The 66,459-nt window shown below is 37.6% G+C and overlaps 3 protein-coding genes across 6 annotated transcripts; 1 reads left to right on the top strand and 2 right to left on the bottom strand.

Annotated features, from left to right (window-relative positions):
* Positions 1-13,658: 13,658 nt before the first annotated feature.
* On the top strand, positions 13,659-20,166 carry LOC111800055 (cysteine protease ATG4). Of its 3 annotated transcripts, none has more exons than XR_015421540.1 (9): positions 13,659-13,970; positions 15,097-15,566; positions 15,671-15,756; positions 15,941-15,991; positions 16,092-16,471; positions 18,446-18,584; positions 18,719-18,783; positions 19,283-19,338; positions 19,477-19,547. XR_015421540.1 is itself a non-coding variant. In XM_087125065.1 (9 exons), exons 2-9 carry the CDS (start codon positions 15,359-15,361, stop codon positions 19,855-19,857), a joined length of 1,200 nt encoding a protein of 399 aa, XP_086981191.1. In that variant the 5' UTR covers positions 13,664-13,970; positions 15,304-15,358; the 3' UTR covers positions 19,858-20,166. The 3 variants fall into 3 exon arrangements, 2 of the variants coding, with proteins under 2 accessions (XP_086981191.1, XP_023539414.2); XM_087125065.1 differs by lacking the exon at positions 18,719-18,783 and adding an exon at positions 19,649-20,166 and having other exon boundaries at positions 13,664-13,970; positions 15,304-15,566; XM_023683646.2 differs by lacking the exon at positions 18,719-18,783 and adding an exon at positions 19,649-20,166 and having other exon boundaries at positions 13,665-13,970.
* A 15,543-nt stretch (positions 20,167-35,709) lies between these two features.
* Positions 35,710-44,228, bottom strand: LOC111777727 (guanosine nucleotide diphosphate dissociation inhibitor 2). The gene is made up of 13 exons (XM_023657444.2): positions 43,936-44,228; positions 43,106-43,168; positions 42,916-42,999; positions 42,647-42,754; positions 42,354-42,526; positions 39,465-39,576; positions 39,280-39,360; positions 39,087-39,149; positions 38,809-38,910; positions 37,608-37,732; positions 36,346-36,556; positions 36,173-36,247; positions 35,710-35,897 (listed from the first exon to the last, which is right to left on the bottom strand). Exons 1-13 carry the CDS (start codon positions 44,020-44,022, stop codon positions 35,847-35,849), a joined length of 1,335 nt encoding a protein of 444 aa, XP_023513212.2. The 5' UTR covers positions 44,023-44,228; the 3' UTR covers positions 35,710-35,846.
* Positions 44,229-63,972: 19,744 nt separating this feature from the next.
* On the bottom strand, positions 63,973-66,190 carry LOC111801625 (uncharacterized). Of its 2 annotated transcripts, XM_023685681.2 has the most exons (3): positions 66,030-66,190; positions 64,581-65,527; positions 63,973-64,185 (listed from the first exon to the last, which is right to left on the bottom strand). In XM_023685681.2, the coding sequence occupies exons 2-3, from the start codon at positions 65,523-65,525 to the stop codon at positions 64,180-64,182; spliced, it is 951 nt and encodes a 316-aa protein (XP_023541449.2). In that variant the 5' UTR covers positions 65,526-65,527; positions 66,030-66,190; the 3' UTR covers positions 63,973-64,179. The 2 variants fall into 2 exon arrangements, with proteins under 2 accessions (XP_023541449.2, XP_086974947.1); XM_087118821.1 differs by lacking the exon at positions 63,973-64,185 and having other exon boundaries at positions 64,473-65,527.
* Positions 66,191-66,459: the final 269 nt, after the last annotated feature.

Here is a 66,459-nt window from a genome sequence, read left to right as displayed (position 1 = left end):
CTGCCATGAGTAATAGGGGTCCACAGTTGCACCTTAGAGTAGGTCGAGCCTTAACATGCATGAACCCTATGAGTTATATCGAGGTTGCACCTCAAGGACTCTGAGATATGATGATAATGATGAAAGACTAACAGAAATAACTAATTGGAGACCTAGAAAACTTTAGAATATTTCGAGGGCGGGAGTTACAGATGCGACCAAGAACCAAAAGAAAGTAAATGAGAAAACCTAGGGTGTTGTTAGGTTTTGACATAGGAATAACCAAACTTAAACAATTGTAGTTTAAAGGGATAATATTATTGAATACGGACTCTTATAGCCTTACAAATAACCCTAGAAATAGAAACTAATCACACATTTTGCAAAAGTAGCTGAACCAAATATCTATTTAACTATTTTGACATAATCAAATTCTTCTAGCAATCTCTTCCTCCCACAAACGGTGCTTTTTGAGGCCCAAGATCTCTTCTAGGTGGGATGCCCTGCACTATGTGTAATGTCCCTAAATTTCCACATATCTAGAGTCTCATGCTCATCTTTAATGCAGAATAAAAATCTAAGAATGTTCATCTTTATTAGCGGAAAAATTTAAAACTTCAGATTACGTTCAAACATTGGAAAACACTACCGGACTTACGTGTTTCAAACATCATGCTGGAGTTCAAAAAGATAAAAAAAAAAAACGATTACAAATTAAATAATATAAATGAATGAAATGCAAACGCCCTATCCTAACCAAGATTAGGAATTTTAAATATGCAACTATCCTATGCACGCGCCACAGTCTCTGATCACGATGCCACCGTCAACCGTACATGGGGGCAACGATGCCAACGTCAACCGTACACTGCCGAACTTACGTGTTTCAAACATCATGCTGGAGTTCAAAAAGATAAAAAAAAAAAAACGATTACAAATTAAATAATATAAATGAATGAAATGCAAACGCCCTATCCTAACCAAGACTAGGAATTTTAAATATGCAACTATCCTATATGCACGCGCCACAGGGCAACGATGCCACCGTCAACCGTACATGGGAGCTGCCTTTACTTGAAAAACAATATGGCACATGGCTAGAAATACTCAGTAAGTGATAAGAATCACGGTGTTCCAAAAGATTCAAAAAAACTATGTCAACAACAGAATTTGAACCTGCGCACAGAGAGCTCAAGTTTGTCGCATTAGCCACTCAAGCACGTCAACATTTATTATAAAAACTATGTTTAATTTGATAAATTATGTAAAAGTCAAATGGTCAATTTGAATTATTCTTTGTGGAGATTAGAGGGGATCAGGAATAAATCTCGTCCACAAACATCTCGAATAAATCCCATCCACAAACGTCTTTTGTCGGGAGACTATAAATACCCACAATATGTTATGTAAAAATTAGATCCGTGGATGAATGTAATTCAGATCTCAAATTGAGACGTTTCCCTTAGAAATTCGAGCATCATATTTGCCATTTCTAAGTTTCAAGCAATTCTTGTAGTAGAATTGCACCCGAGCCATTCAATCAAGCCTTGATCAAGTTAGATTGTGGAGTGACTCAATTTAGAATAAGATTTCCAAATCTTGCTTCTAGATCTTCGATCGTAAGAGGTAATCTAATTCTAGCCTTATCTCTTGGTTGATCCAAATTTCGTATAAGGAGGTGTTAATTACTTTGATTCAAGGGTTCTTGCTTCAACATAAGCTTGGATCGTTGGGCTGAGGATTAGGGTTGTCTTATCAGTTTGGTATCAGAGCCTAGGCTTACATCTTTGTGGCTGACTCTAGAATTGATTTTATCTTTCATTTCTGCTCTTGCTTATCTTTTCTTTAAATTTGTCCATTTATTTTCTTGCTGTCATTTCCGCCATTATTCATCAACTTTTCACTTTTTTCTCATTTTCTTCCTAAAGATAGCGTTGAGATCTTGAAAAAAAAAAAAAAAATCTTATCATATTTGTTCTAATTATAAACCATATTTATCACTTTTTTTTAGATCATTTGCATGTTTACTTGAAGATCAAATAAACTTCGATTCACATCTTTTTCTTCATCCATCTAAATCTAGAACCGTTGTGTTTGATTTTTTTTTTCTTTTTTTCCTCATAATCTACGCTTGAAGATAACTTCTAAATTTCCCGAATTCTGTGAAAAGGAGAGTTAGATCGTTCTTAAAATCTTCACGTCCTTTCTTTTTGGATTTTTTTTTTTTCTTTTCAGTGTGCAATTATATCCAAAAATATCTTTGTGTCCCTTATTTTTTTGTTCACGTCTTGTTTTATTTTGTTGTTATTTCATAATTAACTTATCTTGATTGCCTTGAATAACTTGCTACTATCAGAATTGCTTTACCGATATATTAGCCTACCTTGATCATAATTTAGTCACTTTCCCAAACAGCCTACCTTTGTGTGTATAAACACGAGTGTCCCTGAGTGTAAAATCAGTGAGTTAAGTGTGTGAGGTCCTAAACATATTCCACTACTGTTTGTATAATCATGAACCAAGATGGAGGAAATGGAGGGGAGATCAATGAAGCTAGGTGGAGAGAAGCACAGGTCGGAACAATTACTCGTTTGAATCAAGTTATTAGTACATTGACAGACCGGATGGAGCGAATTGAAATAGCCTTAGGTAATCTTCAAGGGAGGGAAGTACTCTTGAATGAAGGAGTTGAAAATGAAGAAGATGACAATGTCACCCTTTTAGCGGGACATAGTCCTAGGGGAGGGAGAGATGTCGGTCGAGGGAGAGGAAGAGTCAGAAGAAGGGGTAGAGAAATGTTAGCACCAAAAAGAATTGAGAGGGAGTACCAGTACGAGAGAGAAAAAGAAAAAGGAGTCGGGGGAGTAAAGCTAAAAATTCCAACTTTCTATGGGAGATCTGATCTAGAGGAGTATTTGCAATATGAAGGCAAAATTGAGCATGTCTTCGATTGCAACAATTTCAGTGAAGAAAGAAAGTTGAAGCTTGCTGTGGCTGAATTTTGTGATTACGCCATTATATGGTGGAAATCTTTGAAATCAGAGTGGAGGAGAAATTATGAAGAACCAATTGAAACGTGGGAGGAATTGAAGACATTAATGAGAAAAAGGTACATTCCTAAGCATTATTCTCGAGTATTCAAGCAAAAACTCTATACTTTACAACAGGGATCCAAAAGTGTTGAAGAATATTACAAAGAAATGGAGACCCTTATGAATAGAGCATGTATTGATGAAGATGAGGAAGATACAATGGCTAGATTTCTTGGTGGGTTAAACCGACAACTTGCTCACCAAGTGGATAGGCAAGCGTACTTTGACATGCAAGAATTGTTACACCTTGCTGTCAAAATCGAATGGCAACTAGCTTGGGAGAAGGAGAACTCCAAGAGGTATAGTATTTCAAAGTCTACTACTTTCAACACTTGGAAAAAGAATGCAAATATTGAAAAGATAGATTTCAAAGTTGGAGGCAAGTATGATCTTGAAAAAAAGAACAAAGCTGAGACCTCCAAGGGTAAAGAGAAAGCGGAGGAATATAAGGAGGTTCGAGAAAGAAATAGAGACATCAAATGTTGGAAATGTCAAGGAATTGGTCATCTTAGTCATGATTGTCCTAACAAGAGAGTCATGATCATCAAGAATGGACAAGTTGTCACAGATAGTGAGGAAAGTGACCATGATGAGCTAGTTGAAGAGGAAATCCAGGAGAATGAGGAGGCACTAGAAGATGGGAGTCATTTGGTACTTGTAACCAGAAGACTTCTTAAAACTCAAGTTACAGAGAATGATGTTGATGATCAAAGAGACAACCTATTTGTGTTTAGTCAAGGGGACTCCTTGTAGTCTTGTAATTGATAGTGGAAGCTGCACCAATGTCGTAAGTACAATGCTGATCAAAAGGTTGCTAATTCCAACCCAACACCATCCTAAACCTTATAAGCTTCAATGGCTCAATGACAGTGGAACAATGAAGGTAACTTCTCAAGCTTTAATATCTTTTACTTTAGGAAAATATAAAAATGAAGTTCTTTGTGATGTTTTACCAATCCATGCTGGAGACATATTGCTTGGCCGACCATGGCAATTTGACAGGAGGGTTATGTATGATGGCTATTTGAATCGGTATTCTTTTGTAAAAGATGGTAGAAAAACCACTCTTGTGCCTTTGAGTTCTGCAAATGTATTTGCTGATCAATTAAAGTTGGAAGAAAAAAAGAAAGAGTTTGAGGAAAAAGAGTTGAGTGAAAAAATAGATAAAAGTCAACGAGAAAACCATAGTGAAAAAAAGAATGAAATTGGAAAACAAGGAAAGAATGTGAGTTGTTTGGCTAGAGTTGGAGAGGTTAGAAGGGCAATGTTCTCACAAAAAACCATCTTTGTACTTGTGTACAAGGAATGATGTTTGGTCTCTAACGATAATATTTTGTCTTTGCCTAGTATGTTTCAATATCTTTTACAGGAATTTGATGACGTATTCCAAAATGAAGTCCCTAAAGGACTACCTCCAATTAGAGGTATTGAACATAAAGTAGACTTCATTCCAGGGGCGGTAATTCCTAATAGGCCAGCTTATAGAGCCAACCCAACTGAGACTCAAGAAATTCGAAGGCAAGTAGAGGAGCTTGTGGAGAAGGGCTATATACGAGAAGAGTTTGAGCCCATGTTCTGTACCAGTCTTATTGGTGCCGAAGAAAGATGGAACGTGGCGCATGTGCGTGGATTGTAGAGCCATCAACAAAATCACGGTAAAGTATCGACATCCTATTCCTAGGCTAGACTATATGTTTGATGAATTGTATGGTTCATGTTTATTTACAAAGATTGACTTGAAATCTGGATATCATCAAATTAAAATGCATGTAGGAGATGAATGGAAAACAACTTTCAATATTAAGTTTGGATGGTATGAATGGCTTGTTATGCCTTTTAGGTTAACTAATGCTCCAAGTACACCTATGCGCTTAATATATAATGTTTTGAGAAAATATATGAGAAAACATGTTGTTGTTTATATTAATGATATTATAATTTATTTGAAGATTTTGGTTGAGCATGTGGAGCATGTTAAATTAGTTTTAATTACAAATAGAAAAGAGAAATTTAATTTTAATAAGGGTAGTTTTTGCATGGAAAAAGTTCACTCTATTGGCTTCATAGTTGATAAAAGTAGAATAGCATTAGAGAGAGACAAAGTTAAATTCATTATGGATTTGCCAACACCAAAGAGTGCACGTAAAGTTTGGAGTTTTCATGAGTTAACTTGCAAGAGGATGCATTCAATTTGCTTAGGAACAAATTAAACAATGCATCATTATTTGTTTTGCCTAGCTTTTATAAAACTTTTGAAATTGGATGTGATGCATGTGGTTTGGTCATAAGTGTTGCTTTAATTCAAGATGAAAAGCCGTTAGTGTATTTTAGTGAAAAACTAAATGGGGCAACATTGAAATACCCTACTTATGATAAAGAATTGGTTGTAGTTCATATATTGCATGTGCCGCAACGCTACTTATGGCCTAGAGAATTTGTGATCCACTTTGATCATGAAAACTTGAAGTATGTGAAGGGTCAAAGCAAACTGAACCGTAGACATGCAAAGTGGGTGGAATTTATTGAAACATTTTCGTATGTCATCAAGTATAAGCAAGGTAAAGATAATACAGTAGCTCATGTGTTATCTAAAAGGTATGATCTCTTTACTTCTCTTACTGCAAAAATTCTTGGAGTTGAGCATATTATTGAATTATATAGAGATGACCAAGACTTTAGAACTATTTATGCATCTTGTCTTGCAAAAAAAAGTGGTGGATGATTATTATGTGTTTCATAAATTTTTAATTACTAAGAGTATGCTTTGTATTCCTAAATGCTCTATAAAAGACTTGTTTTTGAGATAAGCATATGGTGGTGCCTTAGTGGGACATCTTAGGATTAATAAAGTTTATAAGATGTTGCATAAACACTTTTGTTGGCCGAAGATGAAGCATGTGGCAGATAGATTTATGGATGATGCAAAGCATGCTGCTGACTTATTCTTTATAGATTTAATACACTTCATTTGCTTCCTATTCCTACTAATTTCCTTCTAATATTTATGTGAGTGAAGCATGTAGATTTGATCAAAAGATTTCAAAAGAAGGTGAAGGAAAGAAGGTGATTCAAACATTTCAAAAGGAGGTGAAGGAAAGAAGGTGATGATTTTTTTCTGATTCGAGGACGAATCCTTCTGAAGAGGGGGAAGATGATAAGAATCACGGTGTTCCAATTTATAGATTTAATACACTTCATTTGCTTCTAATTTCCTTCTAATATTTATGTGAGTGAAGCATGTAGATTTGATCAAAAGATTTCAAAAGGAGGTGAAGGAAAGAAGGTGATGATTTTTTTCTGATTCGAGGACGAATCCTTCTGAAGAGGGGAAAGATGATAAGAATCACGGTGTTCCAAAAGATTCAAAAAACTATGTCAACAACAGAATTCGGGGAAGATGATAAGAATCACAGTGTTCCAAAAGATTCAAAAAACTATGTCAACAACAGAATTCAAAACCTGCGCACAGAGAGCTCAATTGATTACAAGTTTGCCACATTAGCCACTCAAGCACGTCAACACTTATTAGAAAAACTATGTTTAATTTGATAAATTATGTAAAAGTCAAATGGTCAATTTGAATTATTCTTTGTGGAGATTAAAGGAGATCGGGAATAAATCCCGTCCACAAACGTCTTTTGTCGGGAGACTATAAATACTCACAATATGTTATGTAAAAATCAGATTTGTGGATGAATGTAATTCAGATCTCAAATTGAGATCGTTGGGCTGAGGATTAGAGTTGCCTTATCAGTAAGTGACCCCACTATAGGGGCCATGCTAATGCAAACACATGCAATCATGAATTAGGGACCTCTCTCTAATCATCTTAGGGGTAGCTTCCAGTCTCGGACAAATTGGATGTGTAGTACTTCCCTACACACGACTCACACGTGCGAGTGTGAATCCCCAGGGCACTTGCACACCCCCTGGACCCTCTGGTCAAGCTAATCTGTAGCGACATCCGGAGGTCAGTGGAACCCCATAGTGTCATGCGCCTCATGAACACCCTCATCTGTGTGCATTCGCACCTGTGCGCATTTGCGCTCATCATAAGGTGCACGTCCGCACTCATCATCTCGAGAGGAAATAGCCCTATGCTTATGAACATATAATATGCATGAGGTCCCTCTAAATCCATCGTAATGTCTCTTCTGACACAACCCTCTAGTTTCATCTCTTGTTACTCTAGGTAATACATAATCGTGGATATTTATATTCATATCATTTTCACGCTCTTAGGGTTGTGTTCTATGTCGATCTAACGACATGATGCAATATGACACTCATCATCATCTAGCATGCTCAATATGGAAAACATCATCATATTATAGTAAACATCATGCAATCATCATACTCATCATAATGCCACAAAGTGCGTCAAACATATCAAGTGTCATTCATCAAATATGCAGTGGGGATGGTCTCACCCACTTATTTGCAGACATTACTTCACGTGAGGTTCTTTGTCCTATAAAAGTGAAAGTAGACGGAACTATACTATGACGGAGTTAATAACGATAGGTCCTCAATTTCACATACTCCAAGAACAAAGTATGAAATTGTTTATAATAACCATTAGTAAACAATCATCCATTTGACACTTTTCTAAGCCATTTGTAGAAAAAGTCGGAGCTTCACAACCATACGCTATATATATATATCATTAAATAAAAGAAGTTGTATTCAGTTTTGTTGGATCATGAGATAGCCCGCTGAGTGTCACGGTCATGCCTGTCCAGGGCCTGTTGCCCATGGCCGCATGCCCATGACAAGCCATGTCACGGTCATGCCTGTCCAGGGCCTGTTGCCCATGGCCGCATGCCCATGACAAGCCAAACCCTTGTCATGTCTTTTCATTCTAGTGTTTTTCCCTTTGTAATTCTAGAGCGTATGACACCTCAAGAAAATCATGTCTAGGCCTGACAGAACTAAAATGGCCCAGAATGTACTATAGGGGGATATGACTAGTCGTCAACTTCTCCCTACCCAAGGTTATATATGCTAAGCCGTTGTTATCTTTCTCTTGCTTGCTTATATAACGTCTCTTTCTAAAATCTCTCTTTCAAAAATCTCTCTCTCTCCTCGTTTTCTAAAACCTTCTTTTAAAAACCGAGGCTAGAGGCTCGACCGTACGTCGCTTGGCCGTAGGCGACGCAAGAACAAATTGGCTTAACTCACTTGTCGCTGGAAAGTGAGTGCCGCACAATCGCTAGTCCGCTGCCTTCGAAAGTGCGATTGTGTCAAGTGGTATCAGAGCTTTGTTAGCTCCGTAACGTCATATAGACCGAAATCATGTCGACGACAAAGTCGACACCCAAAGCACAAGCCGATCGGCTTACGCTAATAGAGGAGGAAATGCTGTTCCTCAAAGAAGTCCCTGACACCCTCCGTTTCCTGGAAACACGGGTGACCGAACTGAGTGAGAAAGTCGTCCAAGTCGACGCAATGGGCAACCGCCTAGACGGGTTGCCAATCGCAGAACTGTTGTTTCGAGTGACCTCGCTCGAAGAAAGAGTTGCTCCTACGAGCAGCCCAAAACCGTCTGATAGTCCGGATAGCTCTGTCGCACACAAAGAGGTACGTGGCGAAGAGTTCGACGTACTACAAAACACAATGATGAGTTTGTTCAATGGATTGGCTGATGAATTCAGATCAACAGTCGACGACCTCCAAGAAAGGATGTCCGCCATGAGCACTCGAATTGAAGTTACCATGAAAGCCGTGGAAGGTGTCACGGCTGGACAAACTAATGCAGGATCCAACAAACTAAGGTTCCCAGACCCTAGAGCCTTCAAAGGGAATCGGGACGCCAAAGAGTTGGAGAACTTCATCTTTGACGTCGAACAGTACTTCAAAGCCACAACGGCTTGTACCGACGACAAGAAGGTGACTGTAGCTGCGATGTATCTCGTAGACGACGCCAAACTGTGGTGGCGTACGAAGGTGCAAGACATCGAGGATGGATTGTGCACCATTGACTCATGGGAGGACCTCAAGAGAGAGTTGAGGGAACAATTCCTCCCCGAAAACGCAGGACACATAGCAATGGAGAAAATAGTAGCCCTAAAACACACTGGAAACATACGGGACTACGTCAGACAATTCTCAACCCTGATGCTGGATATCAGGGGTACAGCAGAGAAGGACAAGGTGTTCTTCTTTATAAATGGTCTACAACCGTGGGCCAAAACAAAGATACATGAGAACAGGGTCCAAACCCTAGCTGCCGCAATGGCCTGCGCCGAGAGACTCGTGGACTGTGGGAACGAAGCAGGATCCCAAAGAAGAGCGACACCAGCCCCAAACAATGGGGGCAAACCATACCGACCACCAGGCCATCGAAATGGAAGCCCCAACAGATCGAATGGATGGACGGATAGACCTCCTCAGAACAATCAAGCGGGGACATCTCGAGGGCCTTACCACCAAAAGAACCACCCGACGACGCCTTTGCAATGCATGCTATGTAAAGGCCCCCACAAGGTATCCTACTGTCCTCATCGGGCCTCTCTCACTGCACTCCAAGTGTCCATTCAAGAGAGCAATGAGGCAAGGGTCGAGACTTTGCTAGACAAGAAAGAAGATCACGACAACCCCCGAATGGGCGCACTCAAATTCTTGTCAGCCCTCCAACGGAAAGTCGAACCGAAGGAGATAATAGAGAAAGGGCTTATGTTCGTAGATGCCACCATAAACTCTCGACTGAGCAAGAGCACTCTGATAGACTCTGGAGCAACCCACAACTTCATTGCTGATCAAGAAGCCAGAAGATTGGGACTCACCATAGGAAAAGACCCGGGGAAAATGAAAGCTGTCAACTCCGAGGCCTTGCCTATTGTGGGAGTTTCCAAAGGAGTCCCCTTCAAAATAGGGGATTGGACTGGAGAGCTAGACCTTGTCGTGGTTCGCATGGACGACTTCGATGTGGTACTTGGGATGGAGTTCCTCCTAGAACACAAAGTCATCCCAATGCCATTGGCAAAATGCTTGGTGATCACCGACCGTAACCCCACAGTAATACCTGCAAGCATCAAGCAACCAGGTAATCTTCGGATGATCTCGGCCATACAGCTGAAAAGGGGACTCGCACGAGAGGAACCTACCTTCATGGCCATACCACTGATAGAAGAGGCAACCACCGAAGAGACTGTCCCAGAGGAAATCAAGGATGTATTAGACAGCTATACCGACATAATGCCAGAGAGTCTACCACAAACACTACCACCTCGTCGAGGCATTGACCACGAAATCGAACTCCTCCCCGGGGTTAAGCCGCCCGCAAAGAATGCATACCGGATGGCTCCACCCGAGCTAGCCGAATTGAGGAAACAACTAGACGAGTTGCTGAAGGCGGGATTCATTCGCCCGGCAAAGGCTCCTTATGGAGCCCCCGTACTATTCCAGAAGAAGAAGGATGGGACGTTGCGTCTGTGCATAGACTACAGAGCCTTAAACAAGGTGACAGTACGCAACAAATATCCTCTGCCGATAATATCTGATTTGTTCGACCAACTTCACGGGGCCAAGTACTTCACGAAATTGGACTTACGATCGGGATATTATCAAGTACGTATTGCCGAAGGGGACGAACCCAAGACGACGTGCGTAACAAGATATGGGGCCTTCGAATTCCTAGTAATGCCCTTTGGCTTGACAAACGCCCCAGCTACGTTCTGCACGTTGATGAACCAGGTTTTCTACGAATACCTGGATCAGTTCGTCATAGTATACCTCGACGACATTGTTGTTTACAGCACAACCCTCGAGGAACACAAAGTGCACTTGAAGTTAGTGTTTGACAAGCTCCGGCAGAACCAGCTGTATGTGAAGAAGGAGAAATGTGCATTCGCACAAACATGCATCCACTTCCTTGGACATGTCGTCAGATGTGGACAAATCAGTATGGATAGCGACAAGATAAAAGCTATCCAAGAATGGAAGGTTCCTACTTCCGTATCTGAGTTGAGGTCCTTCTTAGGACTAGCCAACTACTATAGGCGGTTCGTCGAAGGGTTTTCACGACGAGCCGCCCCATTGACAGAGCTGTTGAAGAAAGACCACCCTTGGTCGTGGTCGAAGGATTGTCAAATGGCCTTTGAAAATCTGAAAACAACCATGACGAGGGGTCCTGTCCTCGGGTTGGTTGACGTCACAAAGCCATTTGAAGTGGAAACCGATGCTTCCGACTTTGCTCTCGGTGGGGTCCTTATTCAAGAAGGTCACCCCATCGCTTACGAAAGTCGAAAGCTCAACGATGCCGAACGAAGATACACTGTCTCCGAGAAAGAAATGCTGGCTGTAGTCCATTGCCTTCGAGTCTGGAGACAGTACCTCTTAGGATCGCAGTTCGTAGTGAAGACGGATAACAGCGCCACTTGCCACTTCTTTGATCAACCAAAATTAACAGCAAAACAAGCCCGGTGGCAGGAGTCGTTGGCTGAATTCGACTTCAAGTTTGAACACAAAGCGGGAAAGAGTAATCAAGCAGCCGACGCGCTGAGTCGGAAGGGCGAACATGCGGCCCTGTGCATGTTAGCCCATATTCATTCAAGTAAGATCGACGGATCGATGCGCGACATCATCAAGGAACATTTACACAAAGACCCATCGGCCAAAGCCGTTGTCGAACTAGCTAAGGCTGGAAAGACACGGCAGTTTTGGGTTGAGGGGGACCTCCTAATAACCAAAGGAAACAGATTGTACGTCCCAAGAACGGGGGAACTGAGGAAGAAGCTCATTCAAGAATGTCACGACACCTTATGGGCCGGACACCCGGGATGGCAAAGAACATACGCCCTAATAAAGAAGGGGTACTTCTGGCCAAACATGCGAGACGACATCATGCAATACACCAAGACGTGCCTCATCTGCCAACAGGATAAGGTCGAGAAAGCCAAAGTCTCTGGACTCTTGGAACCTCTACCTGTGCCAACAAGACCCTGGGAAAGTGTATCTCTGGACTTCATAACACACCTCCCAAAAGTCGGGGAATATGACGCCATCTTGGTTATTGTGGACCGGTTCTCAAAATATGCGACGTTCATCCCCACTCCCAAACTATGTTCGGCGGAACTCACAGCCCAACTGTTTTTCAAACACGTTGTAAAGTTATGGGGCATTCCGTCGAGCATCATCAGTGACAGGGATGGCAGATTCATTGGGACATTCTGGACTGAGTTATTCGCTTTCTTGGGAACAACCTTGAACATCTCCTCGAGTTATCACCCTCAAACCGATGGACAGACAGAACGGTTCAACTGCTTGCTCGAAGAATACTTACGTCACTTCGTCGACGCTCGCCAAAAGAACTGGATACAATTGTTAGATGTCGCCCAATTTTGCTTCAATTGTCAAACAAGCTCGTCTACAGGGAAGAGTCCCTTTGAAATTGTAAGTGGACGACAACCGGCCTTACCCCATATTATTGATCATCCTTATGCAGGAAAAAACCCTCAAGCTCACAACTTTACAAGAGAATGGAAGCAGACGACAGATATAGCCCGAGCATATTTAGAGAAGGCTTCCAAGCATATGAAGAAATGGGCGGACAAGAAGCGTCGCCCCCTTCATTTCCGTGCAGGAGATCAAGTCCTTATCAAGCTGAGACCAGAACAGATCAGGTTTCGTAGCCGAAAGGACCAGAGATTAGTTCGTAAATACGAAGGCCCGGTTGAAGTCCTTAAAAAGATTGGGGCTACCTCCTACCGAGTTGCACTCCCCGCATGGATGAAAATTCACCCCGTCATTCATGTGAGCAACTTGAAGCCCTATCACCCTGATCCAGACGACGACCATCGAAATACAACCACAAGACCGAGCATCGATCTGAAACAAAAAGAAACAAAGGAAGTGGAAGAGATCCTAGCCGACAGGGTTAGGAAGATAGGAAGACCTGTACGGACGATTCGTGAATTCCTTGTCAAATGGAAGAATCTCCCTACAGAGGAAACAAGCTGGGAACGCGCCGAAGATCTGAACTCCGCCGCCACCCACATCGCAAGGTATGAAAGTAGTCGGTTGACGGGGACGTCAACCAATTAGGTGGGGGAGGATGTCACGGTCATGCCTGTCCAGGGCCTGTTGCCCATGGCCGCATGCCCATGACAAGCCATGTCACGGTCATGCCTGTCCAGGGCCTGTTGCCCATGGCCGCATGCCCATGACAAGCCAAACCCTTGTCATGTCTTTTCATTCTAGTGTTTTTCCCTTTGTAATTCTAGAGCGTATGACACCTCAAGAAAATCATGTCTAGGCCTGACAGAACTAAAATGGCCCAGAATGTACTATAGGGGGATATGACTAGTCGTCAACTTCTCCCTACCCAAGGTTATATATGCTAAGCCGTTGTTATCTTTCTCTTGCTTGCTTATATAACGTCTCTTTCTAAAATCTCTCTTTCAAAAATCTCTCTCTCTCCTCGTTTTCTAAAACCTTCTTTTAAAAACCGAGGCTAGAGGCTCGACCGTACGTCGCTTGGCCGTAGGCGACGCAAGAACAAATTGGCTTAACTCACTTGTCGCTGGAAAGTGAGTGCCGCACAATCGCTAGTCCGCTGCCTTCGAAAGTGCGATTGTGTCACTGAGCAGCCCAAGTGATAGAGCCCAAACTCAGCTCAGCGACAACTCATTCCAACTCGAAGCTCACCTGAAAGGAAAGAAAGAGCTCCAAGAACCAATCCTTGTTCCCTCTTTGACGTCGATCGAACCCAGTTTTTATCTTCTTGGAACCTCATCGCCTACGCAATTACAATCAATTCTTGATCGCTCGCGGTTGAAGCCTCACAATTTTGTGAAATTGGGAGCCCATTATTTCAAATAGAATTCCAACTTTGATTGCTTCTTCCTCGGAGTCTCTCTCGCCGAATAGAGGATGCTGGATTTTAACGCCTTTGAGTAGGTTTGTTTTTTTTTATGTATCTGATTGTTCTTGTTTCTGTGGCGAATTGGTCTTCTGTTCTTTGTTCTCTCGATTTCTCTCATGTTTTGGCTACTTGGGGTTTTCTTCATCTCTCTGATCACCGCCTCTTATTTTCTGCCAGTTCGAATGGGTTTGTTCGCTTTCAGTGGTCCGTTCATGACTTCGCAGTTTTAATCTTGGAGTCAGCCCATCTTACCCTCGTAGCGCTACCAAATTCTTACCATCTACTGTCTTGGCTGCCTTTGACAGGGATATCATGTTATCACTTGTCATAATTAACTTTGTCATGAGCACGCGACTTTGAAAACCAGAAATCATTGTGGTAAACTTGGAAAACGCTTTAACCAATCATGGTCTTGCTTAACGCATTCCATTCTGATTCTTCTTTTTTGTTTTGTCTATTTATATCTATTGAATGCAGCTATCTTTATAAGATATCTCTTAATCGGCCTTCATCAAAATGGAAGTTGAGAGTTCAATAATAGTTTGTTTATGTTGATCGTCAAATATCTGTCAATGAGGGTTTGTTTTTGGTGAATCATTATGCTGTTTTTTTTTCTTAGTTATTCGCCAGGTTTGATGCCTCAATTTGGACGAATATGTTTAAGATAATTTGTGATTATCCTGTCGGTCTTATTCTTTTGTTGGAGCTATTTTTATCTTGTTAGGTCTTTAAAAAGTTCCAAAGCTACAAAGCCAACATGGCTTGACACTCATGATTGATCGTTCATTTGAAGGGGAATGAAATGAAATACAAAGTACTTTCATTTTTGTTTTCTTAGTCACTTGTTAGTACACACTTTATGAATGAATTTTGTAGTTTTTTCTCTTGCAACTTTTACCAGGTATGTAGATATAGGCATTAAATATATCATCCCTCGTCCTGCGTTTTCTTTTACGTGTTCTTTTGTAGTGTATTTTCATTCCATGTGCTTTCTCGAGGATCCTTATTTTCTTCTTTATTAGAAACTCGCCTTTTTTTTCCTATAAAAGGCTCGCCCTTTTATTTCTTCTTATCTCTATATTAACTTTGACTGGTGAATTTTTTTTGAAACTAACTTCATTCCTATTGGATGTATTCCCTTTGTCTCTCTTTGTTTACTAGGTAATGAAGGATTTTCATGGGAAGGGGGAAAGATCTAAATTCAACATGCTCTTCTGAAAGTGTAACTGATATTGTAGATAGAAGTCAGCAATCTATTTGTCCCACGTTAGGGTCTAGAAATCATATATCCTCCAAAGCCTCCTTATGGTCAGGCTTCTTTACATCTACTTTTTCAGTCTTTGAACATAACAAGGAGTCCTCTGTCAGTGAAAAGAAGGCAGTTCATTCTCGACACAATGTCTGGACAACTGTAAGAAGAGTTATGACCAGTGGCTCAATGAGGAGAATACAAGAGCGCATACTGGGTTCTCGCAGGAGTGGTGTTTATAGCTCTGGTGGTGATATATGGCTCCTCGGTGTGTGCCATAAAATTTCCCAAGATCAGGCTTCTGATGATGCAGTTACTAGTGACAGTGTAGCAGGATTTGAGCTAGACTTTTCATCTAGAATTCTGATGACCTATCGTAAAGGTTTCAAGAAATATGCTTTCTTTTAGTTATACTTATGTCATAAGCTTGCATAATTTTTCCTGGACAACTTGCGGTTAACTTATATTTTGCCTCTCCATTTATAGGTTTTAATGGTATTCAAGACTCAAAATACACCAGTGATGTAAATTGGGGTTGCATGCTTAGAAGCAGCCAAATGCTTGTTGCTCAGGTGTTCATACTTCATTTATTTTTGTGAGGTTTATGCTTTTCTTTTCATTGTTGTTCTCAATCTCAGTTCTGGTGTCTTGTTTTTATTTATTTACTTGTAGTGACCTTGTTTATTTTGGTTTTGAGGTTTTCCATAAAGGTATTCTATTGTTGTCTTCTTCTATTAATCTCCATATTATCTACAGGCATTACTTTTTCATAGATTAGGAAGATCTTGGAGAAAGACTTCACAGAAGGTATTGGCTGTATGGTGTGATGAGACTGGAAGATTTATTTGACATACTGGTTTATTTCCCAACAAATCTAGCAATAAACCTGATTGGCTTTAATTTGCAGCCACTGGACAAAGAATATGTTGAAATTTTGCACCTTTTTGGTGACTCGGAAACATCAGCATTTTCGATCCATAATCTTCTTCAGGCAGGAAGGCCCTATGACCTTGCTGCTGGGTCATGGGTGGGACCATATGCCATATGTAGGTCATGGGAGACTCTAGTCCGCTTAAAGAGGGAGACTCCTACTCCCCAAGACCAGCAACTTCCAATGGCTATTTACATTGTTTCTGGAGACGAAGATGGAGAGAGAGGTGGTGCTCCAGTTTTATGCATTGACGATGCGTCAAGACATTGTTTTCAGTTTTCTAAAGGCCAACTTGATTGGACTCCCATTCTGTTATTAGTTCCTTTGGTTCTTGGACTTGAAAAAATCAATCCAAGGTATGTTATAGTTGTTTACAGGCCTCGTTTTTGTTTTGTTTGTTCTTTTTTTAATACTTTGGGTACTCATTTTAATAACAATGAAATAGAATTCTTGTTCTAGATGTTGTGCTTTTAGAGGCTATAGTTTTTCCCTAGTTATTAGTTCTGCATCTCCATGCTAGTAGTTTCGTTGAAAATTGAAAGTTTTGGTAATAAGTTGTCAAATTTGAACCTATAGGTTTGGGAATTGTGGATGTATTGAGTTCTTTTAAGTCTAGCATTGCTTCATGATGGGAGGATTTGCAAGGAAGGGTGGGGAAGATTTTATGTCTATTATTAAATTGGATTTTGTGATAAGAAAGTTGGAAAAATGAAATGTGAAGATGTTTGTTGCTTATGGACACGAGGCTAAAATCCAAGATTTAGTGGGAAATGTAATTGTGATACCACGTTTATAGGAAATGTGGCTTTAACCAGACGAAAATCAACTGGTAAGCTTGTTAAATTGCTGAAGACGAGATATTCATTGCAGCATATCAATTTTGGTTATGTTTTTTGGCTTGCCTTCATTTTAAGATTGGATCTGAACAAAATTATGGCTACTGCCATTAATCTTTTGGGTAGGAAATTAAAGAAGGGGCAATTTTATACCCTGCTCTAAGCACATTGCCCCCAAGTATCTAGGTTCGTTCCCCCCCTTGGTAAAAACTGGAAATGGTGAAATACTTGACCTTTTGGGAGACCCTCGTGTTCAAAATGCAGCTGGAAATCCAAAAAATGGGGGAAAATTCTAATCGCTAAGAGACGTCAATTCACCTTGGTGTTGTCAGTTTTTAATTGCCTTCCACTATTACTTGTATGTTTTTAAAGCACATATCACTTGTAACAAAGGATCGGATGAAATTCAGGCTGTTTGGTATGATGGAATCATATAGGAAAAGGGATGGGAATGGGTAAAGAATTGCCATTCCCTTAATTGGAAATAGGTTTATAAAGGGGGACATGAGGCCCATACCCAAGGATTTTTTATGCATATAGAGAAGGGTGTTTTGCATCCCTCCAATTACATGTGAGTTCCCCATTTCCTCTTATGTCTTTTTTATTCTTTTCTCTTCCTTTTTATTTGTTGCTTTCTTTTAAACATATGCTGATTCTGATGGGAAATTTGGTCAAGCAAATTTATTGTGCCATTGAATGGGTCAAGTTAGGGCTGAGAACTTCTGCAGGATCGATTGTTTCACCTGATGTTGAGGTGAATAGGGATTCATTATGAACTTGATACAATTGCTTTGATCTGTGATGGGCTCAATTGTCAATCTCTTCTATCTGTTGGTTGAGATTGTCGCTCTTCCTATCAGTATTGTTGGAGCCTAATCTCTCTTATTCTTGTGAAAAGACGTGTAGTTTGAGGACGACTGTCTGAAGCAATTTGAAAAGCAATTTAGCACTGGATTAAGAAGCAGAATGAGAGATTTCCATTGGACATAACCCTTAGCGGTTTGACTCTCCTATTTCCATTATTCTCAAACAATTTTGTTTCAAAATATAAACAACGGGAATGCAATTTAGTGGATGATGTTATTTTCTAACTCGCAGCATAGCATCTCTCCCTGCATCAGGCAACTGCTCATTGCCTTTAAATCCGTGTTCATATCAACAAAAATTCTATTTATGTCCAATTTATAAGCCATGATAACAAAAACGTTGATGGTTATGCACTTCATGGTCCCTTGCCCTACCAGCCATGACCTGAGATTGCCAATTTCCGAACACCGTTTACCAAGTCTTAATAAAGGTCTTGAAATCTTTATTCATGTTATAAACTTTTATTGATTGTCATGAAGATGTATTTTGTGTGTTTGCTCGCTTGTTTGCTATAATATAGCAGGCTCGCTTGACTAATATGGGGACCTATATGTTATATTTGTAGTTTGACTAGTAGAAATTGGAGCTTAGAAATTTAAGCTCAACATATTTATGCAACTTCTGAAGGTACATCCCATCATTACGAGCAACATTTACCTTTCCCCAAAGTCTCGGGATCTTGGGGGGGAAAGCTGGTGCTTCAACATACATCGTGGGTGTTCAAGATGAAAATGCCTTTTACCTTGATCCACATGAGGTTCAGCAGGTACATTAATTTCTTTTGGACACCCTCTTTGAAGAATGTCTAAATTATCCTTGCGTTCTTATGTGTCTGATATGTGATATCAGTGTGGTGACACTAATAGAGAAATAATAAACTTGCAATATTCTGGTTTTTAGTGCTCCAGCTGGATGCTTTGTGAATCCGGAACAAGTCTACATACGTGTTAGAAACTTGAATTAAGGTCTGAAATGTTTTATAGTACCACTTAGAACTTGCAGGCGTTATGATCAATTGTAGTCATGTGGATTCAGCAAAGTAATGAATGTTACAATGTAGTACTTTTCTTAACTCTATTATCTGAACAAATGTCTCTCTCTAGGATAGATGTACTTTTTTGTAAATAAATCTTAGTTGGATAAAATGTTCAATCTCTCAATTATATATTTATTTGGTTTAGGATATACTCTATAGCCTTCGTCACGAACTATGGAATCGTGGAAAAATATGTTTTCATTATGATTATGGCTATGAATTTTGATTCTTTATTTGAGAATTGCAGTATGCATAAGAAAATTTTCACATATTAACTTTTGTTTAATCCCACCCATTGTGTTGTGATCTTCATTCTTCAAACAAGAGCACGTCTTTGTTCCTTATGCTTAATCTTTGTTGCACAATTTGCTTGTTCATATCAATTTGCTGTCGTAGGTAATGACTGTCTAGCAATGCTTACATTATAGGTAGTTAATATTGACAAGGATGACCTGGAGGCTGATACTTCCTCTTATCACTGCAAGTGAGTGTTTCCATCTCATAAATTTCTCATGGTTTACTGTTTTTTTTTTTCTCTCTTGCCTTTCATTCTTCCTTTCATTCTTTCTTCTTTTTTTTTTTTTGGTCTCTCATTTATATATATCTATGTTGGTTTCTGTAGTGTCATCCGTCACATCCCGTTAGAATCAATAGATCCTTCTCTAGCAATCGGGTTTTATTGTCGAGACAAAGGTTTGCACACCACTCTAGCTGCATCATTGAGGATGGGAACTTGATTGAAGCACATCATTTTGTAGAACTTAATCTTGGTTTCCTTTCTTTTATGGTGCCAGATGATTTTGATGACTTCTGTCATCGGGCATCAAAGTTAGCAGGCGACTCATACGGAGCTCCATTATTTACAGTTGCTGAAACACATTCCTCAAATTCAGTGAGACACGGCAATGCATTGAATGATGGTAGTAGATTAGTAGTGGACAATGCCGATGTGCACGTGCCAGACGAAGGAGGGGCGCAGGAGGATGACTGGCAATTACTCTGATGAAAAAACAAAGAACACTTTGGGGAATCTGGGAGGAGTTGTTAGTCGATTCGTCCTGAATTTCAGCTTTAGACTTCGAAGTTCCGTTGAGCTTTCTGGCTAATATGACTGAATAGATGGGAAGGGTATGCCTAATATGTCAATTGTTTTAGTTTATTTAGTGTTACTTGTGCAAAATGCATTAAGCTAATTTAGGTTTTTATTTGTTGAATTTGTTTATTCTTGGTTCATTTCCGGATGAGGTTAGCCTACATTCGTGTGTATGTGTATAATAAGCAGGTTCAATTCCAATTCATAATGAATTATTAATGCTCTGATTACTTAGAAAACTAGGAAAATTATGTATAATGTCTTCTTTTTTTAGTTCATGAAACAGAAAGGCCTGGAAAGTTTGACCTTTTAGGGGTTGGTGGAAGGTTTTGCATTGCCTAAGAATAAGACGTTCGGATATAAGATATTTGAGAAGAATCAGGCAACTGCACTTGCATGTGAATGCTATCAGAATTTCATGCAAGGTATTGACTTTAAACAATTTTATTGCATTAGTTAATCGTTTGTTGTTACCTACTTGTAATGGCTCTACTTTTTGTTTAAAATAAGGTCGTGTGAAAAATTATTCTAAAACAATTCACTTTTGACATTGTCATGCACTCCCGCCTTCATGAAATAGATGTTTTGGACCTAATTTAACCTTTGAATGTCAGGTAACTTAACATTGATATGACTTTTGTGGTACTTACCATCTCATGAAAAATAGTCTTTGTAGTGTCTTTTCATGTGGTAACTTGGGCCTTTATCATAACCACACCCTATCACATTGCTCGCCAGAGCATTGTTATTCATTTGAGTTGTAGAGGCTATTTGGGAGTTACTTTCTTGAATATCTTGGCATTCCATTTAAGCTATTTCTCATAATGACGAGCTTCCTCTATTAGAGATATCTCATTGCTCATTCGAGCACATCAACTCTCAAGTTTGAATACAGGATCCTAAGAAACTCTTTGTAAGCTCTAGTGTGGTGGCTAACTTTTCTTTAAGCTCTCAAATGCTTCCTCTGTTAATAGGTGTAATTTCGTGTGCCTTGGATTTAAACTAAGATTCAAAATTTGGATTGGCACTTGACAGCCTCGGTAATCCCATGCATTCCTTATGACATACTACGTCACTTGTTGGCGTTGACCTGTTTGCTAGCCTCTAACACTTTCACCACTTGGTTTTTAAATCATGATATTTAGAAGCTCTATGTAATGGCTCTATTTTCCTACTAAAATAGAGCTGCTACAATATTCCTGACTTGTCATTGTTATGCTTAAACATTCATTTTAAATAGTTCATAAACGATGTCATGCACTTACACCTTAAAAATAAAATTTTTAAATCAAACCAACAACATTTAAGAAACGAAAAACAAACGAACTAACGAAAACTAGGAAATAAATAATATTCTATACTAACCCTGACTAATAAGTAGAATAAAAATGTAGCTACCCTAGTACCAATTCTATGGTCTTTAAGAATACTATATAGTTTGAGTATTGAGTATTTTAAGAAAAATTCAGTAAGTGACACCACTATTAGGGTCTAGGAGTACATGCACATGTAATATGGGGGGACTTATCCTTTTATCATGGTATATCATGACCTTAGATAGCTTTTCCATCTAGGTAAGGTTGGATGTATAGTATTTCTCCATATATGACCATTGCGTGTGAGAATGGGTCCACGAGGTGGGCTCGCACACCCCTTGAGCCTAACTTGTTAGAACAACACTCGCTAATGGGCTCTTTGTCGAACACCACGAGAGAAATGACCGTTAATACATCATGATAAATATAATGTCATTTAATACATCATGATAAATATAATATCATTTAATACATCATGGTAAATAAAACGTCATTTAATGCATCATGGTAAATATAATGTCATAAATCATATATCACATTATATGCGTCTTTACACATCATAATGGAGAAATATCTCAATACACGTGTCACAAAAAAAATGCACGATGTCTCCATAGCTTATGGTCAACATAATATGTAATGCAAAACAAACCTCCAAATGTCTCTAACATAGCAAGTGTGTGAATTATGCTTACATAATTCTGGTGCATTTCAGATTACATAGTTTAGCTTCTATGACCTTTTTTTATGGAGGTTTATTGTAACGACCCGAAATTTTCTACTTAATTTAAGGTCACTACTGTATACGTACCATAAACATTGAATGCGGAAGACTTCATTTAAATTCCATAAAACATAACCTTTAACGTAAAACACAGCCATGGACTTACTTGTTTCGAAAACATCTTTAAAATGACACAAAAAAGACTCGAAATAAAATAATTAAGCGTTTAAGTTTAAAACATTCTATTCTATCCTAAGTCTAAGAAAATAAATGCCACTATCCTATGCATGTGCCATGATCTCGAGTTGCGATGCCGTCGTCAGCCGTACAGGGATGTCTTGCCTTAACCTGAAAAATGTAGTAGCACATGGCTTGAATATTTATAGAAATACTCAGTAAGTGACCCCACTATTGGGGTTAAATGCAACAATCACATGCAATGAAATGATGGGACCTATCTTTCGTTTCGTTTCGTTTCGTTTCATTTCGTTTCGTTTTCTCTACGGTGTAATCTTAACAGGTAATCGTGGACATATACCATATACTCTACACGCAGCCCATACGTGCGAGTATGGGCTCACCAGCTAGTTCACACACCGCTGGGCCACTGTCCCTAGCCGGTGGGCATGCTCTAGGGGCCTACCGGGACCTGTTAAAACTAAAACCGTCACGGCAGCGTTATGCAGGGCATAACGATCGTTGTCCTGCCATTTGGATGTACACGTTCGTACCCTCGTGATGGGATAGGGATATCCCCCCAAATGCATGATCACACAATATGCATGAGGTCCCACTAGTCCTACAGTCATCATTTAATGAACATAACCCCGTGTCACGTTTTCATGCTTACATGTCATTCTCATTCTCATTTCGTTACATATCATACATATTCCTAGCGGGGTTATGTATCATGCAATTTACCGTATTTCATGTCATACAATTCATTCAGTTACATTCCAATACTCATACAACAAGCCATAATCGTTCAAGGACCACACATCGTTACATGCATTACACATCACATCATACTAAAAGCCGTTCACATAACTACGTACTTAAGCACAATAATCTAGCATACAATACATCATATCATAAACAAGTCATAACGTAAACACTTCATAGTCATATCGTTCTCTAACTTACCATAGCCTTAACGTTCTTATACCTATCACGGACATATCATTACGTAACGTACCTTAGTCATATCATCACCAGAACGTATTCTAACGCCATCGTTCTATCAATCTATCACAAACCTATCCCTTTCTACCCATAACCTAACCGTATTCTTTCATCAATCTCTTCTATCCATAGCACTCCGGTGTGTAACCTAACCTTAACGTTTCATGAATGTATCTTACTCCTATCGTTACATTTCGTTTTGTGCATCATTCTCGTATCTTATCTCAAACATCTCCTAGAGCACATCGTACCATAATTATTATCATACAATCCACATATTATAACATAACATAACATATAGAAAGCATATCGATCCACAGACAATTCACACATATCAATATATATGACACGTGCAGAACCACAGTGCACGTGTCAACATCAAATATAACCATGCCGATAGTAAGGTCACTTACCTGACCAACTTAAGTCGTTGTCACGAATATATCTTTAATTAAAGTTCGATTCCGTCCTTTGAAATCCGAGTTAACCTATATGAGCCCATGACATTAGTTTCAGGTTTGAACTCTACAACATTATTTCTCTAATTTACATTCGTCCATTGTTAAAAGTCTGAAATGTTATATATCTATAATTATATTTTTATTAAAAATCTTATTTTTCATGGTTACGGTATAAGAAAGTAAATACTCTATGTAAACTCTATGTATTTACTGTTTACCTCTTTCCCTCTATATTTAGTTTGTGGTTTTTAATTCCCTAATTTTCTTTTTATTTTTTTATCTGTTTCCTTTTAATTCTGTTATCATGCCTTCCGAATTTCCAGTGATCTCTGTTTCCAAATCTTTCCTTATCTCAGTGTTTCCTATTCAAAAGTTTTCTGGGCCATTCTATCATCTATTCATTTGGCTACTGATAAAAATTTGATCTAATATTACTAATTTAACGTGATGGACTAGAATCGTATAAATGATTGACATTTAGTTTCTAACTCAAAAAGCTAGATCATTGTAATAATTCAATGAAGATCTAGTTGTGATTTCTAAAAAAAAATAGGATAAAAGAAAATAAAGATTTAATATATAGATCAGATCTATTTTCACTCAAATCTCCGGTGAATCTCAACTAGGTAAAGGTCATTCTCATTTTTTTCTCAAGTAAATCTTAAGATTATTGATTTTCTGTTTCTTTTTTGCAGTAATGCTGGCATAAAGATAAGTTGAGGAGAGATAATTGTGGGAAGAGATGAGAGGTTAGTGGAGAGAAGTGGGGAAAGATTTTTTTTTTTAATTAATTAATTTTATTATTATTATTATTTTAACTATTTTATAATTATGTTTATTCGTACATTTATGCATCATGGCATCTAAATTTGATCACTTTTATACATCATGACATGATCATATCATAACATGGTTTATCATGGCATAACATAGCTTGACATGGTGTAACATGACATGACATAATATAGCATATCAGTACATAGCGTAGTGTATCATTATCCAACATAGTTTATCATAATTTAGAATTACACAATACAAGACTTATCATATCATATCATATCATATCATATCATATCATAGCATAGCATAACATAGCATAACATAACATTCAAGCATATGACACATGCTGGAGCCATGGGACACGTGCCATCATATATAAGACAATTCTTTCAACCAAATTGATAGTGGAACCACTGACCTGATTAGCTTAAGTTGGTGTCACGAATTTATCCTTAATGAAAGTTTGATTATGTTCTTTGAAATCTAAATCAATCTATAGAGCCCTAAATCAATCTATAGAGCCCATGACATAAATTTCAAGTTCAAACTTTCTGCAAACTATTTCTCTAAATTTTAGAATGACTCATGTGTTAGGCTTCATGTAAACATTATCGCATTTGCATGAATAGAATCTTTAAATGTCTATAAGTATGAATAGAATCTTTATACATATACGTTCATAAGTACGTGTATAATAATATATATAATAATATATATTACTATTAAAGATCTCATTGTTAGTGTTTTAGGGAAGACTTTAATGGGTCACATAGAAAGCACAACATCAAATAATTAGATATCTAAGAAAAAGGTAAGCAATTAAGTTAGTTATTTTAAGTTACAATATTTATACTTTATTGCAGACATTTCAAAATTCACTTAATTTTCCAAGCCATAATAGCAAAAAATAAATAAAGAAATAAAGAAATAAAAATAATTATAAAAAAGTTGTTAAAATAATAATAATAATAAATAAATAAACAACAAAAACAACATTTCCCCCACTTCTCTCCACTAACCTCTCATCCCTTCCCACAATTATCTCTTCTCAACCCATTCTTACGCCAGAAAGTAACAACTGCAAAAACAAACAGAAAAAACAATAAGATAGATTTGATCAATAAGGTATATATTAAATCTTTATTTTCTTTTATCCTATTTTTTTTTAGAAATCAGGGTCGTTAGATCTTCATTCAATTATTACAATGATTTAGCTTTGAGTTAAAAACTAAATGTCAATCATATATATGAATTCTACCAAATCAGAGGAGTAATATTAGATTAAATTTTTATCACTAGCCCAATGAATAGATTAAAAATAGAATGGCCAAGAAAACTTATGAATAGGAAACACTAAGATAAGGAAATATTTGAAAATAGAGATCCACTCAAAATTTGTAACACATGATAACATAATTAAAAGGCAATAGATAAAAAAAATAAAAAAAGATTAAGGAATTAAAAACCACAAACTAAATATACAAGCAAAGGTAAATACAGACCGTAAATAACAGAGTAGTAAATCCCAGAATAACTTGAAATAGTTGTAATAAGATTTTTAATAAAAATATAATTATAAATATATATAACATTTCAACGTGATTATAATACATGTGTTGTATAGATATGGCAACTCTAGAGGAGTGAATAGAGTTTTAATGATAAAATAAAGGTGATTAATTTTTTTAATTATGAAACTTTTTATCAATAGGTAGAAGATGATAATTACTAAAACAAAATAGTTCAAGTCAAAACAATAATCAACTGGAACCTGCAATAAATCCCAATAATAATTTTGAAATTAAGTACGAAAGTGTTAGAAAATATGACAAGGTTTATAGTGGTTCGGTCAAACTCGACCTACTCCACTTCACAAGCGCCTCTTGAGAATTTAAATGAAGAACTTTCTTGACTCTTTTCACGGATCAAAGTCCAACCACTACACCGCTCTTTTTACAAGTTCAAGAGCAAACTCAATCCTTTCCACGGCTCAAGATCAAACCAGTACTATTGGAATTGTGTAGTAACACACTACAACTCTCTAAAATAGTAGATTTGACAATTTGAGCATTCACAACTATTTCCTCACATTACAATAAAAATCCCTTCCAAGAATAAGATGAAGAGAATTGGAAGCTTGGAGAGAGCAACAAAAAATGGAGGTTTGGAGAGAGCATCAAGAAAGGAGGCTTTGAACAATTGAGGATTGAAGAATTATAGAAGTTGTGTGTTAAAAATATGGGGACCTCACATTACAATAAAAATCTCTCCCAAGAATAAGATGAAGAGAATTGGAAGCTCGGAGAGAACAACAAAAAATGGAGGCTTGGAGAGAGCAACCGGAGGCTTTGAACAATTAAAAATTGAAGAATTATAGAAGTTGTGTGTTAAAAATATGGGGAAATTGATGAGTTTAAACGGAGAAGAAAGGTGCAAAAAGTAGAAGTTAATATTGATCATTAAATTGTATTAAAAGAGAAATGGAAGACCGGGATTAAAAACAAATAATAAAAAAAATTTCTAAATTTATTTTTATTATATTTTTAAAACATAATAATATAATAACAATATAATATAACCATGACTAATTCAAAATTTATTATAAATATTATAATAATAATAAAAAGTAATATGAATAATGGTTACCTTTAATTTTTAAATTTTATTATAAATATAATAATATAATAATAATAATAAAAATGATGCGAGTAACCAAAATTTTAAAATATAATAATATAATATAATAATAATAAAAATCGATGTGAGTAATAGTTAGATTCAAATTTATATTATGTGTAAATAATTTTATTTAGAAATATAATAATAAGAAAAACTTCCCAATATGTTACTCTTCCAAAATTATAAGTGTCATACTTTGATTTAGCTGTCACATCATCACATTGGGGATGTTGTCTCGACTGTAATTTTTTCGTTTTAGCTCTAATTTGAGTGATTGACAATGAGTGAAATCGCTATTCCCACTTATACTATGTACAGTTCAAAATACTGAAAATAGTTAATGATTAAAAATAGGTTTGTTATCATCAAAACATCAATAAATTAATTAATTAAAATTAATTAATATAAGATTAAGGCCAAAAAGCAACAACATCAAGTCTCCATTGATTGCAAAATCTGAATGAAGAAGAAACTAGTAAATGAGCCGTGTGAGATCATTTTAGATGATTAGAGAACAATAATAAGAGGTGCAAGTGCAACTAATATACGGTTGCGAGGAGTATGCTTGTCCAACTGATTCTTGTGAAACTAGCATGTTATGAAATCACTTAAAATATCTAGGTAGAAAGTACAGATGAAAGACAAACCACTCCAGGTTTTCAACCTTCAATAGATGAGAAGGAATTCAGATTGTTTTGCAGTCCTAAGTTTGACCCCTATCAAGAGTAACCATTACAAGATTAGAGAACAATAATAAGAGGTGTAAGTGCAACTAATATTGCGAGGAGCATGTTTGTCCTACTAATTCTTGTGGAATTAGCATGTTATGAAAGCACTTAAAATATCTCAGTTTCTACAATAGGTAGAAGATGAAAGACAAACCACTCCAAGTTTTCAACCTTCAATAGATGAAAAGGATTTCAGATTGTTTTGTAGTACTGCATGTCCTAAATTTGACCCTCTATCAAGAGTAACCATTGGTAAAGAGATATTTCAACTCTATGGGAAGAAAAAAAAAATGAAGTTAAAAGATTTGTTAGTCAATCATTCCAAGGGTGTTTGTCTTACTACTTATACATGGACTTCGTTGTAAAATATTCCCTACATGGTAATCATTGCACACTTTATTGATTCAGAATGGAATTTGCATAAAATAGTTTTCAACTTTTGCCAAGTTGCTAACCACAAGGTCGAGACAATTAACAAGATTATTGAGAGCTGTTTATTAGAATGAGAATCAATAAGATTGTCTGTGTATCACAATTGATAGTACAAGTTCTAATGATATAACTATTTTGTATATTATGGGAAGACTTAGGAGTTGGAATTCACTTATCTTAGATGATGGAGAAATATTACACCAGGTGTTGCGCCCACATAATTAACTTGATTGTGAATGAATGTTTTAAAGAAATATATGACTCCATTTCTAGTGTTAGCAATATGGTGAGGTATGTTAGTTCTATCCCAAGAAGTTACAAAATCTCAAGATTGTGTTGAACAATAAAAAATTGAATGTAAACCATTTGTTTGTTTGGAGGTGGCAATTGAATGGAATTCCACTCATTTGATGCTTGATCATGCATTGAAATTTGAAAAAGTATTCATAGTATTAAAAGAAGAAGAATTTGATTATGTTGAGCATTTCAAAGAAGTGGAATATGGAAACAAAAAATAGGGCCACTGAAAATCCTGTTTGTAAAGTTTTTGAAGGTCTTATATGATGTCACTCCAAAAATAGGTGGTTCTTTAGATGTGACTTCAAATTTTTATTTTCATGAATTTTAGGTATAAGTTTTAATCGAGTGGAGTAAGAATGTGAACTCTCTTTTAAGTAATATGAGTTGTAACGAATTACCTATCATTTTTCTTTTTGAATATTTATGACGGTAATATAGTTAAACTGGTGGTGGATGACATAAAAAATTATTTAATTCATTTATATAAATACTACAAGTTTTATGATAATACTCAAGGTCATGATCATTTGAATCAAGACTCACTTTTAGTTCCATGGGCATGGACACCATCGATAAAGTGAATTTGAGTGGTTCAATATTAGTATTATCACAATATAAACAAAAAAGAGAATAGCAAAATTCATTGAGTTAAAAGAATGATGTAGATCCATATATATCTAACCCGAGTGAAACTTGATAATTTTGATGTTTTGGTAGGGTGGAAAACAAATGAGTTTAAATACAGAGTTTTAGAGTTTTATAAAAAATTGCTCAAGATGTTTTGGTGGTTTTAGTGTGAACTTTATAGCTTGATTGAGAGGATTCTTGATTCTCTTAAGAGTTTTTTGAAACCTGGTGGAAGGTTTGATATGTACTCAAAATTAGATGGAAAACCAGTATCATTAGAGTATCATTAGATCTTCTTCCAATACTTGAAAATTTGGAGATTTGTTTTAAACTTGAGACACATCATTTTAAATCTATTTATTGTTTATTTGTTTCAATAAAATTGTTTATTTGTTTCAATGTACTCTATATAATATATCTCAATATTGTTATATTACATTTTATATTTTTTTAAATTTTCATATGATTTAAGACCCTCTTAACTCCACTAATATCATTCCACTAATATCATGTAAGAAATATTGTAATAGTAGGTTTTTTTTTTTTTAATTTTTTATTTTTTATTAAGCATACTTGTTAAGGATATTTAGTAATAAATTATAATTTACCATATATATTATATTTGATATTTTATTATAAGGCAAATATCTAATATTTTTCATATCCTTGTAATTTATTTGGTTATAAATAAGATAACTTTCACATCATTTAGGTGTGGTGGATTAATCAAACATTCTCATGGTATCAGAGTCATTTTGGTTTAGCAACCCGTATCCTTTCTTTTCAATGGCTTTTCAAATCTTCTACTGTTCTTCCCCACCACCATTGCTGGCTTTGACGCCGCAGGGGCAGTCGTCATGGCTGCCACATGCAGATCCGATTGATTACTCTTCGACTTCACCCTTTTGACCTCCAAATCATCCTTCGCCATACTCTGTACATACAACCTCACATTTTCCAAACATAGCCTCTTTCATTTTCTTCCCAATTTTTCCTTCATCCTTCATCCTTTACTGTTCTTCCCCACCACCATTGCTGGCTTTGATGCCGCAGGGGCAGTCGTCATGGCTGCCACATGCAGATCCGATTGATTACTCTTCGACTCCACCCTTTTGACCTCCAAATCATCATTCGCCATACTCTGTACATACAACCTCACATTTTCCAAATATAGCCTCTTTCATTTTCTTCCCAATTTTCCCTTCATCCTTCATCCTTCATCCTTCATCCTTCATCCTTCATCCTTCATCCTTCACAGAAACCTTAATCTCAGGATGCTCATTAGTGTTCTCTTCAGAAATATACGGAATCTCGACAAGCCCACCAACCTTTTGTAGAGATTTACCTTCGGAATCTGGGTGCCGCACTGGCCTCTTCGCCAACAAAGTTGCCGCCGCCCTTCCTGCCAAAATTGGCTCATTCGCCCAATGTGGCGACTCTTCCGACTGGCCTTCTCGCCAAAGTTGGCTCCTTCGCCCAATGTGGCGACTCTTTCGGCTTCAACATTGTCTTTGTCCCTTGCTCTAGGTTTCCCCCTTCTACTTCTTGGGGTTAGACATATTCTCACCAGAGCCAAGGCAGCATCGTCGCTAAGCGACAATCCCTCTTCATGGGTTAGACATATTCTCGTCGAAGCCAAGGCAGCATCGCCACTGAGCGGCGATCCCTCTACAATTTTCGATGGCCAAGAAAGTGTTTCTCTACGCCTCCTCTGAACCAGGTTGTTGACATCTTCACCAAAAGTGTTTCTCAACCTCTTTGAATTTTTCAGATCCAAGTTTCATGTTCGTTCAAATCCGACGCTCAGCTTGCGGTGGGGTGTTAAGGATATTTAATAATAAATTATAATTTACCATATATATTATATTCGATATTTTATTATAAGGCAAATATCTAATATTTGCCTTATTACCATAGGTATCTTTATTTATTGTTATTTCCATTTATTATTTGTAATTTATTTGATTATAAATAAGATAACTTTCGTGTGCTGGATTAATCAAACATTCTCAATACTATATTTAAACTATTTAGGACAAGTTCAAGTTTGTGCTCGAGTTTGTCTTCTTGAAGTTTGTGCTCAAGTTTGTTAAGAAGATGAACTAAAATAAGAGGTGTAGACTCTCTACCTAGACCAATTTATATGACCTAAAATCCAACTACTCTTGGTACCAGCTTGTCACTATAACTAAAAAGATAAAGGTGAAGGCAAATAAAATACGGTAAAATTTTAGCAATTTAAAATGAACATCATAATTAAAAAAATAATTGAAATCTAAAACAAGCGATGTTGTTCAAGTTTATTACAAATGAGGAATGAGTTCCCGATACAATTTCAAACAAAACATAAAAAACAAAAAAAATACACACATAGGGTTGACATCCTAAAACAACCCTTGATTGCGTAGTTCTTGAACACATCGTCACCTACGCCAGTGGTCAACAGTCACCTAAAAAAATAAATAAAGAGTAGGGTGAGTATAAAAATACTCAATAAACAACCTACTTGTAGGCTCTCATTAATTCCTGGTAAGTTACCACAATATTTTCTAGGCTCAAAATTCGGGCCTATCTCTATAGCTATTTGAGTCTTAGGAGAGACCTTTAAAGTTCTCAGCAGTTCTTTTGGTCTAATTCTTACCCCTTAGGGTATGTGTAGGGTATGTGTAGGTTGCTAAACCTTTTTGTATTTCAACTCAGGTAGTTTGAGTTACCTTGGCAATGAATGATTGATATCTTGGGTTGAGGTATGAACTTATCATATCCTATGAGATTGTATGACGCCTCTTTCTGAACATCGCTATGTAAAGTTAGTTACGACTCTTCCATAGGAACTACCATAGGGTCAAAATTAAATGAGGGAGTGGCCTCTTGTGCCAGCCAGCTACTAATCTACTTATGTGGTCCCTCATCCCCTCTTAAGGTGAGTTTACAGGATAGTGATCCTGTTTAAGGAGTCCGTGACTATCTCCACATATGATAATGACTCTCCTCTCCAACAATACTGCCTATATAGTTCCTCGTCCCCTCCCAAAATGGTTTTACGAAATTACTGTCTAGGCTATCAACTCGTCTTTACAAACAATAGCAACTTCTCATACCGCCATAACGCACCATCCTATTTGACCTTAGTTGAGCTCGACAGTATAAGGGCACTACTAGGTCTGACCTAGGTCCTCAAATAGTACTACTGAGGTATCAGAGAGAAATAGGAGGCAGTTGAGCTTTAATGATATCGTTCACTCTACTGATAACTTTGTAAGCCTTCTTTAGTTTCCTTGAGTGTCGTGGAGGTTTACTTAATTCTTAGGACATCTAGGTAATTTAAATCTCGAACTCACATGTTCAAGACACTCGGGACTAGCTTCTCGGGCCTAATCTAATTTCTATGAGCACTTTGGCCTCAACTACTGATCGTCGCTCATGGTCATAGGGTGAAATTGATCTAGCTCTAGTGCCCAATACTTAGCTTAGTACATTCGTGGATGTTTTGTTAGGGAGATAATCCTATCAATCACCTAAAGCACGAAAAAAATTATTAAACATTCATGTAAGCTCAACAAGGAGATAATGTCCCTCAATCACCTGAAACACAAATCATAATGTCTCATCCTCTTAACACAATGGAAAATATTTAAAATAGCATTCATCTCAAAGTCCCATCCTACGAGCATTTTAGTAATTTTCTACATCATACATAACATTCTCATCCAAAATTCTCTTCATGGTGTCCTAATCATGTAGATTTTAACAACCTAAGGCAAGATATGCTCGTATGCTAGCATGTCCTAACAATCCCTACAAGTATTATTTGAAGAAATTCTAAATGACTACTTGAATGATATTTGCATTCCTGAGTTTGCCTTTTCGCTTTCTGAGAGCTGTGAAATTTTTCTGCTAGGTCCCAACTCAAGTTAGAATAAGGTTAGTATGGAAATCAAAATGAAAAACGAGAGGAAAGAAAGTCAAAATGGGCCAAAAACTATCCACATAAAATTCAGATTACCTTGCTGATCAAATATTTCTTGAGATTCAAATCACTACACAAGCAAGATTGATCATGTCAAGCTTGAATGATTCTTGACGTGCAATATAAACTACGTAGAATTGCAAAAAAAAAAAAAAAAAAAAAAAAAAAAAAAAAAAAAAAAAAAAAAAACTTAGTTATTGGCTAAAGGAAAGCATAAATGCTCTTTTTACTGCATTTTTCAAGTCTCTTACAAAGGTAACATACATCACTTTATATAGCCTCAACATTAGAATCCTTATCCTTACCTGAGACATCCCAAAAGTTGTAACTTTCATATTTTATGACCATAATTAACTACTATGAATACTTTGATGGTCATATAATTAGTCACTACGTAAATAAGCCTTAAAATACATTAAGAAAACACAACTCTAAATTATCATACACCCAAAATTTGCAACCATCTAAGAATAAATGAATCTTGATTCTTTTTTAATATAACATTAATTGCAAGATTTTATGATAATTTAAACAACATTTTCTTCACGTTTTCTTAAAGTTTATATTACATTATTGATGTCTTAGTTCATATGAGATGTGTTTAGATGTGCTCATCATACATGGTAAGTCATTTAACTTAAATGATATAAACGTAATCATAACCATATAGTGCATGTCTCACAAAGATGTATAAGAATATCATGACATATAGAGGGCTATGATTACAAGATATTCATGCTTCATTCAATTCATCTAACCTAACCGTAGACGTTCTAACAATAAGTCCACTTATTAGTTTTGGCTAAGTCGATATCACTAAATTTTTGTTAACTAGTCGTAGCCTAATTCCGCCCGTTGATGTCCCTATTCATGGAACTAGTTTTACCTAATCTTCCTAAATCAATTCTAAACAACCATAAATATTCCTAATTGATCTAAACAATGGTCATAGTGTCCTCAATTACGTCAAAACAGCTTATAGACAGAGCCAAATTAACGTTGACCAATTTTTTTATAAAAAAATTACTTTGATAGTTGCCAATGATCGTATCCAATCCTTTATGTGAGTATTTGTGAGTAGGATTATCTTATATAATGCGTTTGTAAAAAAACCGAATCACAAATCTCTTTTTATAAGTATGTTAATCGAGATAAATTAATATTTCAAGAGGATGATCCTCTACGACCCGATTTTAATCTTGAGTGAATTATGAACTTTTATTTGTGAGAGATTGTTCTTTGATTTTCATGGGTGTGAATGACTTTTATAGCCGATTTAATAAATCTATCATTTTAAAGACTTGATAAAAAATAAAAATAAAAAAAAAAAAAAAAAAGTGCTACGAAAATAAGTTTCACGAGATTGAATTATCTCTTCCCATGTAAGAAATGTAGATGAATATTTTTCATTTAAGTGTTAATTTTGAGACTTGAATAATAGAACTCTACCCTCTTATCTTATGATCAGAGACAAGTTTATAACTAATTATAAATAAATTATTCATTAGATAATTAGTGGAGGTTAAAGTGCAAGATATAATATTATCACCTTTTACCAAATTGTCAGTTGTTCAAAGATTGATGTTCACATAGTGTTCATACCCATGAATACAACTTGTCCAATAGTGCATAAGAGTGTAATTTTAGGTCTAAAATAGAGTGATTTTGAGTTAATGAAGCAAGATTAATTTATTAAAAAGTTTAATAAATTAATTAGGTATCATTTGAGGTTAGATAGCTCATAAACTCTCATTTTCTAGCTCATAGTAACACTAAAATGATGCAGTTGAATTTTTTTTATATGTTCGAATTAATATTTAATATATTAAATGAGAAAAGTATATATTTATTTTATTTGATAGATTGAGAATAATATATGATGTATTTATTATATACCACAAACATAATAGATTAATATATGTTATTGGAGATTTTAGAAATTTGAATACAATGCAAAATATATATAAACGTTGCATGGAGGCTTTATCAAACTATATGAGAAAAAAAAAAAAAAAACCATATCAACTAAATTCTAATATTATCTAAACATGAACCAAACTTACAATTATTATATATTACAATATATTAAATATCATAAATCGGAAAGAACATTTTAAGAAATTTAAGCTAAATTCAACTAACTGAAAGAAGTAAAAACTCCCCCACATACTTTCTTCATATTTCTTAAAGTTAACCTTTATTATTATTTTAATTTAATTTTAACTAAACGAACGTGGAGACATTAGCACCAACCCTGTATGGGATTGGAACAAATAAACTGTTGAGCCTTACAAATTGGTAGTAAGGATCAATTATTTTGAAGTGGTCTTTATGATCTAATTTGCTATAAACTCCCATACGTAATTTTGATATCCTCAAGTTACATTCCCAAATATACAATCCATTTGAGGATGATTTATATCATTCCAAAACTCATCTAAACCTCTTCTCATGGTCTCCTTTTTGGAAAAATAAAATCATATTACTCAAAGGTAAGTAAATGAGTAGGAGGAGAAATAGATGATTACTGATTTGGGCCAATAAGAGCATCAGTAGACCAAAATAAAGAATGCAATCAGTGCATCATCATAAAATATAAATTTATAATTAGTCCATTAAAATGAAAAGAAAAGAAAAAAAGAAAACAAACAAACAAACAAACAAACACTAGCAATATCAGATTGCAAAATCGGAGCCTGCTCATTCTTCTGCAGCACTGGCAGCACTCAAATCCACACTCAGGTCAACAACCTGAAAGTGAAAACAAAACCATTGTTCACTAACTTCTCTTTCAATTTATTTCATGCTCTGACTATGAACCCCTTGCTTTTAAAGCAAAGTCTTATTTTTACATCATGATATAATATGCATCAGCTGATGGGTCCATTTAAAACAAATCCAACCATGGATTATTACTACAGCTACTAACATGATATATATACCGTTTGAATCGCTATATGCTTCTTCTATATGACAAAAATGTTTGAATTTAAAGTTATATGAGAGTTGGGAAAAATGATACTCACCTTTCCCGTTATCAATGTATACATGTTGAGCACATCAGTGACAGTTGACTCGAAATGTGTTGTAGCATCGTAGCTCTGTTGCAAGTGAGCAGTGAAATGAATTAGTTTATTACACACAACACACACACGCGGAGGCATAGGGGCAGGAGAAAAAGCTTTCAACGTGAACTCACCATGGATATAAAGCAATTGTCCCGAGATGATTCATTGGCTGGCTCGTATCTATCGTATGTATCAAAAAATATCTCATCAACAGCTCCCAGCAGGTCAATTCCCGGCTTTAGTTCTGCCTTGGGATTATCAGTCTCAGCTTCTGTGGTAACAAAAGCAATAAATTTGCCTCTTGGAGCAACATTGTGAGAGTAAGAGCAACAGAAAACATACCTGTCAAACACATCAAGAATTAGAAAACTATATTTTGAGAGATGGGAGATAATAGGGACCAAAATACAATGGATTCCAATAGCATCATCACTCAGAATTATAATCATATTTCCACAGTTCTACTTGATGATCAAAGGGTTGTTTTTTCTTTCATTTTCAATTTAGTCCATGTATTTTTAATAAATCTTAAAATTAACCATTATTGATAATTTGATAATTTGAAGTTAATTTTTATTGAAATTGGTCAAATAAAAGTAATAATTTCTATTCAAGGAAAGACACAATGGAACAAATCCTGTATTACAAGGACCAAAATAGTATTTTAACCTTCAACTTTTTTTTTTTTTTTTTTTTCCTGATCAGCTATAGAAGGGTGAACTACACATAACAAAACACTTCAAATGAAAAACCACTAGTCAAGCACAATTGAACTAACCGGGTATCCCAATTACACGATGATACAATCTACAATGTGGCAATAAGTTATACCTCATCCAACAAACTGATATATGCGAACTACAACCAAGACTTCTAATTCTTTAAAAATATTTTATAACGAGACACAAACCCTATATAACCCACAAAATAATTGTATAGAAACTTGTCAATAAATGGAAAAATGAATGTTTGTTATTATGTAATAAATCTTCAAATCTTCCTTTGATCTCATTAGGTGAGAAATAGCCAATAGCAGCCAGTGGGTCAATAATAATATAATGGAAGAGCCAAAAGTGGAGAACTAATCATGGGGAGTTTTCTGAAATTTTGTCAAAGATATCTAAATACATGTGAAAACTAACTTATTTGTAAAAAATGGAAACAAAAAAACAATCTCCAATACAGATACAATAGACATAAAAAAGACTAAAATGCCTGCATTTTCCTAAAACCACCCAACATAGTTTCAGAACATCAGTTGAATGTATGAAAAGTACAAGCGATCTTTAGAAAGTACTATACAAAAGTACACCCAACATAGTTTCAGAACATCAGAGAAAAAGGCAGAGTGTAATTTCTGTTACTCTTTAGAAAGTACTATACAAAAACTTACATGTCCGATCTGCGACCCAACTGCTTCTGCGGTAAAATAATTTGCACTGAATGGGAATCATTGGTGTTTGGAATTGGGTGGCTCATTATAGCCATGGCCCTAGCAACCTTACCGATCTTCCTGACCTGTTTGAAGATGCACAATATCACATTAGTTCTTCGGACTTAATAATAAAAACCAATATAAACCAAGACATCTCAATCATGCAATATGAACTTCAGGGAAGATGTGAAAAAACTGTTCAAATTACCATAGGATAAACTCAAGTTACAATTCATGTCATATTAAAGAAGAATCAAGCTTCATTTATTCTTGGAAGGTTACAAAATATTGGGTAGATAATAATTTAGAGTTATGGTGTTTCATTAATGTATTTTAACACTTTTTATTTACTTTTAAGGTTACATTTAAAACGTGACTGATTATGGTCATAATCTATGAAAGTTACCATTCTTGAAATGCCTCAGGGAAGGTCAATGGTTTTCATTTTGAGACTATATAAACATGTATGTTATCTTTATAAAGCAGACTTGGAAAATGTAGTTTGTGCTTTCTGCTAAGGGCTAAATTTCTTTGCAATTCTATATAGTTTAAGTTGCATGCTTAGAATCATTCAAGCTTGACTTGATCAATCTTACCTGTATAGTGATACAAATCTCAAACATGTGTTCTTCCTTTGAGATATTCAATTAACTAGGTAATCTAGATCTTACTTTCCCTTGGAGTGATTCCTTATCGTTTTGGGGTTCTTGGATGTTTAGATCTAAAGGTCTTATTTTTCAATAAGATTGGTTAGATCAAATTCTCGAGGGTTATAATCATTTGGGAAGAAATCATATTGATTTGGGAGTTTTAGCATTTGTCATCTAGAAGTTTGCATATCCAGGAGGGTTTATGAGGATTCCTAGATCCAATTGGCTAGAGTTATCATATCACTTCATTAAGATTGGTATGGTTTAGAGATATCAACATGGTTGTCCTTGAGGGTTGAGGCTATTATATAATGACATGGATAAAGTGACCATAAATACAAGGGCTCCATTTACTGATCAACCAAGTCTGACAAAAACAATAATAAATAATCCGACAAGGAAAGAAGAGAGGCTCATGGTATAGATGGTTTGAATATGCAGAACCAAGTTCAAAATCAGATGAGTCCAGATAAGCAATAATGATTTGGAAAGAGCATGAAAGCCCTTACCTTGTCGGGCAAGTAGGAAGGATCGCAGACAACCTTTTTGCACCTGGCAGTTTCACCTTCTGATGTGACACCAACAACTTTTCCTTCATCATCAAATTCAACCTAGCATTCAAAGATCAAAGCCACTTTACCTTAAAGAGAGATGAAGATGTTTCTGAAATGTTTTGCCAAAGAAAACTTAAGAAAGAATATGAAAAAATTGTAAGAACAATGAAGTGATATGAAGTAAAAGAAAATGTAATCAAATATGAAAACAGATAGTAAAATTTAAATTGTACCTTGCACTCAGGTTTATTTAGCATATATGTTCCACCGTAGACAGCACTAAGGCGGGCAAATGCCTGCAGGAAGAGAGAATAAACAAAGTAAGTAACACATACATAAGACAGATATAAAAAAGAGAACTGAAGTTGTTGCTAATATATTCTTTCTCTAGAGTAAGTAGAGGGAAAAAAAAGAGCGGAAAGAGACCTGCGGAAGCTCCCCTAATCCATATAGAGGATAGATGTACGGAGACCCTCCTTGAAAACGAGCCATAGACTCCGCATATAGCTATCTCACAACCAAAAGAAAAAAAAGGGAGAAAATAGATATTTAATGCACAGGAAACATGGCATGAAGAAGAAAGTACATTAGCAACTCTTGATGGCTGTCACCTTCATTCTCTTTACTGTATCTAATGCAGGCAGATTAAGGTAGCTATCATCTCTATGAAGTGCCAATGCATGACCAATGAAGTCAACAGTGTTGTCATCAAGCCCATATTTTCTGTTAACCAAAACAATTTTATTTAAGCATATTAATTTGTACAAAATAATAATAAGGGACTTAACTATATTGAAAAAATACAGAAAGACATCCAGATATAATATGAACAAGAAGAGCAGTGGGGACACTATAAAGGCAACACGTTAAACACAATAGTATAAAATAACTATCCACTTATGATATAGAAGCGGAAATTTAGCTGAATAACAATTATGTGCCTAAAAAATTAGTATTTTTATTATTTACTAGTCTAGATAATTAATTATTTTTTTCCTATAAAAAAAAATCATGAATTATTTTAGAAAACAATGTTCTGATAAATAACTTGATAGAAAATAGTTAATATATCTATTTATCTATCTATCTATCTATCTATCTATCTATCTATCTATCTATCTATCTATATATATATATATATATATATATTTTTTTTTTTTTTTTTTTTTTTTTTTTTTTTTCTTGAAGAAATCAGAGTCGGGCTGGGTTGAAGAATATATCTCGTCTCCACTCCATCTTTGAAAAAAATCGAGGAAATCTTTCTCCTTGTCCAAATCCAACCTATTTGAAATGAGGATTCCCAACCCTGTTCATGCCAAAGCTCCCTTCGGGACCAAACTCTAGGATTTCTGTCACCCCCATATTCAGTTAACCTATGACACCATTCGTTTGTCCACCTTCTCTAAAGAGAAGCTTTTGAACCTGCTTAAGCTCATCAAGTGTTTTGAGGTGGCTTTTGGTTTGAATGTCAACCTCCATAAAGCAAAGCTTTTGGGAGTTAATTGTAATGAATCTCTGATTGAAGAAAGTACCAACCTCTTGAATTGTGCAATCAATTCTTGGCCTAACGTACATTGGGCTACCATTGGATGGCAATCCTAAACTTTCTGTCTTTTGGAAAATGTTCCAAGCAGCTTCAAGGTAGAGCTCTTTTCTTTTCTTTTCTTTTCTTTTCTTTTTTCCTCCAAACATGAGCCCCTTACTTTGATCCAAGTACTGCTCAAAAGCCTCGTTTACCTATCACTTGTCTCTTCTCAAGATGCCATGCCTTTGAAAACATTTGTGGAATTTTTCTGGGAAGGTAACAACAATAGGGTTTGTCTCATCTTGCCAACCAGCAAAAAGTCTATTGCCCGCTCCTTTCTGGTGGTTACAGATAGGATATTCTTCTAAAAATACTTGGTCTTGCATCTAAGGATACTTGCCATTCTTTTTCAACTTTGAAAAAAGTCCTCTTTGAAGAAATGACACTCTGGCTAAAATTTTGCACCTCCCATATAGATTGGTGGTCCAATGAGAATACTGTTAAACTTTCTAAGGCCCTTGGCGGAAAAGCTGTGATTCTAAAGCTCTCATTATGCTACAATTTCCTATAAAGTTGGGATGGCCTCGATTACAACTTCTAGGAGAAAATTTGGCTGGAAACTACCTCTTGTGTACTGCCTTCGTATTCTCCAACGTGTATATCTTCTCTACCAACTCTTTCAAGACCGTAGCCCAGGTTTGGAATAAGAATTTCAAGATTAAGAAGGAATTTGAAAGATGAAGAATTTCAAGATTGGCTCTTTCATGGATTATACATGGAATTGAAGTTGTCTTTTACCAACCTTAATGACTCCAGGTTTTCGCCCTTGACCCCTTGGGTTCCTTCACTTGTAGCTCCCTCCTTCAAGATTTGAACACTCCTAAAAAGGCTCAAAACTTTATTCTTTCCACCATGGTTCCAAAGGACAGACATCTTAAAAAGGTCAAAGTTTTCATCTCAAGTTCTATTAGAGCATCAATAATCAGGACAAGGTCCAAAGGAGAATTTCTTTAATGTCTCTCTCTCCAAAGCCCATGCATTCTTCGTAAAAAGGAAGCGGAATCTCAAGTCCATGTTTACATTCAATGTCGACAAGTAACCTCTTCCTTCAAGATTTGAAATCTCCTAAAAAGGTTCAAAACTTTATTCTTTCCACCATGGTTCCAAAGGACAAACATCTTAAAAAGGTCAAAGTTTTCATCTCAAGTTCTATTAGAGCATCAATAATCAGGGCAAGGTCCAAAGGAGAATTTCTTTAATGTCTCTCTCTCCAAGCCCATGCATTCTTCGTAAAAAGGAAGCGGAATCTCAAGTCCATGTTTACATTCAATGTCGACAAGTAACCTCTTTCAGGAGCTTGCTTTTCTCCTTTCGCAAATGGTTTTCTACTTTAGACTATTAAGGTAAAAGTCAATACTAATTTGCTCCTCACTTATCACCTTTTCAAGAAGGCAAATAAGCTTTGGCTAGCTTCTTATGGTGCAATTAGATAAAGAGAAATGCATCAAATTTTGTAGGCCTAGACAAAATCTGCTTTCCTTTCTTCATAATTTCGAACTTATTGTGGCTTCTTGGTCCTCCCTAAGCCAAGGGTAGAGGATTCAAAAATTCAATTAGTCATGGAAAAAAAATGATTTTTTTTTTTTATTATTATTATTTTACAGCAAAACAATGCTCAATTAGCAAAATCCAAGCAAAGTGATAATATTTTTCACATTAAGATTAAGAATGATTCCATAATCTACCTACACAGACAATCCTCAAGATTGTGGAACATGGTCATATCCATGTCATAAGATGCCTAGAATTCAATTTTGATGAGGCCATTGTAGAGGTCATTGTAGGAAATCCCAAACAATCATTAAAATATCGGTAGTAAGAGTAATTTAAATGTTTCTGTTAGAAGTTCTTTTACTATAAGTTCAGAGTTGAGTAAAAAATATGACAAAGGATATGTATGGAAATTGAAGCATACGCAATCAATTCTTTTGTGGTCACTCTTGTCAAGTCCATTCCCTCATGCGTCTTAGGATTACTTTCATCATAGCCCTGAACATAGATGAAGAACTTGCGAACACGGCGCTTCTCAAATAAACCCATAAGTGGAGATTTGAGTGCTTCCATATCTGTAGCTGGAACTTTGTGAATCTATAAAAAGTCATTTGGCATCATGAAGGGTTTTTTATATAAGACTTGATTTTTAATCAAAGTTAAAAGATAAACAGTGTGGAAACTTTTAAACAAGGGAATAATGAAAACAGTAAATACCTTTCCCTTATTATACACATAGCTACCATCAACAGCTTTAAAAGACAAATACTTGGTAACATTTGTATGGATAAGGACACGCACAAGAGTTCCATTTGCCATCATAAACTAGCCATAATAGAAACACATATGTATCAATATAAAATTGTAGACAACGAGAAACAGGATCATTAGGAAATAGAAGTAACACAAATATATCACTTGACCAGTAGTTAATTTAAAGTTAGCAAGAAATTTGCAAAACAATATCAAAGTAGGGGAAGGAAGACCTTTGGAATCATGTCCACGTTATATTCCCTACTAGAACCCAGCTGGGCAGGTGGCTTGTCTTCTCCCTTCAACCTCTTCCAAAGCTGAAAATCAAATTAAGATAGAAAATACATAGTATGATTAAAGAAATAGCAAAAAAGTAAACTGGAGTTCACTAAAATGATGTGATTAGTCAGCAGAAAAGAGGACCTGAATGAGATTAAGTGATGAAGACTCCCCTCCATAATAGTCATTCCTATCCATGTGCAGAACCTAGTACATGAGAAAAGAATGCCAGAGCACTATACATCAGAATGAAACAAAAGCTTGGAGCAATACATAATCCATATGAACTGCTAGTCGCAAAAAACCAAGTCAGGTGTGTAGCATTACTTTGGACTTCAGTGTAATAACCAGAGAATACAACACAATCCTAATAGCAGTGTATATACAAAACCTTCTCCATAATTCAAATAGAGAACAAAGCGCTGCATATACAAGCCTATGCATTCACTATGCCAAAAAGATCCCACAGCTCCACTTAACAGCCAAGAAATATGAAAACTGTACCTAGATCCTCACATGATAATGAAGAAGTTTGTACCAGAGCATGGAGTAATTAATATCGACAAGAAGACCCGGCCAGTTTCCTCACCTCATCAGCAATTCATTACTTTGCAACAAAATGGCCGACAAAATATGAAAATTATGGACATAAAATTGCATTACAAGCGATGCAAAAAAAAAAAAAAAAAAAAAAAAAAAAAAAAAAAAAAAAGAAGCAAATCGTGATATAATGATATCCGATTTCTTAAGTCGAGTGCGGAAAACAAAGATCCCTCTGATTTGAAAAGAAAACGATACTGGATTAGAGGAATTCAAAGATACAAATAAAATTAAGATTAATGCAGGAAATGAGAAGAACTGGTAAGATCGATCACAATCAGAAACAAATAGAAGATTCATCGAATCATTTAAAATTGAAGCAAGTGAATTATAGAGAAAACAGCAGTGGAACAAAATGAATAAGCAAAAAGAACCTTGAGGCCATCAACGGAAAGAAGACCACTGAGGATGCACTCCTTGAGACCGGTTCCAAGCACAATAACGTCGTATTCTTCATCCATGGCGATTCCAGGTCTCGAAAACGAAGAAATAAAGAGCAATCCGGGGGAAATGAAAATAGATCTACAATAAGATTTGATGAACGGCAATCTCCTTGTTCACCTTAGAGATTCCTAGAGGAGTCGATCGGCATGCAATGCAAAATTATTACTTCTTAAACTTCACACAAACACATCCACCTTTGCCTATTTTCATCATTTTCAGACTCCAACCTTTTTAATATATGTATATTTTTTTTTTTCTTTTACAATTGCAATATAAAATATCTCATTATCTCTTTCCTTCAAAATTAATGACTATAATTAATTCACATGTATTTTTCACAAAATAAAAATAAAAATAATATATATATATATATATATATTCGAATTCCTTTCCCTCTTGTAATGAAAACTATTGCATTAAAATAATTAAATTCTTAAAACATAAATCTTTTTTGTTTTTTATAAGTTGGAGTTTAATTTTTTTGTTTCCTTTTTAAGTCTAATGTGTCTAGATTTGAACATTGATTTATAAATCTTAAACTATTGATATATGTTCCAAGTTAGTTTTGTTAATATGGGAATTGAACTGACGTCTAATAACAGACAAAATTAATGATTTGATTTTTTATCGGTTCGATTTTTAGTTGGAATGTTTGTTTCAATCAAAACTCTAAATGACCAATATCATCGACATCTACCAAATCCTCAAAAAAAAAAAAAAAACCCTAAAAAGCACCTACTTTAGAATCTTAGTCATGGTCACTAACAAACTCATAATCAACATTTATTCAACTCAAAACATCCCTAACCATTAGATTAGGACACTAATATCTCTCATTTTATCCCGAAATTAAAATTAATGTTAATCGAATTCATATTGAAATATAAATCCCTATAATTTTGGTCATTGGAGTAAGAGTGGAATATATTTAATTCATTTTGAAGCCAAACGAGATGACAAGGAACGTGGCGGCATTGGATGAGGTGACTTGGGAGTGCAATGTCTAAGATACGGGGACGTTACTTGAATGTAACAATGTTGTCTAAATTGGCTAAAAAATGGCAGACAAGATTTAATTTTCTTTTAATTTTTTTTTCTATTTGTATTTTAGTTTTTTATTTGCCCCATTAGGTTGTAATTTGATTTTGTAGGGATATTTTCAAAAAGAGTTTTAAAAAATTACGATAAAAGTGTGGTTCCCACCATTTTCTTCCAAGTTTTAAAAAATAGTTGTAAATGGTCCTTAAATTATTAGTAACTAACCGAGAATGACGTAATTATTAAGTTGTTTCACTGTCTTAATGTTATTTTTTAAATTTTAATGTTATTTTTAAAATTTTAAATGTACTTTTTAGATACGATAATACTCTTAATAAAGAGTATTTAATTTTTAAAAAATTTAAAAATATTAATGAAACTAATTTTTCAAATACTATTTTAAGAAAATTTTTAAAACAAAGCATTGTTTTGAAAATAGTAGAGTCAACTTTCTAGATAAAATAAAAGTTAAGGGATATTTTATTAATTTAGTTTAGCCATTGATCACGCTCCAGTGACTTTAAGACCTTCCATAATCTCCCAGTTACATAACTAAAAATGGGCTAGGTATAAGACCTTAGGTCATTTGGAGATCATTTAGTCCATAAACCATCACTTAGGCATGTAGAGCCACTACGGTTAATTTTTGCTTATCCTTTGTTCCGCCTCTAAACGAACTCCAATAACAACCAAACTTCATATATAGTCTTAACATGATACGTTAGGCCCACTATTAAAACCTCATGTCATTTAGAGATCATTTAGATCCTAAATCACTAGCACGTCACTTTAAAGGCATATTAGTCATTTACCAACTTAAACTTGGTTTGAGCCCCAAACATGATCTAATGAGTTTAAAAGCTTCATAAAAATTATGAAATAAGGTCGTGTTCGCACGTGTGGGCCATTTGTAGAGAGGTACTATACATCCAATTTATCTTGGACTAGAAAGCCGACTAAGAGTATGAAATTAGAATAGTTGTATTTCATCTTATTTTGTAGTCGTAAGTTAGATTAGGACAATGTTTTGTTTTCTAGTTTTTTGATGTATTGTTTATTATCGCTTCTTATATGTTTTTAGATTCATTTAAGAATTTTATTTTTAACGTGCAAGTCCTTGGCATCATTTTTAAAATATTTTAAATGAATGTTTCTGTTAACATGAATGTTTCTGTTGTTAACAGTTGTGTCATGCATGTAGTAGCGGCCTATTTCAAATAGGGCCGTTACATTTTACATCGGTCTCTAGTTTAGCCCATTAACATACTTCAATGACCATCAAATTTCATATATATCCTTATTATATCTTATTAAGCCTTCTACTAAAATTTGATGAGGAGCAGAGTCCATTTAGTGGAGTGGGCAAAGTGTCCAATTTTAATTTTAACTCTTGGTTCTTAGCTTAAACCTTCCACATTCCTTTAGATCTTAGTTTCCTTAAGCTACTGGTTCAATTCCAAGTGATTCCTACATGTAAAATTGAGAAAATACCAAATTGATTACTTACTTGTTTGGTGATGTTTAGGACCCTTCCTTCTCAAGCTCCCGACATCGAAATCGCTCCAATTTTCTTACGTATAATCCTAAGAACTCCTATTTTTTGGAACAAAAAAGAAACTCAAAGAACTGATCCAAAGATGTTATTTGTAATGTTTTCATGCTTAAAATTTAGGTCAAGATTCAAAATCTAGATTTGACACCTAATGGCCTCGACATTCCCCTACATCATCCCTTGCGACATGTTGGACACAACTCTCTATGAAAAACAAGACACACTATAGAAAAACTACTACATGCTTTATATTTCTTGGGATGAAAACTTAGGTAGGGTGGATGGTTTTTAAACTGATAATGAGAATCTATTCCTAAAATTTCTAAAAATATCTAAATCTTTTTAGTCAAATATTTAGATATCATTTTCTTAAAATAAATATACATTGGGCTCGTATAATTATTGGGCTCGACCCTATTAGACTAGTGATAATATTTTAACACTCCTCCTTAGCACTAGTACTCATTGGCTGCAAAATGTTGAGCTGACAACAAAAACTCTAATGTTAGCCGTTTTGTAAACAAGTCTGCCACTTGGTCTTTTGTCTTGATTTTCTGCATCTCGATTTCTTTCGTCAAGACTTTCTCTCTAATGAAATGGTAGTGCACCTCCACATGTTTTATTCTAGCATGAAACGCCGAGTTTTCTGCTAGGCAAATCGCATATTGGTTGTTGCAATAGAGTGGTATTGGATAGTCAATTTTCTAGTGCCAATCTTCTATCAAAAGTTTAAGCCATGTACTTTCCTGAGCTGCTCCAGCTACTGCTCTGTACTCTGCTTCTCAACTTGACAATGATACTATTGGTTGTCTTTTGCTATACCAATAAATTGTTTTCAAACAGAGCTTGAACACATATCTAGTGCTTGATCTTCTGGTATCATGATACCCTTTGACATATCTCAAGATCTGTCGAGCCACATCCAAATGAAGCATCTTTGAATTTTGCATGTACTGACTCATGACTCCAACTGCATTTTTGATGGTGTTAATATAACACATGCGGAAGCAATTTGGATCTTAGGCACTTTTAGAACATCAATTGTAGTAAATAACTAGCATGTTTCATAAGTATTAAAACTTAATGAGTTTAGAACTAACCTTTTGTAGTTCAAACTCCTTTTTCCTCACGAACCGGTTTCGAACCACCATTAGTGTCTTCTCCACTATCCTCCGGCCTTAGAACGGGATTGTGGAATCCGGTGAATGACTAAATTTGGGAGGGGTTTTGTATATGTGAAGAGAGTGTTTGTGAGAGGTTTTTCTCAAGGTTTTTCACCAAGAAAAAGAAGACCTTCCATGTACCGTGATCACTCTATTTAAAGAGTCATGTTTGCATGTTCATGCAAATTTGAGATCACCAAATTTTTACACTCAAAATTCCACTCAAATGTTTGGGATTATGTGGCAAGCATGCATGTTTGAGTTAACCAAATTTTGACACTCAAAATTCCACTCAAACTTGTGGGGTTTATTTGGCAAGCATGCAAGTTTGGTTAAACCAAATTTTGACACCTCAAAATTCCACTAACATGAATTTTTCCATTAAATGAAGTCAACATTTTGACTTTCTTCATTTTAATTCAACAATTAATTTGAATAATGAATTTCAAATTAAACTAACATTAAATGATTAATTAAACTATTTAATTAATATTTAATATTAATTCAAATGTCAATCCCAATCAATTCCGACACATAATTGATTAAGATATTTAAATCTTATTTAAATATCTCAAATTCTCTCTTTTTGTTTAATTCGTAAATAAAACAAAAATGCGGGTAAATATATCGTATATATATAGCACATATTCCCTAATTTGAATTCGAACACTTCGAACTCACTCGTCACACTGTTCTATGGTTTAGTCCGATATGAGCTAGCAGAGGGACCTAATGGACCTATAGATCATGGGCTCCAACGATCCAAGATTAACCGGCTAAACTCATTAACCTAGTTAACCAACATTCGTTAACTACTAGGACACTCCACTATAGCCTAGTAGTTGCACTCCCCTCACTATAGATATATTTCTGTCCATTTGATATAACCATGATTAGTAAGTCGATCCTTCACAAGTTGTTCGTAACTAGAGCTAGGTCAATTTACCGTTTTACCACTAAAGTTACTTCTTGTTCCTTATGTCCCACTGATCCTCTAATGAACAAGTGGTTTGTGGTCCAACCAGTAAACCAAATCCCTCTCAGGCCAATGAGAGGGTGGGTGTAACGACCCTAAATTTTCACATATCTAGAGTCGCCACTAACGTCTCATGCTCATCTCTAATGCAGAATAAAAATCTAAGCATGCTCATCTTTATTAGTGGAAAAATTTAAAACTTCAGAATACATTAAAACATTGAAAAACACTGCCGGACTTACGTGTTTCAAACATCGTGCTGGAGTTCAAAAGACAAAATAAAACGATTACAAATTAATTAATATAAATGAATGAAATGCAAACGCCCTATCCTAACCAAGACTAGGAATTTTAAATATGCAACTATCCTATGCACGCACCACAGTCTCTGATCACGATGCCACCGTCAACCGTACATGAGCCTTGTCTTTACCTGAAAAACAATATGGCACACGGCCTGAGTATTTCGAAGAAATACTCAGTAAGTGACCCCACTATAGGGGCCATGCTAATGCAAACACATGCAATCATGAATAGGGACCTATCTCTAATCATCTTAGGGGTGGCCTCCAGTCTCAGACAAATTGGATGTGTAGTACTTCCCTACACACGACTCACACGTGCGAGTGTGAGTCCCCAGGGCGCTCGCACACCCCCTGGACCCTCTGGTCAAGCTAATCTGTAGCGACGTCTGGAGGTCAGCGGAACCCCATAGTGTCATGCGCCTCATGAACACCCTCATCTGTGTGCGTTCGCACCTGTGCGCATTCGCGCTCATCATAAGGTGCGCGTCCGCACTCATCATCTCTAGGGGAAGTATCCCTATGCTTATGAACATACAAAATGCATGAGGTCCCTCTAAATCCATCGTAATGTCTCTTCTGACACAACCCTCTAGTCTCATCTCTTTGTTACTCTAGGTAACGCATATCGTGGATATTTATATTAATATCATTTTCATGCTCTTAGGGTTGTGTCCTACGTCGATCTAACGACATGATGCAATATGGCACTCATCATCATCTAGCATGCTCAATATGGAAAACATCATCATATTAAGGTAAAAATCATGCAATCATCATGCTCATCATAATGCCACAACGTGCGTCAAACATATTAAGCGTCACTCAACAAAATATGTATAAACTGGCACATATCATCAAGCATCATACAATTTATTTAGCCTATCCTATAGTAAGGCCACTTACTTGGTTGGCCTCGGCCGAAGTACTCCCTAAATACTAAACGTAAGCTCCCGTTCCGTGAGAGCTGCTTCCTACTTCGCTGGGTTTGTTTCCTATCACGCCGTTCACCACTTTCCGTTAGTATTTCACAATTAATTTACCTATAATTTAATAAATGTGAAATACAGCTCTAAAACGGCCTCGGATACCTTAATCGGGGCCGAAAACAGATCCGAGAGGGTCGAAACAGTGGAAACTGGGCTGAAAACAGGTGAGCCGAGCCGAACAGCCGCTGGAGCCGCCGGAGCGTCACCGGAGGGAGCCCGAGCCATTTGCGCCGAGTCGAGCCGAGGACTGCCGCGCCGCTGTGTGACACGTGGCAGCAGCAGAGAAAGCCACGTCGGGCGGTAGTGTCGGGTCGAAGCGCGGGTCGGCGTCCGATTCGGGTCGTGGTTCGGGTCGCGGGCTGTGGAAGGCTACTGGGCCAAGACTAAACGTTGGGCCTCGGCTTACTGGGCTGGGCCGCAAGTGTTTGGTTTGCAGGCCGGCTCAATTGGACCGTGGGTCTAGTCTGGGTTGGTTCAACTGAACCGTAGCTTCTGGGCCGGTTTGAGGTTTGGGCCGCTGTAGTTGGGCTGGGCCGAAGGCAGAGGCCAAGGGAGGAACGGGCTGGCTCTCCCGGGTTCTGGGTTCGGGTTGACCCGGATCCGTGGATCTCGTCTTCCTTACCCGACTTTGGCCGATTTTCCGGCGAGCTTTCTCTCTCCTTCCCGCGGCGTTTCCGTTGCCGATTTCGATCCTCTTCCTTCCCTTTTCCTCTTTGTTCGTCGTCCTTCTTTCCTTTTTGGGAGTTTTGCGGCCTAAAATCTCCTAAAAGCCATAGATCTAAGAATCGATTAAGAAACCTAACTTTCCGACCTCGGTTACCGACGACGACGCTTACGAAATAACACAAAACGCACCCTGAGTTATTGTGCTTTCGTTAGGGATCTCTCTTACGGTAGTAACAGGTCATTTGGTGTCGGTTTAAGGGTGGTTTGAGGGCTCGTCGGAGAAACTGGACACTCGCAGACGTTTGTCCGAAATCTCTCTCTCTCTCTCTCGAAATTTTCTCTCTTTTCTCCCTTTGCAGGTGTTCTGAAGATGCTGGGCTGAGGGTGGGCGTGCTGTGGCCGTCATTTCGTGTGGGTTCCGCGAAACTCGGCGGTCGCCGGAAAACTCGCGGGTTTTCCGGCGACTGGGTTTTTTTTTTTTTTTTTTTATTCGTTTTTTCGTTTTCATTTATATATATATATATATATTTCTTTTTTTTCTTTCTTTCTTTCCCGGGTCGTTACATTATCTACCCCTAAAAAGAACTTTCGTCCTCGAAAGTCTCAAACTCTTGTACCAACTCGGGGTATTTCTCTCTTATCTCGTCCTCACGCTCCCACGTGGCTTCCTCGCTGTGGTGATTCCGCCACAGTACCTTAACGAACGCACTACTCCTGTTGCGTAAGGTTTTTACCTCTCTAGCTAAGATTCTTACTGGTTTTTCCTCGTAGCTCAAATCTTCATTGAGTTGGAGTGGTTCGTAGTCTATTACGTGGATAGGATTCGTAATGTACTTCCTCAGCATCGACACATGAAATACATCATGTACTCCTGAGAGGGCTGGAGGTAAGGCTAACTTATACGCTACCGGACCAACTCGCTCTAGGATCTCAAATGGTCCAATGAATTTAGGACTTAACTTGCCCTTATGTCCGAATCTTAACACAACTTTCATAGGTGCCACCTTGAGGAATACTGGGTCCCCCACCTCAAACTCCAGGCTTTTACGCCTTACATCGGCGTAGCTTTTCTGTCTACTTTGAGCGGTACGCATCCTCGCTCGAATTTTCTGGACAGCCTCATTGGTGAGTCGAACCAACTCGGGTCCTACTAATTCTTTCTCTCCTACCTCATCCCAACACAGTGGGGACCTACACCGTTTCCCGTATAGGGCCTCAAACGGTGCCATTCCAATAGTTGCTTGGAAACTGTTGTTATACGAGAATTCCATTAGGTGTAGTTTGGAATCCCAACTTTCCTTAAAATCTAGTACGCAAGCGCGTAGCATGTCCTCTAGAATTTGGTTTAAACGCTCCGTTTGTCCATCTGTTTGGGGGTGAAAGCGGTACTAAAGTCGAGGCGGGTACCCAGTGCTTTTTGAAGTCCGCACCAAAACGCTGACGTAAAGCGTGGATCCCGATTCGACACTATAGACACTGGGACTCCATGTAGTCTTACTATTTCTTTCACGTACAGTTGTGCCCAATTGTCAACTGTATATGTAACCTTCCTAGGTAGAAAGTGTGCCGACTTGGTCAACCTATCGACAACTACCCAGATCACTGTATAGCCCTTGGGCGTTTTGGGTAAACCTATTATGAAGTCCATCGCTATGTTTTCCCACTTCCACTCCGGTATGCTTAGGGGCTGCAACAACCCCGCCGTCTTTTGTCTTGGAGCTTTCACTTGTTGACAAACTAAGCACTTGCTCACAAACCCGGCCACATCCCTCTTCATGCTCTTCCACCAAAAGTGTTGTTTTAAATCTTGGTACATCTTAGTACCTCCTGGATGCATCGCAAATGGTGAGTTGTGAGCTTCCATCAATATTTCCTTCCTTAAATCTTCTATTGCTGGAACACATAAGCGTCCCTGATACAATAGTCCTTCATCTGATGACTTCGAGAATCCATCTACTAGACTTTCGTCTAGCTGTCCTAGGACTTTTTGTAGGTTAGGATCCTCTCGTTGGGAGGCAATAATTCTCTGCCTAAGCGTAGGTTGTACCGTGAGTCGGGCCAGCTGTGCTATGACTCCCTCGGTCGCTACAGCTATGTTGGCTCGCTCGAACTCTCTTTGTACCCTTACTTCCCTCGTAATGAGGGCCGACGAGTGGACCGTCTTCCTACTCAAGGCATCTGCAACCACATTTGCTTTCCCAGGGTGGTACTGAATATCTACGTCATAATCCTTCACCAATTCTAACCACCTTCTCTGCCTCATGTTTAACTCTTTCTGGGTGAAGAAGTATTTCAAACTTTTGTGGTCGGTAAAAATTTGGGTTTTCTCGCCATACAAGTAATGTCGCCAGATTTTCAGCGTGAACACTACAGCGGCCAACTCTAGGTCATGGGTAGGGTAGTTCTTTTCATATTCTTTAAGTTGACGAGATGCGTATGCGACAACCTTGCCGTGTTGCATTAACACACATCCCAGTCCTTTCATGGAGGCATCACTATAGATCACATATCCTTCTGAGCTCTCGGGTACTATGAGTACCGGGGCGGTTACCAATCTCTCTTTTAGGTTCTGGAAGCTTGCCTCACAAGCATCATCCCATCTAAATGACACCCCTTTTTTTGTTAACTTTGTTAAAGGCGAGGATATTTTAGCGAAGTCCTGTACGAACCTTCAATAATATCCCGCCAATCCTAGGAAACTCCTTTCTTCCGTTACCGTAGTTGGGCGTTCCCACTTTGTGATCGCTTCGACCTTGGTGGGATCTACAGATATTCCGTCCTTTGACACCACGTGTCCTAGGAAAGAGACTTGTCGTAACCAAAATTCGCATTTGGAGAACTTGGCGTACAACTTATGCTCTCTTAGGGTGGTTAGGACTTTTCAGAGGTGTTCTTCGTGCTCTAGGTCGGTTCTCGAGTATATGAGGATGTCGTCAATGAACACAATCACAAACATGTCTAGGCATTCTTTGAATACCCGGTTCATTAACTCCATAAATACAGCTGGGGCATTGGTGAGGCCAAATGACATCACTACAAACTCGTATTGACCTTACCTTGTCCTAAACGCTGTTTTTGGTATGTCTTTTTCATTAATCCTAATTTGGTGGTAACCGGACCGAAGATCTATCTTAGAGAATACTGTTGCTTCTCTGAGTTGATCAAACAAGTCTTCTATTCTAGGCAGAGGATATTTGTTTTTTATGCTCCTCTTGTTTAGCTCTCTGTAATCGATGCACAGACGCATCGATCCATCTTTCTTTTTAACAAACAACACTGGCGCACCCCAGGGGGACACACTAGGTCGAATGAATCCTTTATCTAGTAAGTCTTGCAGTTGCGCCTTGAGTTCCTTCAACTCTGCTGGCGCCATGCGATAGGGTGCTTTGGAAATAGGCCCAGTTCCCGGCTCGAGTTCGATGACGAAGTCGACCGCTAGGGAAGGGGGTATACCAGGTAAGTCATCCGGAAATACATCCGGGAACTCGTTTACTATTGGCACGTTTACTAGGGTCTCTTCCTTTCCTCTCACGTCTATAGCACATGCTAATATAGCCCATCCACCTTGTTGGACTAACCTCTTTGCTTTCATCATCGAGACTACCTTGGGGGTAATCCCGGTATTTGTGCCTTTAAATTTAAAGATAGGTCCTGTCGGTGGTGAAAATTTTACTTCCTTTTTGCGACAGTCTATACTAGCTCGATTTTCAGCTAACCAATCCATGCCTAGTATGACGTCGAAATCTGTCATGTTTACCACTATCAGGTCAACGCTTAAAGTTCGGTTCCCTATGATTACTTGGCCATCCTTTACTCTATCCCTAGATACTAAGTCTACCCCCGCAGGGGTGCTTACAGACATTTCATGCAATAAGGGTTCTAATTCGAACCCTGCTTGTACAACAAAAGGCATGGAAATAAAGGAATGCGTGGAACCAGAATCAAATAAGGTAAAAGCGAAATGACCTAAAATGGATAGTGTACCTGTCACCACGGCATTGGACCTCCCAGTGTCCTTGCTAGTTGACGCGTATGCCCTAGCTTGAGCTCGCGGTGGTGCGGGTTGATCCGTTCGCTCTACTACTCTGGACGGGTTTGCTTGTGCTGCAGCATTTCCGGCCATGCAGTTCACGGCGATGTGCCCCTCTTGACCACATCTATAACACGCTCGGCTGCCAGCCATGCACCTCCCACCGTGTAGTCTTCCACAGATAGTGCACCCTTCCTCTCTCCTCCCTCTGGCCCCATCTTGATTCCTGGGGTTCCTGTCAGTATGTCGGGGAGGGCGTCGCTCATCCCATCTAGGAGCGGGTCTGTTATTGGAACGGTGCCTACGTGCTGGTGGTGGACGGTCAGAGCCTCCTGATTCATGAGGACGCTTCTGCCCAATTATAACTGGCTCTTCACGTCGTTTCTCATCCTTTGGTTTCTCTAAAGCCTTGGCAGTTCTCAAGGCTTCCTCATAGGTCTTTGGGTTGAACGCCTCCAACATGCAGCGGATTCTTGGTTCCAAACCCAATATAAATTTCTCTGTCATCTTTTCCTCAGTGTCCACCATGGAAGGTGCAAATCTCTTGAGTTTATTAAACTCTCGGTTGTACTTCTCTACTGTGAGTCCTCCCTGTACCAGGTGGGCGAACTCCTGCTGCCTTTTAAGTCGCTCTGACTTAGGATAATATTCTTTAAGGAAGGCCTCCTTAAATCGTTCTCAGTTCATTGGTCCCCCTTCTGGGTTAAGGAGGGTTTTGTTATCTCTCCACCATATCTCTGCGTCCTTTTGTAGGACGAAGGTTGCACAGGCGACCTTTTGGTTCTCTGGGCACTCCATAGTCTCAAAGGTGGTTTCCACCGCTGCAATCCACATTTGGGCTTCTATGGGGTCTACCAGGGAACCAGTGAATGGTCGAGGGTCGTATCTCTTGAAATCCCTTATCCAGTTTGAACATCTAACAGGTGGTGGAGGGTTTAATGGGGCATTGGCCTGAGCAGTGGCCTGTGCCTGTGCCTGTGCCTGTGCCTGTGCCTGTGCCTGTACCTGTGCCTGTACCTGTGCCAGTGCCAACGCCTGTGCCTGGGCCTGTGCTTGGGCTTGTTCCTGGGCCTGTTGTAGACTGGCTTGCTGATTGGTTACCAAGGTTTGAATTAGGGCTTGGATGGAGTCACACATTAACCTAGTATTAGCATCTACTCCACCCACTGGGGGTGCAGCTTCAGGTGCGACTTGGAGTGGTAGGGTAGGCTGGGGTGGAGGTTCTACTTGTGGTGGAGGCTCAGCTTGTAGTGGAGCTAGAGGAGGTAGCTCAACTGGTGGTAAGACTAGGGGCGGCGTAACTGTTACCGGCCCAGTATCTGATCTTTCTTGAGGTGGGCCCTCTACTGCCACACCTCGTCCTACTTCTCTACGACGGGGTCGCCCCCTTCCTCGTCTTCCTCTTCCTCTTCCTCTTCCTCTTCCTCGTCCTCCGGGCATGGTTCTATAAACCAATATAAGGTTGCTTAAGTCTAAGGCCTTAATACTATGCATATATATATATATATATATATATATATATATATATATATATATAACAATACGCACACTATACAATACATCGTAATGCCAAAGAAGTAAACATTCATCATGCTAAGCATCATATCATGCTATTAACAAAATTACTCAGCATGCAACACATGACGTCATACTCTTAAATAAATACGTGAAATATCACAACCATTTCAGTAATGTCAACATAAAAAAAAAAAATGCGAGTTTTAAAACGTTTCTCTTTTCTTATCTTATGCAAGGCGTACCTGACGGTGACGGGGCATCGACGTTGGGACCGTGGAGCGTGCCAAGCCTACATCGTAGGATAGTCTACAGAATCTAAAACCTAGAGCTCTGATACCAACTGTAACGACCCTAAATTTCCACATATCTAGAGTCGCCACTAACGTCTCATGCTCATCTCTAATGCAGAATAAAAATCTAAGCATGCTCATCTTTATTAGTAGAAAAATTTAAAACTTCAGAATACATTAAAACATTGGAAAACACTGCCGGACTTACGTGTTTCAAACATCGTGCTGGAGTTCAAAAGACAAAATAAAACGATTACAAATTAATTAATATAAATGAATGAAATGCAAACGCCCTATCCTAACCAAGACTAGGAATTTTAAATATGCAACTATCCTATGCACGCACCACAGTCTCTGATCACGATGCCACCGTCAACCGTACATGGGAGCCTTGCCTTTACCTGAAAAACAATATGGCACACGGCCTGAGTATTACGAAGAAATACTCAGTAAGTGACCCCACTATAGGGGCCATGCTAATGCAAACACATGCAATCATGAATAGGGACCTATCTCTAATCATCTTAGGGGTGGCCTCCAGTCTCGGACAAATTGGATGTGTAGTACTTCCCTACACACGACTCACACGTGCGAGTGTGAGTCCCCAGGGCACTCGCACACCCCCTGGACCCTCTGGTCAAGCTAATCTGTAGCGACGTCCGGAGGTCAGCGGAACCCCATAGTGTCATGCGCCTCATGAACACCCTCATCTGTGTGCGTTCGCACCTGTGCGCATTCGCGCTCATCATAAGGTGCGCGTTCGCACTCATCATCTCTAGGGGAAGTAGCCCTATGCTTATGAACATACAAAATGTATGAGGTCCCTCTAAATCCATCGTAATGTCTCTTCTGACACAATCCTCTAGTCTCATCTCTTTGTTACTCTAGGTAACGCATATCGTGGATATTTATATTAATATCATTTTCATGCTCTTAGGGTTGTGTCCTACGTCGATCTAACGACATGATGCAATATGGCACTCATCATCATCTAGCATGCTCAATATGGAAAACATCATCATATTAAGGTAAAAATCATGCAATCATCATGCTCATCATAATGCCACAACGTGCGTCAAACATATTAAGCGTCACTCAACAAAATATGTATAAACTGGCACATATCATCAAGCATCATACAATTTATTTAGCCTATCCTATAGTAAGGCCACTTACTTGGTTGGCCTCGGCCGAAGTACTCCCTAAATAGCTAAACGTAAGCTCCCGTTCCGTGAGAGCTGCTTCCTACTTCGCTGGGTTTGTTTCCTATCACGCCGTTCACCACTTTCCGTTAGTATTTCACAATTAATTTACCTATAATTTAATAAATGTGAAATACGGCTCTAAAACGGCCTCGGATACCTTAATCGGGGCCGAAAACAGATCCGAGAGGGTCGAAACAGTGGAAACCGGGCTGAAAACAGGTGAGCCGAGCCGAACAGCCGCTGGAGCCGCCGGAGCGTCACTGGAGGGAGCCCGAGCCGTTTGCGCCGAGCCGAGCTGAGGACTGCCGCGCCGCTATGTGACACGTGGCAGCAGCAGAGAAAGCCACGTCGGGCGGTAGTGTCGGGTCGAAGCGCGAGTCGGCGTCCGGTTCGGGTTGTGGTTCGGGTCGCGGGCTGTGGAAGGCTACTGGGCCAAGACTAAACGTTGGGCCTCGGCTTACTGGGCTGGGCCGCAAGTGTTTGGTTTGCGGGCCGGCTCAATTGGACCGTGGGTCTAGTCTGGGTTGGTTCAACTGAACCGTAGCTTCTGGGCCGGTTTGAGGTTTGGGCCGCTGTAGTTGGGCTGGGCCGAAGGCAGAGGCCAAGGGAGGAACGGGCTGGCTCTCCCGGGTTCTGGGTTCGGGTTGACCCTGATTCATGGATCTCGTCTTCCTTACCCGACTTTGGCCGATTTTCCGGCGAGCTTTCTCTCTCCTTCCCGCGGTGTTTCCGTTGCCGATTTCGATCCTCTTCCTTCCCTTTTTCTCTTTGTTCGTCGTCCTTCTTTCCTTTTTGGGAGTTTTGCGGCCTAAAAGCTCCTAAAAGCCATAGATCTAAGAATCGATTAAGAAACCTAACTTTCCGACCTCGGTTACCGACGACGACGCTTACGAAATAACACAAAACGCACCTTGAGTTATTGTGCTTTCGTTAGGGATCTCTCTTACGGTAGTAACAGGTCGTTTGGTGTCGGTTTAAGGGTGGTTTGAGGGCTCGTCGGAGAAACTGGACACTCGCAGACGTTTGTCCGAAATCTCTCTCTCTCTCTCTCGAAATTTTCTCTCTTTTCTCCCTTTGCAGGTGTTCTGAAGATGCTGGGCTGAGGGTGGGCGTGCTGTGGGGCCCCTTGAGTTATTTTTTTTTTTTTTTCTTTCTTTCCCGAGTCGTTACAGTGGGGCCCCTTGTTAAAGACCTAGAGTCAGTGCTTAAGGGAACTACCTTTCTTCTATCCCTAAAAGTTGGTAGGAGTAAATTTCATCTTGCACCCCACATCCCCAGCCATTCACCCAGTCTTACCCCTGAAATGGGAGGCCTATTGAGTCGGCGAACTAGAGCCACTCTCACTCATACAAATCTAAGGATAATTCCGAATAAATAGGAGTTCATGGTTAGCTCAGGATTAAAACCGAGTTACCTAGGTTATCGAATGAAAAGAAAATCAGTCTCAACAGTAAACGACATTATAAAGTGAGAGTGGTTTTATTCATGGTCCGATCTTATGCAATACTCATTGCATAGGACGCCCCCACTCACATGTCTCCACATGAACAATTTAGTGATCACATTGTTTATATCATATACAAAAGTGGGCCGCATCCATAGTGTCTCCAGAATAAGGTACTCAGCCTTATCCTTATACTATAGATCATTTTGATTATATACTTGAACTTGATTCACTCTTATGTCTCTACATATAGTTCAAGTAATCATACTATAGCCAGAGTGTTCTTAGTTTATTGGATTTAGATTAATGATCGTAAAGTTCACTTTATTCAATAACAATCTTTACGGAATAAATAACAATAATAACTTTTTATTCAATAACAATCTTTACTGAATAAATAACAATAATAACTTTATTGAAAATAGAATATGTTTTTGTTTACAAACTATGAGTTTTAGGACATAAAACTCAACAATTTTCAAATTTCTTCCGTTGGTCCATGTAGATCTCTATGTTTAACTCTCCATGCAAGAAAGCATTCTTCCCATGTAAGAAAGCATTCTTCATATTCATCTGCCATATTTTCCAATAAAGATTTACCACAAGTACTGAAGGAACTTGTATGATAGTGATCTTCACCACTAGGCCAAACGTTTCATCATAGTGTAGTCCATATTCTTGAGAGAACCATGAATCTACAGTCTGAGCTTTGTATCTTACGATTAATCCATCCAGGGTACACTTTATTTTATGAATCCACTTGTAAAAGATAGATTTAACATCTTCTGATCTTGGCACTAGTTCCCATGTGATTTTGCTCTATGGCTATAATTTCTTCCTCCATCGCTTTCTACCAAGTCGAGTTTTGTGATACTTCTTCATATATCTATGACACATTAACTTCGTCTTTTACAATAGCTGCGTTGGCATACTCTGGATTTGGCTTTTGGATTATTTTTTACTGTCTAAGTTGTTGAGGTGCAATTTCCTTTTCACCAGGTTCGCTTGGTTGAGTCACTCCTTGCTCACCAACGTTAGTGTCACTTGGATATTCAGACACATCAACATTTGACTGAATGTGCGTAGTTTGCTCCCCCATCTTCTGTTGGAGAATTTCTTCAGTTTACTCAAGGCCTAGTAACACTTCCTTCTCTAAGGGCCACCCCACTTCCATTGCACCACTCTGATCGTCAATCATGTTGTTTGAGCATCTTGAATCAATGATCTAGTCATTGTCATTATCGATATGCTCTCCCATCATTGCCATGAGCGTTAGCTCGTCTTCTTTTATGACACATATTGCCTCTACATCTCATTCCTCCTCCATCTTCTTTTTGGATGTTGCCACATTGCTTTTAATAGAATTTTTCTTGGACCAACAATCCCTGGACATGTGGCTCTTTTTTCAGCCATTGTAGCAAATACCTCAAAATCTCTTCACTTGAGAGTTATTGTTGTCGTTCTTCTGAGCACTCCTTGGTTGTGCAGTTCCTTGATGGCTTCTTCCTTTGTCACCATTTTCGTATCCACATTTGGTAGACGACTTATTGTTGCTCCGACTTTCATTTGTGTAGAGTGCTTCTTCTTCGCCCTTTAATGTGATTCCTCCCATTTGTTTAGTCATGATTTCTTCATTGGCTAACAAATTTTTAAACTCTACAAGTGATGGTTGAGCAGGCCATCTTTGTACAACAATAACGAAGCTTCTATGTTTTGGTCGCAATTCATGGATAATGGTTCTCTTCATTCGATATTCTCCAATGGCAGACTTTGGAACTAGTTTAGTAATCTTCCAGCAGATCAACTTAACTTTGTGGAAGTACTAAGCAATTGTCATTTCACGTTGTGAAATTGACAACAACTTGTTCTCCAGAAGTTGTAGCCTCATATTGTTCTTCGTTGAGAGCAACATCACGAACGTGTCCCATGCTTCTTTCGGTGTCTTGTCATCCCAAGTAATCTCTAACATCCTTCTCCGATCGTAGCCTTCAAGGCAAGCATTGCTTTGCCTGCTTTGATTCTCCATTTGTGCAAGACGTTGTTAGAATCCTCCTCTGGCGGCGTAGTTTCACTCTCGCCAACGATCTCCCAAAGGTCATATCCTTGTAAATAAGACATCATGCGGTTGCCCACGTATTGTAGTTGTTATTGTTGAGTTTCTTGATTCCTTCAACGATTTGGAAATCACCCATCGTGTTGGCAATACCTCAATAATACCAAACAAGCATTTTCGTCACAAAACTTGCAGAGTCATGGACTACTCACGACACAAAGAAACTCAACTCACTAATAATCTCAAGAAATCGTTTTTAATGTGGAAGATCAGACAGAGCTGCAACCATAGAGCATACTAAGAATTTCAAGAGATCAGACAACTACACTAACCTCGCTCTAATACCAGATTTTTTAATACAACTCTCCGTGGGTAACACTCGCCTACTTTATTAAGACCAATCGAGAAGAGATTACAAGACACGCCGTACTATGTGATTTGTATTCCTTGGGATAAAAACCTAGGTAGGGTGGAGGGGTATTTATACCCGATGATAGAGAATCTATTCCTAAAATTTCCCATTTTTTTTCTAAAATATTTAAATCTTTTTCCTAAAATATTTAAGAGGCAGATATTTATTCCTCAAATACTTAATCATTTTCAAATATAGGTATCTTTGTCCCTAAAATACCTAAATCATTTTACTAAAATAAATATACAAGGTGCTCATACAATTATTGAGTTCGACCCTATTGGCTAGTGATGATATTTTAACTTGACATGATCTGTTACTTACTCCTTGCATATTAGTGTGATGATTACTCATATATACCAACACGGGTCCTTCTAGCATACTTTGTTTTACTCATATGCATCCTAAAAAATTTTCCAAAAGGCCCCCCAATATAGATTTGCTACAAGAAAAACATGCTTAATTTTAGAGTTTTTATGATTAAACGAAAGAAGAGAAAGATGCATCTTGTTAGTATAGCGTTGACTTTCAACTCTTTAAGCCTGTTTTTAGTCATCCTAGTGAATGCCCTTAGTAAGTGTGGAAACAATCTCGAGCCTCTTGAATAGGGTCAATTCGTCGGAAATCAATCTTAAGAGTGAGACGTGGAGCCACATAGCTAGACTAGTAGTTGACCGATACGCAGAGTTACTCCCCTAGATACAGTGTGCAATGTGGTTTGTGTTAAGGGTTGCCAACTAACCTTACACAAATGATTTTCAGAATAGATAATGACATATGGTCCAAATAGTTATGATGAGGCCTCATCCGAGGATACCAGACATTCGTTATGTGACTATGTAAGTGTATTAAGCAGGAAAACAAAAAATTGGTTCACTCCAAGATGAGATTCGTTGTCCAGGAAATATGTGGTGCTAGAATCCAATGAACGGTTTCTAGGCCCTGACAAGGTTTGTGACACGTAAGAGAACAACTTGAAACGTTGGGTCCTTTCTAGAAGCTCAGATAGCTATATAGAATTAGACATTAACTTTCTAAAATTCAAAGAAAAGTCTATGGTAACTTATTAAAATAAGGACACGATGAGAGCCTACAGGTAGGTTGATTATTAAATGTTTTTATACTCACCTCTTTTCACATTTTTTATTTTTATTTTATTTTATCTTTTTCTTTTTTGTCACGATCCAAGATTCAAATACTCGAAAATCAGGTCATTACACAATTACAAAGTGAGTCATATCAACACTATTACCAGATCATCATATTTGTTAACATATACTATTGAATATTACATTATAACTTTAAAAATTTTCATACCATGGATCATAAATTGCAACTATCAAAATTATATCATTACGAGACTTTAGGGTATAAATTCTAATACATTTATAGGTAAAAGTTGAAAAGGTATCACGTCGGGAAAGGGATTCAACCCCCATTAGGGCAATTGTAAAGGCCCAACGGAAAGAAATGGTGATTCGAAGTGCCAAGACAGGGAATCCTTGAAGGACAGGTCGAGGCCAAAATTCGAGCGAATTCTCTACAGAGGATTGTCTCGCTCGGATTTCTACAACCTGAACCTATTATTGGATCAAGTCATTGGGCTGCGCCAATCTGAGAACTGGAAAAAATCCTTACTTTAAAAAATCCTTACTTTATTTTTTTGGTTTTTATGTTATGTTCTTAAAATTTACAATATGGGATAGCTTCCATAAAGAACAAATTGTTGTACTTTTGAAGGAATTGACGAGAGAGCGAAGAGTTTCCACATAAGACGCAGGCAAATGAAAGACAATAATTGAGAGATGAAGATGAAAGAAGAAAAGAAAAGGGAAAGAAACATAAAATGTAGAAATTGGGGGATTTATATGATTGAGAAATTAAATGAAAAGTGAAAAAAACCAAACTATTGGAACACATGAAGTCCACTTCCAGCTGCTAAAAGTTTTTTTTGACCTTAGTAATTCTTGTTAACTTCACACTACGTCTGCATCAAACATACACACTCAAGATTGTTACTCGAATCGACCATTTCATAGCAACTAAAATTTATGCATATGAACTTTGCTTGGAGAAACCAATAAAAAGGCATTCAAACCTTCATCCCCCACCCAATCTTCCTTATTTCTTGAACAATAATAACAAACAGATATCCAAACAGAGAAATTGCAAGAATTGCTCAACAAATAGATGGCGAAATCGTTGGAGTTGTACAGCAACATCAAAAACCATAGATCCCAAAATAAACTAGTAATATAAAACCAAAAAATGAACCAAAATGAAATATCTAAGTTAGAGATGTAAATAAAAGTAGAATTTATCCCGGAACTAATAAAAGATGATAATAGTAATATCAATTTTTTCCACAAGCATGAAACTCACCATTCGACGTCAGTGCCAATACCATAACAATTGAGTAACAAGAGTTGGGGCGAAACAATCCCATATCATGTTTATGAAACAACATCATAATACATTTTCTAATAAGAGGAAAGAAGAAAACGATCCACTATTCCTCCACATGATGCTCTTTTATTTATTCCTGCATCCACAACATCAACCAACTTCATATAACACAAGAATGAATGTCTCCACAGACAAAAGAAACAAATTTTGGGCAATATAATTCACCTTTTTTCATTCATACCTCTACTCTCACTAGTCACTACTCACAAAAGCCCTCACTTAGGTTGTCTAAATAACTTATTTGTATAAGAATATGAACCATTATCTGTGGCGACTCGGGGTTATATATGCTTTCTCAATGTTAATAATTATATACAAAGAACTTTAGAGAGTTAGTGAATAATAGCAGGCATTGGAGCAGTGTGAAGTTTCAAGAGAGAGAATCTATTTTCAATCAAGTGGAATTTTCTTTTTGAAACTTGAAAGTTACTCATGGTAGTAGCTTACAACAGAGAAGAAGATATCTCATACCTCGTCCTCGTCCTCATCACCGTCCTCATTATTCTTCTTGAGGCGAGTAGTACCACCCTCTTTAACAATGGGCAGCTTCATCTCACCGAAAGGTGTGTCGACATGAACATTCCCTTTTATGGTGTAGCCAGTCCCTCTTCCTCTGATCATATCCCAGAGTGCCGAACCGAAGTCCTTAGGCCTGAAGGTGATGGGCAAGTCGACGTAACTTATCCCATTTTTATCAATGGGTGTAAATTCGGAGAGATCCGCACGTCCAATACTAACATCAGAGAGCCAAACTTCACAGTCTATGTCCTTCAATCCCAACTCAAAGTCATTCTTATTTTCCAATTTCAAGTGGAGAATGGCAACAGTTTCTTCAAACGAGAATCTATCGAAACGAATCTTCTCGATATCGACATCGGGCTTGTAAGGAATAGGGATCTCTCCAGTTTTCTCAAGTGGCAGTGTGAGTCTCCCAAAAACAGGCACGTCTACAATGAGATCAACCTTGATTCTGTAAGGAATGATACTGCCAGGTTTAATGTCATGATATGTGTTCTTTATATCATCATAAACCAACTTCACAGGAATTTTGACAGTTTCCTCTCCATGAGCATGAATTGTTCCAGCATCAGGAATCAACCCAGAGATCAGTTTCCTGCCATCACTCTCTATCAAGTAGTCAATGTCAATTAGGGGAATGGGAACAGGATTAGGATTTTTAATCAGAACATCAACAACAATCTCAGCCTTCTCAAGATTGATGGATGGAATATGAATTGCAGCGACATCTGCAGTCGGCTTCCCGAAACCGATCGCTTCTTCAATCTTCTCGCCGATGTCATGAATGAAATCTTTCACTTTGTCCATGAATCCACCCTTCCCTTCATTCTCATCTTTCTTTTGGTCTTTTTCTTTATCTCCCCTTTCCACGATCTCAGGGTTATCAGAAGACGCCATAACTTCAATGTAAATTACAAAGATGAAAAAGTAAATGCATAGTTGCCTCAGAAAGGTGAAACAAAATTGTAGAGACTCAGAGCTTTGGTTTCAGAATCAAATATCATCATGTAGTCATAAGTTACAAGGGAGGTTAATTTCTTGTCCTGCGAAGAACATGTATGTTGAAAATTTCTAAAACTCGACCAAATTAATTAAACATTAACAAAGAAAACAGTCGATCTGAAGAAAGGATATAAAAAGCATCAACAATTGTGGGATTTGCAGAAGAGAAACTTGAAATGCAACCAATTAAGGGATCTAAACTTGACTATGAAGAGAAGGATCGGGTTAAATGTTAAGATAAAGTGGAGATCGGATAAGTCAAACAAACAGATCGGAAGGAGATCCAAGAGATAAAAAGAGAAACGAAGAGAAGATCAAACAGAAGAACAGCAACAAAATCAAAATAGAAAAAAGTGAAAGTAGAAAAATGAAATGCAGAAGAGAAGGAGAGGAATTAACCTGAAAGAGATGAGAAGGGCAGTGGGAGCAGAGTGAGCGGAAGGAGCGGAAGTTGGAAGACGAAGAAGAAGAAGAAGGTGAAATAGATTTGGAGATAAACGAAGAGGACTTAGATTGATCAGATTAATCGCCGAGGGACACGCTGTTGCCTTTACACGCTGCCCACCAAATTTCTTCCGATAAATAATTCACGTGGCTCCCACATTTATACCAACGAGTCGGTGATTTTTTAATGAATTTATTATTTTTTATTACACAATAATATAAATTAGTTTCGTAATTATTCCCCAAAATGGACTTGAAATAATCTAAAATCAATATAACTTATTTTATAGAAATCCATGGTGTGATATAATTAATTTATGTATTTAATAAAATATTATGCAAGAATGAAATTCCAAATCATATGATTAACTATTACTTAATTAAA

This window comes from Cucurbita pepo, chromosome 1 (genome assembly GCF_057944985.1).
Source record: "Cucurbita pepo subsp. pepo isolate OVF chromosome 1, ASM5794498v1, whole genome shotgun sequence".
NCBI lineage: Eukaryota > Viridiplantae > Streptophyta > Magnoliopsida > Cucurbitales > Cucurbitaceae > Cucurbita > Cucurbita pepo.
Note: the sequence above shows the minus strand (reverse complement) of the source record. Positions and strands in the feature narration are given on the sequence as shown.

Excerpts from the sequence above, each read along its gene's own strand:
- LOC111800055 (XM_023683646.2), top strand. The coding sequence starts at position 15,113 with ATGGGAAGGGGGAAAGATCTAAATTCAACATGCTCTTCTGAAAGTGTA. Across the intron at positions 15,992-16,091 it reads GGAGAAAGACTTCACAGAAG|CCACTGGACAAAGAATATGT; the intron begins GTATTGGCTGTA and ends TTTAATTTGCAG. Across the intron at positions 16,472-18,445 it reads CTTGAAAAAATCAATCCAAG|GTACATCCCATCATTACGAG; the intron begins GTATGTTATAGT and ends CAACTTCTGAAG.
- LOC111777727 (XM_023657444.2), bottom strand. The coding sequence starts at position 44,022 with ATGGATGAAGAATACGACGTTATTGTGCTTGGAACCGGTCTCAAGGAG. Across the intron at positions 42,527-42,646 it reads ATGTGTATAATAAGGGAAAG|ATTCACAAAGTTCCAGCTAC; the intron begins GTATTTACTGTT and ends GACTTTTTATAG. Across the intron at positions 38,911-39,086 it reads TAAATAAACCTGAGTGCAAG|GTTGAATTTGATGATGAAGG; the intron begins GTACAATTTAAA and ends TTTGAATGCTAG.
- LOC111801625 (XM_023685681.2), bottom strand. The coding sequence starts at position 65,525 with ATGGCGTCTTCTGATAACCCTGAGATCGTGGAAAGGGGAGATAAAGAA.